Source organism: Pristiophorus japonicus, chromosome 13, assembly GCF_044704955.1.
Source record: "Pristiophorus japonicus isolate sPriJap1 chromosome 13, sPriJap1.hap1, whole genome shotgun sequence".
In the NCBI taxonomy this organism is placed as follows: Eukaryota; Metazoa; Chordata; class Chondrichthyes; family Pristiophoridae; genus Pristiophorus; species Pristiophorus japonicus.
In genome coordinates this window covers 146,147,097-146,218,815 of record NC_091989.1, presented here as the reverse complement: position 1 = coordinate 146,218,815, position 71,719 = coordinate 146,147,097, and the positions used below count along the sequence as shown (strand labels likewise).

The following is a 71,719-nucleotide window of genomic DNA, read 5'->3' as shown; positions in this document are numbered from 1 at the left end:
TCTCTCCACAGATGCTGCCTGACCCGCTGAGATTTCCCGCATTTTCTGTTTTTATTTCAGATTCCAGAATCCGCAGTATTTTGCTTTTGTGTTGTGTGCTAGTTTTCTTGTAGTGTTTAGGACAGAAATATATCACCTGCATTAAGTTAGGGGCAGAAGATCTACAAAATGGCTATGTAGGTGGCCTCCAATGCCCTAAGGGGTAAGGCACTGACCAGTGCAATGCTCGGACATAGAGACCAGTAGCTTCCAGGTTTGATCCTCGGTCTGTGCTGAATTAGCTAATCTCAACCAAGGCAGCAGTGGGTTTAAAGAGATAACAATTAGTCAGGATTCTCCTGCTATCCAGTAACCTTTATTGGAAAGTGAATCTATGTGGATATTGGGCAAGGATATTTCATTCAGCTTTGACTCGCTCCAAGGTCGAATACTTTGTTGACCCTCATTATCAAGGATTACAAATGAAGAATTGACAAGTGGATGAGGTATCAAGGGACTACGAGTGCCAATGGAAGCATACCCTAGCAACAATGTGTGCTTTCAGCAAAGAAATGGAGGAAAGAAGGGAAAATTGGCAGATAATCAAAAATGGTTGTGTGGACCAGATGACAGCAGGAAAATCCTCCATGTTATATGAAAACATCGCAAGATAAGATCCTAGCCGTGCTTCGGAACTATTTTAAAGTGAAGAAATCCCCTCATTATCATACTCTATCCATTCATTGGTAACTAATTGCAGCCAGTATTAACATCAGTGGGAATGTGAATATAATTTAATCTGCTGGAAACAGGTAAACATTTCCAAAAAATTTGATGATATATTTAATATCTAGGATAAAATCCTGCCCCATCATCATTTTAAAAGGTTGCTTTTAACATTGCAAAGTAGCCTGCCACATATGTTTAATGTGGTCAGTGCTTTAAAAAATATATATACATATACTCTTTCCAAGAGATAGAGAGAGGATGCATTGGTGCATGTCCTGTGGAAGTGTTCGTTGGCAATATGGAACTTATAATTTTGATGCTTAGTTGCTTTCTTGGCCTATCTCTTTAAGTGCTTTACTCTTTATATATACACAGAAAGGGTGGGAAAAGACCATACGTTTCGAGAATCTCCGCCCTTCCCTCGCCTTCACATGGTCCATCTGTGACTCTTCCCTTCCCTTCCTTGACTTCTCTATCTCCATTTCCGGGGATAGGCTGTAAGCAATATCGACTACAAATCCCACAGTTACATTGACTACACTTCCTCCCATCCCGCTTCCTGTAAGTATAATTCATTCTCCCAGTTTCTCCATCACTGTCTCCATTACATAGAAACATGGAAACATAGAAAAAGGGTGCAGGAGTAGGCCATTTGGCCCTTTGAGCCTGCACCACCATTCAATAAGATCATGGCTGATCATTCCCTCAGTACCCCTTTCCTGCTTTCTCTCCATACCCCTTGATCCCCTTAGCCACAAGGGCCACATCTAACTCCCTCTTGAATATATCCAATGAACTGGCATCAACAACTCTCTGCGGCAGGGAATTCCACAGGTTAACAACTCTCTGAGTGAAGAAGTTTCTCCTCATCTCAGTCCTAAATGGCCTACCCCTAATCCTAAGACTGTGCCCCCTGGTTCTGGACTTCCCCAACATCGGGAACATTCTACCCGCATCTAACCTGTCCCGTCCCGTCACAATCTTATATGTTTCTATGAGATCCCCTCTCATCCTTCTAAACTCCAGTGAATAAAGGCCTAGTTGATCCAGTCTCTCCTCATATGTCAGTCCTGCCATCCCGGGAATCAGTCTGGTGAACCTTCGCTGCACTCCCTCAATAGCAAGAACGTCCTTCTTCAGATTAGGAGACCAAAACTGTACACATTATTCCAGGTGAGGCCTCACCAAGGCCCTGTACAATTGCAGTAACACCTCCCTGCTCCTATACTCAAATCCCCTAGCTATGAAGGCCAACATGCCATTTGCCTTCTTCACCGCCTGCTGTACCTGTATGCCAACTTTCAATGACTGATATACCATGACACCCAGGTCTCGATGCACCTCTCCTTTTCCTAATCTGCCGCCATTCAGATAATATTCTGTCTTCGCGTTTTTGCCCCCAAAGTGGATAACCTCACATTTATCCATATTATACTGCATCTGCCATGCATTTGCCCACTCACCTAACCTGTCCAAGTCACCCTGCAGCCTCCTAGCGTCCCCCTCACAGCTCACACCGCCACCCAGTTTAGTGTCATCTGCAAACTTACGTTTGTTCTAACGATGCCACCTTCTGATATGCCTTCCTTTTTCCTCAACTGAGGATTCCCCTCCACCATGGTTGACAGGGTCCTCAACTGTGCCCGTCCTATTTCCCGCACTTCTGCTCTCACCACTCCTTTCTGCAAATACTGTTCATATCTTTACAGTCCCGAGGTGGACACACGTGAATTATACTCTAGCTGCATACATAAAGTATAGCTTTCCAAAATGATTTAAAATTTATTTCACAAATTAGCCACATGTGCTTTACAATTCTGCTAACGTAGTCAATTCTTCTGTTCTTCAAGATTACTAATAATGAATCTTAAACCCCACCACAAAACTAGAGATTGGTTGCCTTGATAATTGTTGAATCCCCCCCCGCCCCCCCCACAATGTGGTAACATGCTCCTGTTTTATTAATGTGATATTATCTATACCATTATTCATTATATTAATTTTCTTTATTAGCTATAGTATCAAATGCAAACTATAACTTAAGGTTCCTTTAAAAAAAATTAACTTCATTTTTAGGTAGCCTATCAGGACATATAGAACTATAACTATGCAAGAAATTGCTTAGATAGAGGTTTCTCTGCCTCTATTTCTGATAGGTTAGTAGACACTTTTTCATGGATACTGGACTACGTGTACTTTCTTAAGTAGAAGGAATTTTGTAAGTTGGACCATTCTCTACTATATTTTCTATTTACCTCTTACCTTTATGCATGCCTAGAAGCATTCCCTGAAGCCTAGACTTTGTCCCTCTATTTCTGATGACTTTCCTTCTCCTTCATCCCCGATGTTCCCAGCTCACTACTGTTGTAGACTAGTGGGCTACTCCCTCGAGTGATCTACTTGATGTAATGACTACTGATGTAATAACAATAAAGCATGTGGTCATGCAATTCTGTAAGGAGCCATTTTGTAAGTGTGTGTGCTTGATATCACAGACTGGCGACAAGGATACGATTTTTGTATTCTTAGTTGATATTTTTGTTGGTGGATAATCCTGTTTTACAGAAATCCAAAGTAAATTTCAAGCTCACTTGACTGAACTGTCAACGTTGTCTGAGTCCAGATGGCTGGGCCTATGGGAATAATAGGGCGCTTGGGTAAGTTCCATTGCGACTGAGGGACCTTCGGAGCATATGTGGAGCAGCTAGAAATGTTTTTCACCGTGAATGGTATCATCAAAGTCCCCGATGATGTAAACCATAACCGGATGGTTTTAGAAAAGAAACGGGCTATTTTCTTGACTGAAGCAGGCCCCGAGGTGTATGAAACCCTGAAAAATGTGCTTGTTCCCATCAAGCCAAAGGACACGCCACTGATGGAGTTAGAACAGCACTACAGTCCTGAGCCCCTGGAAATTGCTGAAAGTTATAGTTTTGGAACACAAATCAATTAAATTACGAGGGTATCAGTGCGTACAATGTAGGTTTAAAAAAGCAATCCATTCACTGAAAATTTCAGGACTGAGCATTGTATGACCACTTTGTTTGTTGAAAAATGAAGGAATCAGAAGAAAATTGTTGACAATCCCTAACTTGACTTTTGATTTAGCTTGCCAGACAGCTATGTCGATAGATATGGCCGACCAATACTCCTGAGAATTTTGCGCCATTTCCAGTCGTTAGACAACCGAGTTGAATTAGTTGCAGGCTAAAAGTAAAAGGCAGTTGGGCCCCAAGACCTCAATAACTGGCCATGGTAACAGTGCATTGATGTCATGCTATCGGTGCCTGGGACAACACATTGCTCAAAGTTGTCCATATGTGAAGGCAGAATGTTTCTGCTGCAAGAAAACTGGGCATCTGGTGAAGGCATGCTGACTGAAGAGTAAAACGACTTTCAATGCTAGAAGTAGAAATCACCAGACAATAAATACCATTTGAAGAGAAGCATAGGATGAGGAGGTACTGGAGATGCACGTCATCAGGAGCATGAAGGTATCTAACAGCGATTCGCAAAGTATCGTCATCCAAGTAGACTTTGCAGGAACCAGGATACCCATGGAAATCGGCACTGGTGCATCCATGAGCATTGTACCAGAATCATTTTATCGTGTAAGTTGCGTGATTTTCAACTGGAAAAATTGAAGTTAGAGTTGCGAGGCTACTCAGGAGAGCAAATCCCTGTTGTAGGAAGTATCGCCAAACTGGTGAAATACAAGAATCAGATTCAGAGCATTCCTCTCATAGTAGTGGCAGGAGACAAGCCTGCCTTGATAGGTAGAAATTGGTTGGGATCACTGAAGCTGGATTTGAATTAAATTTTTCTTGTGGAATCAAAATTTGCAGCGAAAGATGATGTCATCAAGCGGTATCCAAAAGTGTTTCATGAAACAGGCAGTCCGATCCAAGACTTCAAGGTGAATGTCAGAGTGCAGAAGGACGCAAGACCAGTTTATTGCAAGCCACGTCCCATATCATACGCACTCAAGTAGAAAGTTGAGCAAGAACTCAAAAGCCTAGAAACTGAGAACAATATCTCCAAAGGTAGATCTAAGTTATTGGCTACACCCATTGTTGTTGTACCTAAGTCAGATGATAAGGTAAGATTGTCTTGTGATTATAAAGTAACCGTAAACCAGGTTCTAGTGTGTAATCTACCCAATACATTGTCAAATGTAGAAGATTTCTTCACAATGCTGACCGGTGGCCAGAAAGTTAGATATAACAAACGCCTACCGACAACGATGAAGAATCCAAGTTATGCTTGACTATAAATACTCATCTAGCCTATATCAGTTTAATAGGCCACCATTTGGAATGTCTTTCGTCCCCGCTATATTCCAATTGGTGATGAGCCAGATTTTGCAAGGGTTTGAAGGGGCAGTGTGTTATTTAGATGACATACTCAGTTCAGCACCAAACATGTAAATCCATGATTAAGTGTTGAATGAAGTGCTCAAACGGCTGGAGAAGCACAGAATATGAGTGACTGCTCACAAGTGTGAATTATATCAAAGCTCAGTGGAGTACTTGGGGCACAGAGGACACAAAGATGATTTACATCCAACCAAGGGAAAGCTGGATGCAATCAGAAATGTACCCACTCCCAAGTAGATCTGTGAACTTCGATCATTTTTGGGTGTTTTGAATTATTACGAGAAGTTCCTCCCAAATTTAGCTACATCCACTGATTGAGCTTTTGAAAAAACAGGTCTGTTAGAAGAGGTCAGAAGAATGCGACAAAGCATTCAAAGAGTACCATATTAGTTCACTATGACGTATCTAAGGAGATCGAGCTAGTGTGTGATGCCTCGCCATATGGATTTGGGGCTGTGATCTCTCATGTACTACATAGTGGGGAGGAGAGACCAATTGCTTTTGCTTCACGCAATCTCAGTGCCAGTTAGCGGAATTATGCGCAGATCGAAAGGGAAGCTTTGGCAATGATTTTTGGGTTCAAGAAGTTTCACAAATACTTGTTTCATCGTAAGTTTACCAAAGTTAATGACCATAAGCCCCTGACAGCAATCTGCCATCCAAAATCCCAAGTTCCAACATTAGCTGCAGCCCGAATGCAGAGATGGGCTTTGATTTTGTCAGCATATATGTATGACATTGAGAACAGACAATCAGCTGATCACAGAAACGCTGATGCTATGTCCAAGTTGCCATCCCCATCACAAGTTACACCTGATAAGGGAGAAGTGTTCTATTTTTCATATATTAATTAGCTGCCAGTCACAAGAAGAGAATGGGAGGGCAACCAAACGTGGCCCAGTTATGTCAAAGGTGTATGATTACACAGCAAATGGATGGCCAAACCAGGTATCCAAGGAAGATATTCATCCATAAAGATTGTATCATGTGGGAAGCAAGAGTGGTTATCCCAAATAAGTTCAGGTCCAAATTGTTAAGAGATCTTCATGACCAGCACCTGGGAATGTGCTTGACCAAGAGTTTTGCAAGCAGTTTCTTATGGTGTTTAGATAAAAAGGGCTCGACTTTCGGCACATCATTGCCCATTTAGCACCCTTATAATCGCTGAGATACAGGCTATAGCCCATATTCAGGCTATAGCCCAGAGCCAGGTCCAAGACCACCCCAACCTCTGTCGTCGAGCTACAGTACGTGGACGATGCCTGTGTCTGCGCACATTCAGAGGCTGAACTCCAGGATATAGTCGACGTATTTACTGAAGCATACGAAAGCATGGGCCTTACGCTAAACATCAGTAAGACAAAGGTCCTCCACCAGCCTGTCCTCGCCGCACAGCACTGCCCCCCAGTCATCCAAATCCATGGCATGGCCCTGGACAATGTGGACCACTTCACTTATCTCAGGAGCCTCCTATTAACAAAAGCAGGCATTGACGATGAGATCCAACACCGCCTCCAGTGCGCCAGCCCAGCCTACGGCCGCCTAAAGAAAAGAGTGTTTGAAGACCAGGCCCTCAAACTGTCACCAAGCTCATGGTCTACTGGGCTGTAGTAATACCTGCCCTCCTGTATGGCTCAGAAACATGGACCATGTATAATAGACACCTCAAGTCGCTGGAGAAATACCACCAACGATGTCTCCACTAGATCCTACAAATCCCCTGGGAGGACAGACATACCAACGTTAGCGTCCTTGACCAGGCCAACAACCCCAGCATTGAAGCACTGACCACACTTGATCAGCTCCGCTGGGCAGGCCACAGAGTTCGCATGCCAGACACGAGACTCCCAAAGCAAGCGCTCTACTCGGAACTCCTTCACGGTAAACGAGCCAAAGATGGGCAGCGAAAGTGTTACAAGGACACCCTCAAAGCCTCCCTGATAATGTGCAATATCCCCACTGACACCTGGGCTTCCCTGACCAAAGACCACCCTAAGTGGAGGAAGTGCATTCGGGAGGGTGCTGAGCACCTCGAGTTTCGTCGCCGAAAGCATGCAGAAATCAAGCGCAGGCTGCGGAAAGAGTGTGCGGCAAACTAGTCCCACTCACCCCTTCCTCAACAACTATCTGTCCCACCTATGACAGAGACTGTGGTTCTTGTATTGAACTATACAGCTGTTATGGTAACCTGTATCACACCACCACCAGAGGGCCTACCTGTTGGAGTCCCAAGGGATCCCAGCATCCCTTGGAAGCACTGTATATAAGTAGACCACCCACGAGGTACCTGCACTCTGGCTCGCTGGCATGGTCACAGCCAAAGAGGGGAGTAGGATTTTTCAGGTCAAATTGGCCAATAGACTAACATGCAGAAAACATTTGGACCAAATCAAATTGCGGTTCACCAACAGCTACGAACAACCCGAAGAAGACACCACCAACTATGACCCTCCAACACACACACAAGTGGCAACTGACATCATAGTTGACCACAAAGCTGAACTCACCATCCCCAGCAGCCCGGCAAGGCCAGCTGCCCAGCAGCCCAGTGAAGAACCAACCAACTCACCCACACCCACATTTGTACCGAGACGATCACCAAGGGAGCGAAGAGCCCCAGATCGTCTCACTCTGTAAATAAGTGTACTATTAACTTTACGAGGGAGTGATGTTATATATTTAACCCTTGGTAACCTGAATCACACCACCATCAGAGGGCCTACCTGTTGGAGTCCCAAGAGATCCCAGCATCCCTTGGGAGCACTGTATATAAGCAGACCACCCACGAGGTACCTGCACTCTGAAGTCTTATTAAAGGAGCTAAGGTCACACTTCCTCATTACTCACAGTACTCAATTTCATCCTTTATTATGAGCGTATCAATTGGCGACGAGATAACAAATAACCGCGTGAAAATGCAAAGAACAGTTGGTACCCTAGAGAAGTTCTCAGAAGGGGATGATTGGGAGGCCTTCATGGAGGGACTCAACCAATACTTTGTGGCCAACGAGCTGCAAGTGGACGGGAATGCTGCCAAACGAAGGGCGATCCTCCTTACTGTCTGTGGGGCAACAACCTATGGCCTCATGAAGAATCTTCTAGCTCTGGTAAAACCAACAACTATGAAGAATTGTGTACGCTGGTCCGGGAGCACCTAAGTCCTAAAGAAAGCATTTTGATGGCGAGGTATCGGTTCTACACGTGTCAACGGTCGGAGTCCAGGAAGTGCCGAGCTATATCGTCAAACTAAGGCGCCTCGCAGGACATTGCGAATTTGATGGATTCCTAGAACAAATGCTGAGAGATTTTTTTGTGCTTGGCATTGGCCATGAGGTAATCCTTCGCAAACTATTGCCTGTTGAAACTCCTAATCTGAGCAAAGCCATAACGATAGCCCAGGCATTTATGTCCACCAGCGACAACACCAAGCAAATTTTGCAGCATAAAGAGATTTCGGCCAGTACTGTGCATAAAGTAACGTCATTTTCGAGCAGGAATATACATGGCAGAATGTACACGCCGGCTCCTGCATGACCTCAGATGACCCAGAGTCTGCCATCAATCGTTAATGCGTGGCAGTTAGCACCCTGTTGGCATTGTGGAGGATCATCAGGCCCATCAATGCCGCTTCAAGCACTATGTGTGCAACGGCTGCAGAACAATGGGATACCTCCAGCGATTGTGCAGGTGAGCTGCAAACCCTGCAAACCCTGCAAACCTTGCAAACCACCATGTTGCAGAGGAAGATCGATCCACTATGGATCAGGCTGAATTGGAGACTCGGATCGAGGAGGCAGAAGTGTACGGGGTACACACCTTCACCATGAAATGTCCACCAATAATGTTGAAAGTTGAACTGAACGGAATTCCAGTATCCATGGAACTGTACACGGGTGCGAGTCAGTCCATAATGAGCAAAAAGGCCTTTGACAGGCTGTGGTGCAGCAAGGCACACAGGCCCAAGCTCAGCCCCATTCACACCAAGCTAAGAACTTACACCAAGGAACTGATCCCTGTAATTGGCAGTGCAGAAGTCAAAGTCTCCTATGATGGAGCAGTGCACGAACTCCCACTGTGGATTGTGCCAGGGGATGGCCCCACACTGTTTGGCAGAAGTTGGCTGGGAAAAATCCGCTGGAACTGGGACGACATCCAAGCGCTTTCGTCCGTCGATGACTCCTCATGTGCCCTGGTTCTGAGTAGATTTCCATCGTTGTTCGAGCCAGGCATTGGAAGCTTCTCGGGGGCGAAAGTGCAGATCCACTTGGTTCCCGGTACGCGACCCATCCACCACAAGGCACGGGCGGTACCATATATGATGCGTGAGAAAGTGGAAATTGAGCTGGACAGGCTGCAGTGAGAAGGCATCATCGCGCCGGTGGAATTCAACGAGTTGGCCAGTCCGATTGTCCCGATACTTAAAGGTGACGGCACAGTCAGAGTTTGTGGGGACTATAAAGTAACAATTAACAATTTGTCGTTACAGGACCAGTACCCTCTACCCAAGGCAGATGACCTATTTGCGACCCTGGCTGGAGGGAAGACGTTCACCAAGCTGGACCTGACCTCGGCCCAGATGACGCAGGAACTGGAGGAGTCTTCGAAAGGCCTCACCTGCATCAACACACACAAAGGTCTGTTCATTTATAACAGATGCCCGTTCGGGATTCGGTCGGCCGCGGCAATCTTCCAACGGAAGATGGAGAGTCTGCTAAAGTTGGTCCCTCACACTGTGGTTTTCCAGGACGACATATTGGTTACAGGTCGAGACACCATTGAGCACATGAAGAATCTGGAAGAGGTTCTTAGTCGGTTAGATCGCGTGGGACTCAGGTTGAAATGCTCAAAAGTGTGTTTTCCTGGCGCCGGAGATTGAGTTCTTGGGAAGAAGAATCGCAGCAGACAGCATCAGACCCACCGATGCCAAGACGGAAGCCATCAAAAACGCGCCGAGATCATAGAACGTGATGGAGCTGCGGTTGTTCCTGGGACTCCTCAACTATTTCGGTAATTTCCTACCCGGGTTAAGCACCTTGCTAGAACCCCTACATGTGATACTGCGCAAGGAAGACAACTGTGTATGAGGGATATCACAAGAGGCTGCCTTTGAGAAAGCCAGAAATCTGTTGTGTTCAAACAAACTGCTTGTCCTGTATAACCCATGTAAATGATTAGTGCTAGCTTGCGATGTGTCATCATACGGAGTCGGGTGTGTGCTACAACAGGCTAATGAATCGGGGATTTTGTAACCGGTCGCTTATACATCCAGGAGTTTGTCCAAGGCCGAAAGGGCCTACAGCCTGATTGAAAAAGAGGCTTTGGTGTGCGTTTACGGGGCGAAAAAAGTGCACCAATACTTGTTTGGCCTCAAGTTCGAGCTTGAAACTGACCACAAGCCGTTCATATCGCTATTCTCTGAGAGCAAAGGGATTAACTCTGCCCGCATCCGAAGATGGGTGCTCACGCTGTTGGCATAAAACTATGTAATCCGCCACACACCGGGCACAGAGAACTGTGCTGATGCTCTCAGTCAGCTACCATTGCCCACCACCAGGGTGGAAATGGCACAGCCTGTGGACTTGCCCATGGTAATGGATGCATTCGAAAATGAAAGTCACCCATTACGGCCCGCCAGATCAGGACCTGGACCAGCCAGGATCCTTTACTGTCCTTGGTAAAAAAAACTGTGTCCTCCATGGGAGTAGTTCCGGTGTCCCAGTGGAGATGCAGGAGGCGATTAAGCCATTCCACAGGCGCAAAGATGAGATGTCTTTGCAGGCGGACTGTTTGTTGTGGGGTAATCACGTGGTCTTGCCCAAGAAGGGCAGAGAAATGTTCATTTGTGACCTACACAGCACCCACCCAGGCATTGTAATGAAGAAAGCCATAGCCAGATCCCATGTGTGGTGGCCCGGCCTCGACTCAGATTTAGAGTCATGCGTGCGCCAGTGCAACACTTGCTCTCAGCTGAGCAATGCACCCAGAGAGGCACCGCTAAGTTTGTGATCGTGACCCTAAAAACCGTGGTCGAGGATCCATGTGCACTATGCGGGCCCATTTCTAGGCAAAATGTTCTTGGTTGTCGTGGATGCTTATTCAAAATGGATTGAATGTGTAATAATGTCTGTAAGCATGCCCACGGCCACCATCGAAAACCTATGAACCATGTTTGCCACGCACAGTCTGCCTGATGTCCTAGTCAGCGACAATGGCCCATGTTTCACCAGTGCTAAATTCAAGGAATTCATGACCTGCAATGGGATCAAGCACATCACGTCTGTCCTGTTCAAGCCGGCATCCAACGGCCAGGCAGAACGGGCAGTTCAGACCATCAAGCAAAGCTTGAAATGCGTGTCGGAAGGCTCCCTCCAGACCCGGTTGTCCCGAGTGCTGCTCAGCTACCGCACCAGACCCCAATCACTCACCGGGGTTCCCCCAGCCGAGCTGCTCATGAAAAGAGCGCTCAAAACAAGGCTCTTTCTGGTCCACTCTGATCTCCATGATCACGTGGAGGGCAGGCGGCATCAATAAAGTATGTACCATGACCGTGCAAATTTGTCAGGCGATATTGAGGTCAATGATCCTGTGTTTGTACTCAATTATGGACATGGTCCCAAATGGCTCGCTAGCACAGTCATAGCCAAAGAAGGTGACTAGGGTGTTTCAGGTCAAATTGGCCAATGGACTAACGTGCAGAAAACATTTGGACCAAATCAAATTGCGGTTCACCAACAGCTACGAACAACCCGAAGAAGACACCACCAACTTCGACCCTCCAACACACACACAAGTGGCAACTGACATCATGGTTGACCACGAAGCCGAACTCACCATCCCCAGCTGCCTGGCAAGGCCGGCTGCCCAGCAGCCCAGTGAAGAACCAACCAACTCACCCACACCCACATACCGAGATGATCACCAAGGGAGCGAAAAGCCCCAGATCGTCTCACTCTGTAAATAAGTGTACTATTAACTTTACGAGGGAGTGATGTTATATATTTAACCCTTGGTAACCTGTATCACACCACCACCAGAGGGCCTACCTGTTGGAGTCCCAAGAGATCCCAGCATCCCTTGGGAGCACTGTATATAAGCAGACCACCCATGAGGTACCTGCACTCTGAAGTCTTATTGAAGGAGCTAAGGTCACACTTCCTCATTACTCACAGTACTCAGTTTCATCCTTTATTGTGAGCGTATCAACAGCCACCTCAGAGCTCATGTTAAGAGTGGAAACAAGTCTTCCTCGATTCCGAGGAACTGCCTATGATGATGATGAGCCCATATTTGATGAAAAGTGGAAACTAGCGCCCGATTGTAGCCTATTTATCACCGGCCCAACTTTCGGAACTCGTGAATGAACTGCATCACCCAGCCGATTTTAAAAAAAAATGACATCATCCTCCTGCAAGGCCGATAATAGTGCTTATAATGGAAACTTGCACCCGATTATGGCCCAGCTTATCGGCGACCGCTACTTTTGGCATTTCGCCCACAATTCGCCCAAATGATCGCTGGACGAAAAAGACGCTAAAGAAGAGCTGCAATCACCTGACCTTAACTCGGCACTACAGATGCCATTTTCTAACTTGGAGGATCTGTAGTAAAAGGCTGCTTCAAATGCTTGTGAATAGAATCAATTTGTGAGTGATTTTAAAGGCTTTTTTGACGCTTGCCAATCATCTAATCACATTTGTATTTGTTGAAGACAAATTAAGGGCATTTATAGCGATTTATAGTGATGGGGCCTGTAATTTCTCAACCAGTATTGATCACTAATCACATGCTGCAGAATAGAGATGGGAGAAGGTTTATTGAAGAGCATTATGTGCCCAATCAAAGCGATGGCAGACTGCTGCTGTGGAGGAGATGTTACATTCAATGCATTTACAGGCATAAGCGATCATACTTGGACTTGTCCGATAACACGTGCATTAGGAGGCTGCGATTCCAAAAGGAGGTCATCAGTGAGATATGCCAGCCAATAAAGGGAGATCTGCAGCCTACCAGCACCATCAGGACCGCAATGTCCGTTGAGGTTAAGGTTACGGTGGCACTTTCCTTCTATGCATCAGTCTCCTTTCAGGCCTCAGCTGGCGACATTTGCGGTATCTCTCAGCATGCCACACATTGCTGCATTCGACAGGTGACTGAAGCCCTTTCCGCACACAAGTTTCCCTATGACCAGGGAGGCACAGTCTGAGAGGGCTTTGGGTTTCTCTCGAATAGCAAACTTTCCCAAGGTGCAGGGAGCAATAGACTGTACGCACATCACCCTGCGAGCACCTTTACAGGATGCAGAGGTGTTTCGGAACCGAAAGGGATTACACTCCCTGAATGTGCAGCTCATTGTCGACCACAAGCAAATAATCATGGCAGTAAATGCAAATTTTCCAAGGAACACCATGATGTGCACACCTTGCATAAGAGCACAGTGTCTGACCTGTTTAAGAGTCAACCACAAGGTCATGGTTGGATGCTGGGGATAAAGGATATGCCTTGCCAGCTGGCTCATGACCCCCCTGCGTAAGCCCGAGAAGCACTACAACGAAAGCCATATTGCTAAATGCAATATAGTCAATTGGAATGCTTAAGCAGCGTTTCAAATGCTAAGACCACTCAGGAGGCAACCTATAATACCACCCTGAGCAGGTTGCTGAGTTCATTGTGGTGTGCTGCATGTTGCATAAGCTAGCTATGAGGGGAGGACAACAATTGCCAGATGGGACCGCAGGACCACCTCAGGAGAGAGGGGAGGCATAAGAGGAGGACGAGGAGGACGAGGACCTCGGGGAGGACAAACAGTCTGGCGATGAACCCATACCCCCATGTCCCCCCCTCAAAGCTGGTAAAACCCTGTGGTAGTTACGCAGCTGCAAAACATTTGCATCAGCAGCTCATAAATGAACGCTTTGCATGAACTTACGTTGGTGACAGTTACAGTTGCGTTATGTTTCATCCTTGCCTGGCCATGGCCATTGTTTCCAACTATTGAATTGATGTTTTACCTTACATTATTAGAAGACACTTAACAACAATTGTAAAGTTAAATAAAAGCTTTTAATAATTGAAGACGATTGTGAAAACTTTTTGAACAAACATATATAACACCTCCCCCTCCACCCCCTAACAGTCAATAGTATTTGTAACACAACAATATACAACACTGTCCCAATATCCCAAATGTTGAACATTCAACAAAAATGTATTTTTAACAACAATAACAATATACAGCACCCCCCTCCCTACCTACAGCCATGCTTCCCTCCTGCACCTTGATCCCCCCCTTGTATTAAGCCCCCGTTTCGAATAACTCCTCGAGTAATGGGACCAAGATGTCTTACATCAGGGCACCTTAAGGCCTGCTGCTGTGGTGGTGGGGGAGGGGGGTGGGGTGACATCAACATAATCATCTCGGTGGCTGAAGGAGAAAACGTTTCCGAAGAAACGTCTTCCAAGTCAGAAGGAAGTTCTTCCTTCTGTCTCGCATTTGTCGTGGTGCTTAGTGGGACAGCACCTTGGGGTGCAGTGCCGTCTCCCAAAACTATCGCATGCCGCAAGGCATCAACAGAGTCGGTCATTTGCCCCATTACCACAACTATCCGCTCCATGTCCTCCGTTATTCGCGCGGACAGTGTGGCTATGTTGCCGGTCAACCCACCAAGCGCCTGGAGGAGATCTCAACCTATGTCAACACTCACCCTTGACAGTGAGACCATGTCCTGATTTGGATCTGCCCATTGCAGCACGTGCCTACCTCACCGACTCAGCCTCCATGGGGTCAGACCTTGGAGTGACCTGCTGCAAGCCGCTTGGCCCCACTACTTCATCTGTAGATGAAGACGTGGCCGCAGGTATCACAGATGAAAGCTGGTCATCTTCCTCCTCCTCAGTTTCTTCTTCCACACCCGTGATGATGACCACCTGCAGCGGCAAAGGGGTTGTTGCAGGGGTCTCCCTTTACGCCTCAGGAGTCTGGGTAGCTGCAAAACATAATTGAGGTTATTCGAAGAGAAAGATAGACATGAGAATGCTTGCGCAGCACTGGCCTATGTACGAGGAGCAACACTATTGCAATAAATGTGAACGCGAGGCATTCCATATGATTAACCTGAGAGTACAGAAGCTGCATGCATAACATTACATCATTCATATATTATAATGAAATGCCATTAAATTACTTTAAATTACCACTGCTTTACACATTACTCACATGGCGCAACAATGGGATCTGCACCACCTCGGGTGGCAGAACGGTTGTGGGTGCCCACTAGTTCCTCCAAATTGGTGAGCGGGTGCAGCTCAGCAGGGCCTCTTTCAGTACGCCTCTGCTACGCCTGATTCTTAGATATCTCCCTCTGCAAGCGTGACAAGAGCATGGCATAAGCTAATTGACTAGGCACTATTACGGAAACACAACAGATATTGTAATCCACAATTAGTCACCGCCTATTCCATTCATCCATAACTTTAACGTTATATGCTAATACAGTTTGTATCCACAATGGATGCATGGTTATAATATCTACGTTCAGAGAAAATATTTTATAAGATCGTGTTTAGGAACTAATGCTTCACACCAAACATCTCACGTACAAGCTCCAGGAAAGGCCCCATCTACGGGCCGTGCCATTTGGCACCTGAGGGGAGGTATGCGGTTTATTTGAATCGATGGAGGCCCCCCAGGGGGGAGCAATCAGTACCGCTGGTGAGCTCGGCAATGACAGGAGTGTAATGGTATGGGGGGGAGGTTTCCCACGCCCACCCCAGGTTAAGTTTCCCCACCGACTTTCAACCTCATTTATGAGGGCCTCAATCGCTTCGTCCAAAAAGACTTTTGCCCTCCTTCCCCCTGACAGCTCCTCCTCATGGACACTTGTATCGCTGGACATATTTTTATATAAACAGCTCCAAGATTTAAGAATAAGCAGACAATACTCAAATTCCAACTATCAACTCCGATGACGGCTCTTGTTTCTCTCTCCTTTTCTCTCTCCCTCCATTTGACTCTTCTCAGCATGCGCGGGAAAACGTCTTTGCTAAAAAAAACACGCATGCGCAGAACGTTTGTGGCTATGTACGCCAGCATTGCACAACTAAATACATCGCTAAGGCCCATTTCACATCGCTAAGGCTATCGCCCAAAATAAAAAGCTAAAACTAGCGGTCTTTAAAATGGGCGATAGTCCAACGATCCTGAAAAATAAAAAAATACTAAGGCTGGAAATATCGCCTATTTTTGGGTGATAGCGATCATAGTGGAAAGTCTATCCCTCAGAGTACATCGTCAGTCAATGTATAACGTGTCAATCAGTGAGCAAGAAACCTAGAGCTAGAAGGACACCAATTGTTCATAGTGATAGATAGTCATTCGAAGTGGGTAGAGGTGTTTCCAATGTGGAAAGTAACATATAAAACACTAGACAATTTGAGAAGATTGTTTCCTTCATATGGCCTCCCAAAAGAAATTGTGTCTGATAATGGGATGCAATTTTGTTCAGAAGAATTTGCACAGTTCATAAGCAGAAACTATGTCAAACATACCACCAACCACCTGCTTCAAATGGTGCAGCAGAGTGCAGAGTAAAACGTGCCCTCATCAAGCAAATGTTGAATCCAAATCCAAGGAAATGGGAGTTGATTTTGGGCCCACTGTTGATGAATGCAGCCAATCAACAGTGCGATCATCACTGGCTGCATTTAAAAATCATGTTAATGCGCAGGCAGCACGAACATTGAATGGGTGTTGGGTAATCGCACATCGGGATTCCTGTGTCCACTTTCTGGGGCTATGCAATTTAGCCCTCCTGGATCTCAGTAAGTATTTTTCAATCTGATTGGTTGAAGAGGCACACTGTTGCTTTTCCTGTTTACACAGGTCCTAGATCCCCTGTAGAGGGAGCCATGCCAAAATGCCTCTCTAATTAGCATAAGTTCCTGAGCAAAAGCCCACAAAAAGTCTGTGGGCAGCTGTGAGCTTACTGAAGGGCGAGTGGCTTTCACCACTGACCGCAAAATCCAGGCCAATTTTATCGTGAAGTTCTTGCATTTCAAAATCATTCAGTAGGTCAGTGTTCTACACTGCTTGCATTGACAGATTAGTAATATTATTTCATAGAATCATAGACTGATACAGAATAAAAGGGGGCCATTTGGCCCATCATGCCTATGCTGGCTCTTTGAATGAACTATAAGCGGTTAGTGTGCAAAATTAAAGCATGTAGGATTGGGGGTAATGTATTGGCATGGATTGAAAATTGGTTAACTGACAGGAAAGAGAGAGTAGAAATAAATGGGTCTTTTTCGGGGTGGTGGGCAGTGACTAGTGGGGTACCACAAGGATCAGTGCTTGGGCCCCAGCTATTCACAATATATATGGGCCCAGAAATTCCTCTGAGGGTCTTCCCGCGGGCAATCGGGTAAAAAATAGAAAAGAAATGCGCACCTACACTTCTCTCCTGCGCTCTCCGGAGCTTCCGATTCTGTGAAGATAATTCTCGGGCAGCGTATGATGTCACGCCGCCCTGGAATGCAACACGCGGGAAGCCTGTGGCTTCCTTCGGAGACTGCCCCCGCCCACAGGAGCTGTCAAAAGGACCTCATTTGCATAGGCCACGCCCCGATTTTTTTACTTCAGTGCTGCAGCAGCTGTAGAGATCACTACAAGGCTTTGAAAGTAAAGATTTTTCAATGATGTTTTAATCTTTTGGAATAATTTAAAGATTGTCTAATTTATTTTAAACATTTTAATAGTTTTAAACACTTTAAAAGATAATTAAAGCAATGTAAAGACTTAAAAACCTTTTAAATAATTTGTAATAATTATCATTAAACAGATGAGTAAAATGGATATATCTAACGGTGTTGTCATGAAAAGGGCTCAGAATTTTTCTGATGGTGATCTGACAACACTCGTCAATGAGATTGAGGCAAAACGCCGCAGGCTCATTGGGAACTCAAAGTCGAAACCACCGCAGAAAGAACAAATAGCAGCATGGAATGAAGTTGCGATGTTTGTTAGCGCCAACTCCACCGTTCCACGGACAGCGGAACAATGCCGCAAGAAATTAACTGATTTGATGAGATCTGCTAAAGTTTCTATAGTTATAAGAAATTTCAAATGTTTTTAACCTATTTAAAAGTGCTTTGTTAACTGACTTAATCATCTGGTAAGCTGAGCTCATTGTGAAGTTTTATGGCTGTGGTTCAATGAAAGGACTTGTTTACATTTATCTTTGAACTGCTTCTAAGTTGTAAAAAGTCAACAATTGTGTGTCTCTAAGAGAGATAGGTGCTTGCCTGTGCTGAAAACCTCATTTTAAATTTCCTTTCTTTTTTCAAGTTAGAGTAAACTGGTCCATAATGCGAGGGAGCGTGCAATGACAGGCATGGTCCGATAACTAAGACAGTTATCAGACCTGGAGGAAAGGGTTGTAGTGTTTCACTATTTTGTTGGTGTTTGTATTTCACCATTTTACAATGTTGTTGTTTGTATTTCACTATTTTGTATTTCACTATCTTATTTAATATTTATGGCCTGGAGTCACTTGAAATTTTGATTCAACTTCTTTATTAACAACCAACAAAACGTTACAACTGTTTGAAAAGTAGCAAATAAGTTTACATCTTATTGGTGAGTCTTTATTACAGTAAAAAAAACAAAGAAATCACTTTAAACTGTTTACATGTTTTAATCAAAGACTTTTGAAAATGTTTGTAAAGTAGCAATTATCTAACAAAGACGAAAAACTTTGATGCAATAAAATGTTACTTTTTCACTTTAAATTCTGTTTTATCTTTTCTGTATCTTGCTGGGCTGGGGCGGTGGGGGGGGGGGGGTGGTGGGGGGAAGGGGGTGAAGGGAGGAGGTGACAGTATCATCACCTCGTAAACGTGTTGGCAACTAGCTGCTCCCTGACAGCTCTGCTTTCGGCAGCAGCTCGCTTCTCCCCTTCACGCCTCCCCACAGGAACATTTTCAAGGTCTTCCATTTCATCAGGGAGTTCATCTAAAGGGTTAAGAGTTAGTCCTTCTTTCAGGGCAAAGTTGTGCAAAGCTCAACAATCCACCACAAACCTTGACACTTTTGCAGGACTGTGCCGCAATGTCCCCCCGATCTGTCCAGGCACTGGAAGCGTGATTTTAAAACCCCGATTATCCTCTCGACAACTTGACGTGTCCCCACATGTGATTAGTTGTATCTCTCCTGTGCCTCATTATTGGTCGTGCGCTATGGTGTCATCAACCACGTTTTTAGCAGGTAGCCCTTGTCACCCAATATCCACGCGGATCCTAGAGGCAATTGTTTGAGACAGTCATATAAGTTGGAGTTCTGGAGAACAAAAGAGTCATGACTACTTCCACAGTGACCTGCATTCACGCTTCGGATCCTGAGTTTCGCATCACAGGCGATCATTACATTTAATAAATGATACCCCTTCCTGTTGATGAATCTCACAGCATTACTACTCGGTGCCTTCAATACAACATGGGTTCCATCAATGGCTGCAATCACTTTTGGGAAGCCAGAAATTCTATAAAACGCAAGGGCACGCTCCCTTTGCTGCGGAGCAGACATGTCAAAACATATGAACTCATCGCCCCTACGTAATATAGCATCCATTACCTGATGCAAGCAGAACCTCGCAGCACACTGGCTGATGTTTGAAATGTCACCCGTGCCTGTTTGAAATGACCCTGATGCAAAGAAGTTCAATGCGGTGGTTACATTCATGGACACAGACAAAGCAGTGCGGGTTGTGGAGCCTGTTTGAAGGTCGTCCCTCAACATGTCACATAGTCGTCCGCTTGCCTCTTTGCTGAAGTGCAGCCTCCTCACACATAACTCTTCTGACATCATTTCAAAAGATAGCCTCTCCTTGTACACTCTCTGTGGTGGGTAGTTATTCCTTCTGATGAGGAGGCGTGATGGTTCACAAATCTTCTTAGTTGTTCCCTGTGATGTATGTTTCTCTGCTCCAGAATGTCACACATCTGCATGGTAAGAATATCATACGCAGATAGATGCTGTACACGTAGGAGGAAAGAAGGAAATACTTGTAGAACTCATTTTTAAAGTCGGTAGGGCCTAACACACACATATTCCTACTAACACCCTCCCTCCCTCCCTCAGGTCCTTTCTCCCTGTTTTTCAGCTTGCGTATTTGTCCATATACTGACCCTGTACCCTGGGCCCCCCGGCTCCAGCTCCAGCCACTCATGCTTTGGTTACCACAATGAATGATTATCAATGAATTAAAGCACAGGAGTGTCTTTTAATTAGGTTTATTGTCTAAACTGACCATTGCTTTAATTTTGGGGAGAGGCACCAGTAAATGGGGGGATAGGGGAGGGGCACCAGTAAATGGGGACAACTTGCAAACATGTTTGTAAGTGAAACAAGGTCAGAATGTTTTCATGGGTTAAAAATAGAAATAAGGAGCTTCCCCTGATGGCTAAGTTGGTAGATGCTGAACCACCACCACCACCACGCAAACTAGGAAGATCAGAGAATTATACCTGGTCTATGTTAAGTATACTACAAACCATTACCGAAAGCACCAGCTGTTTTACTATTGAAATGTTTCCATTCAACACACAGCCTTCAAAGCAGCTATAAAGGACAATCGTAAACCATCCTTCTAATAAATTTTAACAACTACAGTGCTGATGTCAGGCTTTAAAAAGTAAACTTCCCGTAATGTACCTTGATTACCTGGTTCCTCCAGCAGCTCTGTGCACAGAATGCAGGCTGTACGCCTGCTTTATCTGTCACAGAACTTTCATACCCTAATCCTGGGCAGAAGATCTCTAAGTTACGGAAGTGTGCTAGAGAATGGGGCGGATCTGTCAAGCTCTGGCTTGACAGATCATCCACAGATCGGGAGCGAGGACATTTTCAGGACAAGATTTGTGATATTTACGGATATCTTGCCCAACAAATGGCCTAAAAAATCTTGCGCCTGAAAAAACAGGCGTATAGCCTACTTTTATGGGCGCATGTGTTTAAAATTGGACAAAAACATTTTAAAATAAAGTTATAAAAACACATTTTATTCTTAAAAACCCTCCCCACTATGGTAAGTTTATTTTTAACCATAATTAAATAAACTTTTTTAAAAATTGGGAAAATATTTTATTTTTATAAGACATAATAACTTTGATTTCAATTAATTTTAAATATGTGTGGTCTGTTTTTTATTTTTTATTATTTTGTGTGATTGCTTTTGTTCCCATTAATAGCACTTAGAACTCATAGATACGCGAGTGTCAGTGCTATTAATGCGAACCTGTGAAATACTTACCTGATTGGCTGAGCAGTCACACATGACTGCATCTTCTGCGTTGGGACCCTCTCCACAGGAGCGTGCTTCGCAGCGCGGGAGGAGAAGGTCTCCCCATCGGAAATCAGGATGCCTCCTTGACCACCAGGTAAATTCGTAAAACATATCCAACGAGGAGGCAATTGCCCGCGGGAATTTCTGGGCCAAATATTTCCAAGTTTGCTGACGAAACAAAACTAGGGGGGATTGTGAGTTGTGAGGAGGATGCAAAGATGCTGCAAGGCGATTTAGATAGGTTGATTGAGTGGGGAAACACATGGCAGATGCAGTATAACGTGGATAAATATGAAGTTATCCACTTTAGTAGGTAAAACATATGGACAAAGTATTATTTAAATGGTGATGGCTTGGGAAGTGTTGATGCACAGAGGGACCTGGGTGTCCTTGTACACCAGTCATTTAAAGCAAGCATGCAGGTGCAGCAAGCAGTTCGGAAGGCAAATGGTATGTTAGCCTTCATTGCAAGAGGATTTGAGTACAGGAGCAAGGATGTCTTACCACAGTTATACAGGGACTTGGTGAGACCGCATCTGAAGTACTGTGTGCAGTTTTGGTCTCCTTACCGAAGAAAGGATATACTTGCCATAGAGGGAGTGCAGTGAAGGTTCACCAGACTGATTCCTGGAATGGCAGGATCGTCATATGAGGAGAGATTGAGTAGACTCGGCCTGTATTCACTAGAGTTTAGAAGAACGAGAGGGGATCTCATTGAAATGTATAAAATTCTGACAGGGTTGGAGAGACTGGATGCAAGGAGGATGTTTCCCCTGGTTGGGAAGTCTAGAACGAGGGGTCACAGTCTCAGGATACGGGGTAGGAAATTTAGGACCGAGATGAGGAGACATTTTTTCACTCAGAGGGTGGTGAACCTGTGGAATTCTCTACCACAGAAGGCTGTGGAGGCCAAGTCACTGAATATATTTAAGAGGGAGATAGATAGATTTCTAGAAACAAAAGGCATCAAGAGGTATGGGGAAAAAGCAGGAATATGGTGTTGAGATAGAGAATCAGCCATAATCATATTGAATGGCAGTGCAACTCGAAGGGCTGAATGGCCTTCTACTGCTCCTATTTTCTATGTTTCTATGTTTCTATGCAGTTAGTACCACTCCCCGCTCTCTCCCAATGGTTTTGCTAAATTTTCCACTTAAATATTTATCCAATTCTCTTTTGAAAGATATTATTGAATCTGCTTCTATCACCCTTTCAGGCGGTGCATTCCAGATCATAACAACATGCTGCGGAAAAATTAATTTCCTCATGCCGCCTCTGGTTCTTTTGCCAATTACCTTAAATCTGTGTCCTCTGGTTACCGACCCTTCTGCCACTGGAATATGTTTTTCCTTATTTTCTCTATCAAACCACTTCATGATTTTGATTTCCTCTATCAAATCTCCCTTTAACCTTCTCTACTCTAAGGAGAACAACTTCAGTTTCTCTAGTCTCTCCACGTAACTGAAGTCTTTCATCCCTGATACCATTCTAGTAAATCCTGATAAGGCCATGACACCCTTCCTAAAGTGTGGTGCCCTGAATTGGACACAACACTTCCACTGGTGTGTAAGCAGTATTTTATAAATGTTTAGCATAACTTTTTTGCTTTTGTCCTCTGTAAAGGGCTGGATTTTTGGAATTTCGCTTTTCGCCCGTTTCCAGGCGCAATTAATGTTGGGTTAATGTTAGTGCCAGAGCTCGTAACTTTCGCCAAATGAAAGTTCACGAGGAGTGTTAGCGTTAACTCTGACGTAGCACCATACAATTTGTGCGCCAGAGCCGAAAGTAGCGACACTGAAAAAAATCGGCCATTCTGTGTATGTGCAAATTCTTTTTTTTTTCTTCCCGCACTTCTGGTCTGGTCTCCAGTCACAAATGCTAATGCAGAGTACGGCCGTGCGCATGCGCAGTACAACCGGGGCTGAATCAGCCATTTTACATTTGTATTTTGATCATGGAGGACGACGATTCCAGCCAACATGCCAGGCGATTCAGCCACGAAGCTAATGAAGCTCTAGTGGGGGCTGTGGAAAGAAGAAGGCAGGAGTTGCATCTTCGGGGTGGATCTAGACCACTGCCATCCATATTTAAAAGGATTGGGAGTTAAATTTCTGTGGAGGTCTTTGCCTCAGACACTGTGATCAGGACTGACACACAGTGCCGAAAAATGTTTAATGATCTGACAAGGGCCATCAGAGTGAGTTCAATTTTCATTCATGCACTCCTTCATTACTTTAAGGATAAATCTGACACACTATTTGTTCTCAAGCTGTTGGTGCTTCTCAGCACTCTGTGGGTTGCCTCCTAAAATGAATGACACATAGGAATGATCTTGTTGAATGGCGGAGCAGGTTCGAGTGGCTAGATGCCCTACTCCTGTTCCTAATTCTTATGTATATAGTTCAGCACCCTATTTGCCATGAATGATCATTACACATTATTAAGATTGCTTTTTGTGAACTCATAAGATGGCTCCCCACTTCAATATCTTCCTGATGACCCATGTGCAACTTCCAAGGCCATTAAACATAAGAACATAAGAACATAAGAATTAGGAACAGGAGTAGGTCATCTAGCCCCTCGAGCCTGCTCCGCCATTCAATAAGATCATGGGTGATCTGGTCGTGGACTCAGCTCCACTTACCCGCCCTCTCCCCGTAACCCTTAATTCCCTTATTGCTTAAAAATCTATCTATCTTTGACTTGAAAACATTCAATGAACCAACCTCAACTGCTTCCTTGGGCAGAGTATTCCACAGATTCACAACCCTCTGGGAGAAGAAATTCTTTCTCAACTCGGTTTTAAATTGGCTCCTCCGTATTTTGAGGCTGTGCCCCCTAGTTCTAGTCTCCCCCACCATAGGAAACAACCTCTCTGCCTCTATCTTGTCTATCCCTTTCATGATTTTAAATGTTTCTATAAGATCACCCCTCATCCTTCTGAACTCCAAGGAGTAAAGACCCAGTCTACTCAATCTATCATCATAAGGTAACCCCCTCATTTCTCGAATCAGCCTAGTGAATCGTCTCTGTACCCCTTCCAAAGCTAGTATATCCTTCCTTAAGTAAGGTGACCAAAACTGCACGCAGTACTCCAGGTGCGGCCTTACCAATACCTTATACAGTTGCAGCAACACCTCCCTGCTTTTGTACTCCATCCCTTTCGCAATGAAGGCCAACATTCCATTTGCCTTCCTGATTACCTGCTGCACATGCAAACTAATCTTTTGGGATTTATGCACAAGGACCCCCAGGTCCCTCTGCACCACAGCATGTTGTAATTTCTCCCCATTCAAATAATATTCCCTTTTACAGTTTTTTTTCCAAAGGTGGATGACCTCACACTTTCCGACATTGTATTCCATCTGCCAAACCTTAGCCCATTCGCTTAACCTATCCAAATCTCCTTGCAGCCTCTCTGAGTCCTCTACACAACCCGCTTTCCCACTAATCTTAGTGTCATCTGCAAATTTTGTTGCACTACACTCTGTCCCCTCTTCCAGGTCATCTATGTATATTGTAAACAGTTGTGGTCCCAGTACCGATCCCTGTGGCACACCACTAACCACTGATTTCCAACCGGAAAAGGACCCATTTATCCCGACTCTCTGCTTTCTGTTCGCCAGCCAATTCTCTATCCATGCTAATACATTTCCTCTGACTCCGCGTACCTTTATCTTCTGCAGTAATCTTTTGTGTGGCACCTTATCTAATGCCTTTTGGAAATCTAAATACACCACATCCATCGGTACACCTCTATCCACCATGCTTGTTATATCCTCAAAGAATTCCAGTAAGTTAGTTAAACATGATTTCCCTTTCATGAATCCAAGCTGCGTCTGCTTGATTGCACTATTCCTATCTAGATGTCCCGCTATTTCTTCCTTAATGATAGTTTCAAGCATTTTCCCCACTACAGATGTTAAACTAACCGGCCTATAGTTACCTGCCTTTTGCCTGCCCCCTTTTTTAAACAGAGGCGTTACATTAGCTGCTTTCCAATCCGCTGGTACCTCCCCAGAGTCCAGAGAATTTTGGTAGATTATAACAAATGCATCTGCTATAACTTCCGCCATCTCTTTTAATACCCTGGGATGCATTTCATCAGGACCAGGGGACTTGTCTACCTTCAGTCCCATTAGTCTATTCAGCACTACCTCCCTAGTGATAGTGATCATCTCAAGGTTCTCCCTTCCCACGTTCGTATGACCAGCAATTTTTGGCATGGTTTTTGTGTCTTTCACTGTGAAGACGGAAGCAAAATAATTGTTTAAGGTCTCAGCCATTTCCACATTTCCCATTATTAAATCCCCCTTTTCATCTTCTAAGGGACCAACATTTACTTTAGTCACTCTTTTCCGTTTTATATATCGGTAAAAGCTTTTACTATCTGTTTTTGTGTTTTGCGTAAGTTTACCTTCGTAATCTATCTTCCCTTTCTTTATTGCTTTTTTTGTCATTCTTTGCTGTTGCTTAAAATTTTCCCAATCCTCTAGTTTCACACTAACCTTGGCCACCTTATACGCATTGGTCTTTGATTTGATACTTTCCTTTATTTCCTTGGTTATCCACGGCTGGTTATCTCTTTTCTTGCCGCCCTTCTTTTTCACTGGAATATATTTTTGTTGCGCATTATGAAAGAGCTCCTTAAAAGTCCTCCACTGTTCCTCAATTGTGCCACCGTTTAGTCCTTGTTTCCAGTCTACTTTAGCCAACTCTGCTCTCATCCCACTGTAGTCCCCTTTGTTTAAGCATAGTACGCTCGTTTCTGACACAACTTCCTCATCCTCAATCTGTATTACAAATTCAACCATATTGTGATCACTCATTCCGAGAGGATCTTTTACGAGGAGATCGTTTATTTTTCCTGTCTCGTTACACAGGACCAGATCTAAGATGGCTTGCTCCCTTGTAGGCTCTGTTACATACTGTTCTAAGAAACAATCCCGTATGCATTCTATGAATTCCTCCTCCAGGCTACCCCCTGCGATTTGATTTGACCAATCGATATGTGGGTTAAAATCCCCCATAACTACTGCCGTTCCTTTTTCACATGCCTCCATTATTCCCTTGATTATTGCCCGCCCCACCATGAAGTTATTATTTTGGGGCCTATAAACTACGCCGACCAGTGACTTTTTCCCCTTGCTATCTCTAATCTCCACCCACAAAGGACAGAGGACTCTATTAAATTCAGACAGTATGGCATTAGTGCTTTGGTGGCTATCTGCGCCACAAAAGCAGATGGATGCTTTTGTAACCATTCCCATTTTCATCTTTGCAGGCAAAGAAGTCTCATAATCACTGCCAGCAGGTGCGGACAGGTGGCGGTCCGCCTCAGACCCTGCCACTCACTGACATTGAGGATAAAGTGGCAGGCCTCATCGGCATCACTGGTTGGGCAGCTGCCACTGTGGACGCTGAACCCCGCTTGGATACTGAGGGTAAGTCCTGCACATTCCCTGGACTGGGTTGGGGCAATGTCCTGCACAATCCCTGGGCTGGGTTGGGGCAATGTCCTGCACACTCCCTGGGCTGGGTTGGGGCAATGTCCTGCACACTCCCTGGGATAGGTTGGGGCAGTGTTCTGCAGTGCCTCTGAACGAGGGTTGAACAATATCCTGCAGTGTCTCGGGACTAGATGTAATGGAGTAGTGTCAGGCCTTCAAATGAGCCTTTGCTATGCGACCTTCCTCATGTCATCCTGCCCCCTCTCCTGCTGCTAACCACTCGGCCATTGCTTTCTACTTCCAGATGATCAGTCACAGGTGCAGCATCCCTCAAGGGACCACTCCACATCAGGCCATCGTCTGGAGGAGGAGGAAGAGGAGGATACCGATGAGCCGACTCCGGCACAGCATCATTCCACCACTGCTCCACCACCGTCAGTCAGCTCCTCTGTGGACGATGTGATGTTCTCGGGATTCGACGAATCCGGCGCTCCTGGAACCAGTGGCATGCAGCAACTGGAGTTGAATCCCGCAGGCCATCTCTCCGGAGGGTGAGTCGGCAAAGTTGGTCTGCTGACAGACAGGCAGACTTGGAATTGGACATGGTGGGAATGTCCAGGGAAAGCATCCAGAGCATGTTCAGCTCTTGGTGCCTTGGGTAGGATTCCCACAAGCATTGACAGTCTGAAAGCGACCATTACGGAGGTAGGGTCACAGAATGTCAGTGTGAGCCGTGATACCAGCGAGGCCAGCAATGACCACACGAGGCTGGTGGCCTCCCGGAGAGTGTGGCGGAAACCCTTGCAGAATATGGTACATCACAGGCACAAGCTCTGCTTTAGCTTGGACAGATGTTGCAGTCCATGCCTACCACCATACTCTCGGTGTTCCCCACTGTCACACACATACCACCTGTGACTAGCGAAGCCGATGAAGAGGCTAACCAGTCAGAACCTGGGCCTTCCACGCCACGAGCTGTTCTAGTGCGTTCCCAAGTGGCATCACCATTGTCTCTCCCCCCAATACTGCAGCGCTCTGGCAGCCTTGCTGCATGACATCTTGGTGCCACTTTGAATAGGAGCAGCAGGAAAGGGAGGGTGATAAGGGGAAAGAGTGAAAAAGATGGTGGGAAAAAATAGTGAGGCAGGATATGATGTTGCTGCATTATGTTGTTGATGCTGAATGCATCGTATGTTTTATGTTACAATATTATTATGTTACAGATTATGTTAAAGTATCACACTAAATTATGTTGTTGATAATATTGTTGAATTATCACACTGCTGGATGCAGCTCATTTTATTTATGTCTCACAATAAAGGTTACAAAGTTTACAATGTTACAATATTTAATACATTGTTTTGTTCACCTTAACCATTCCTGTGTAAATCAACATGGTGGATAGAGTGACCAGGCAACGCTCAAACCTGCCGTTCACTCTTCAAGCAAAGTGTTCAATTATGAGCTGCTGACGTAAGGTTTTTGCAGCGGCAAAATCTCCATGATGCCTCCCCTGTGGTTGTGGCGGTGGTGGTGGTTGCATAGGTTCCTCGCTAGGCTCCTCTTCCTCGTCTTCCTCCTCCTTCTCCACCGCTTTCTCCTGAGGTGGACCTGCAATCCCCATTGGCAATTTCTGTTCACTCATGATGGCTAAGTTGTGTAGCATGCAGCACACCACAATAAACTCAGAGACCTGCTGAGGGGAGTATTGCAGGCAGCCTCCAGAGTAGTCCAGGCATCGGAAGCACTGCGTGAGCACTCCAATTGTCTGTTCGACGGTGTTGTGTGTGGCTGCATGGCTCTTATTGTAGCTCGGTTTCTGTCTGAGGGTTACGGAGGGGGGTCATAAGCCAGGTGGCGAGGCCATAACATTTGTCCCCGAGTATCCAGCTCTGGCCTTGTGGTTGATGCTGGAACATGCATGAGACAGTGCTCTCATGCAAGATGAAAGCATCATGGATGCTCCCTGGATATTGGCTGTTGAATGCCACGATGCACCGAGTATGGTCGCAGATGATTTGTACGTTCATGGAGTGGAATCCTTTCGGTTTCAGAAAACCTCTGAATGATGGAAAGGTGCTCGCAGGATAACGTGCGTAAAGTCAAGGACATCCTGAACCCTGGAGATGCAGCAAATCATCTAAAACCTAGAGCCCTCTCATTTTGGGTCTCCCTGGTCATTGGGAAGTTTATGAAGTCCATTCTGCGTGCATTAGTCACCTGGCAAATGCAGCAATGTGTAGCGTGCTGCGAGATGGAGCATATGCCCCCCGCTGATGCCTGAAAGGAGCCGGAGGCATAGAAGGCAAGTGCCACAGTCATCTTCACCTCAACGGGCAGTGCAGTCCTGTTGTCGCTGGTAGGCTGTAGGTCTGCCTGTATGAGCTGGCATATCTCTGTGACCACCTCTTTTCAGAAGCGCAGACTTCGAATGCACTGTGCCTCAGAGAGCTGCAGGTATGAGAAATGTTCCCTGCAAACTCGTGGAGGGTAAGAGCTCCTCCCCAAACGTCTGTGAGCTCTTTGATTACGTTGCAAATGATCAACAATAAGCCGTCTTCCAGCTTGAAGCCGTATGGCAATAGCAGCCAGGATTACTGGCTCCTGACCGAGCATGGCCCCCATCTTTTAAAATGTCCTGAAATGTCCTTTATAAAACAAACTAGAAACATTGAAACATAGAAACATAGAATCATAGAAACATAGAAAATAGGTGCAGGAGTAGGCCATTCGGCCCTTCGAGCCTGCACCACCATTCAATAAGATCATGGCTGATCATTCCCTCAGTACCCCTTTCCTGCTTTCTCTCCATACCCCTTGATCCCTTTAGCCATAAGGGCAATAGCTAACTCACTCTTGAATATATCCAATGAACTGGCATCAACAACTCTCTGTGGCAGGGAATTCCACAGGTTAACAACTCTCTGAGTAAAGAAGTTTCTCCTCATCTCAGTCCTAAATGGCCTGCCCCTTATCCTAAGACTGTGTCCTCTGGTTCTGGACTTTCCCAACATCGGGAACATTCTTCCCGCATCTAGCCTGTCCAGTCCCGTCAGAATCTTATACGTTTCTATGAGATCCCCTCTCATCCTTCTAAACTCCAGTGTATAAAGGCCCAGTTGCTCCAGTCTCTCCTCATATGTCAGTCCAGCCATCCCTGGAATCAGTCTGGTAAACCTTCGCTGCACTCCCTCAATAGCAAGAATGTCCTTCCTCAGATTAGGAGACCAAAACTGAACATAATATTCCAGGTCAGGTCTCACCAAGGCCCTGTACAACTGCAGTAAGACCTCACTGCTCCTATACTCAAATCCCCTAGCTATGAAGGCCAACATACCATTTGCCTTCTTCATCGCCTGCTGTACCTGCATGCCAACTTTCAATGACTGATGAACCTTGACACCCAGGTCTCGTTGCGCCTCCCCTTTTTCTAATCTGCCGCCATTCAAATAATATTCTGCCTTTGTGTTTTTGCCCCCAAAGTGGATAACCTCACATTTATCCACATTATACTGCATCTGCCATGCATTTGCCCACTCACCTAACCTATCCAAGTCACCCTACAGCCTCTTAGCGTCCTCCTCATGGCTCACACCACCACCCAGTTTAGTTTCATTTACAAACTTGGAGATATTACACTCAATTCCTTCATCCAAATCGTTAATGTATATTGTAAAGAGCTGGGGTCCCAGCACTGAGCTCTGCGGCACTCCACTAGTCACTGCCTGCCATTCTGAAAAGGACCCGTTTATCTTGACTCTCTGCTTCCTGTCTGCCAACCAGTTCTCTATCCACATCAGTACATTACCCCCAATACTATGTGCTTTGATTTTGCACACCAATCTCTTGTGTGGGACCTTGTGAAAATCCAAATACACCACATCCACTGGTTCTCCCTTGTCCACTCTGCGAGTTACATCCTCAAAAAATTCCAAAAGATTCGTCAAGCATGATTTCCCTTTCATAAATCCATGCTGACTTGGACCGATCCTGTCACTGCTTTCCAAATGCGCTGCTATTTCATCCTTAATGATTGATTCCAACATTTTCCCCACGACTGATGTCAGGCTAACTGGTCTATAATTACTCATTTTCTCTCTCCCTCCTTTTTTAAAATGTGGTGTTACATTAGCTACCTTCCAGTCCATGGGAACTCATCCAGAGTCGATAGACTGTTGGAAAATGATCACCAATGCATCCACTATTTCTAGGTCACTTCCTTAAGTACTCTGGATGTAGACTATCAGACCCCGGGGATTTATCGGCCTTTAATCCCATCAATTTCCCTAACACAATTTCCCGCCGAATAAGGATATCCTTCAGTTCCTCCTTCTCACTAAACCCTCGGTCCCCTAGTACATCCGGAAGGTCATTTGTGTCTTCCTTCATCAAGATAGAACCAAAGTATTTGTTCAATTGGTGTGTCATTTCTTTGTTCCCCATTATAAATTCACTTGAATCCAACTGCAAGGACCTACATTTGTCTTCACTAATCTTTTTCTCTTCACATATCTATAGAAGCTTTTGCAGTCAGTTTTTATGTTCCCGGCAAGCTTCCTCTCATACTCTATTTTCCCCCTCCTAATTAAACCCTTTGTCCTCCTCTTCTGAATTCTAAATTTCTCCCAATCCTCAGGTTTGCTGCTTTTTCTGGCCAATTTATATGCCTCTTCCTTGGATTTAACACTATCCTTAATTTCCCTTGTTAACCACGGCTGATCCACCTTTCCCGTTTTACTTTTACTCCAGACAGGGATGTACAATTGTTGAAGTTCATCCATGTGATCTTTAAATGTTTGCCATTGCCTATCCACCGTCAACCCTTTAAGTATCATATGCCAGTGTATTCTATCCAATTCACGCCTCATACCGTCGAAGTTACCTTTCCTTAAGTTCAAGACCCTAGTTTCCGAATTACTCTCTCCATCTTAATAAAGAATTCTGACATATTATAGTCACTCTTCCCCAAGGGGCCTTGCACAACAAGATTGCCAATTAGTCCCTTCTCATGACAGATCACCCAGTCTAGGATGGCCAGCTCTCTAGTTGGTTCCTCGACATATTGGTCTCGAAAACCATCCCTAATACACTCCAGGAAATCCACCTCCACTGCATTGCTACCAGTTTGGTTAGCCCAATCAATGTGTAGATGAAAGTCGCCCATGATAATTACTGAGGTGTGAGTCCAGGATCGGCGAGAGCCTATAAAGGCCGCGAGTTCAGCAGTCGGGAGGTGCGTGGAGAGGCGTGAGTCCGGGGTCTGTGAGAGGCCTATAAAGGCCGCGAGATCAGCAGTCGGGAGGTGCGTCGCTGAGGCGTGAGTCCAGGATCGGCGAGAGGCCTATAAAAAGCCCAACGCGGCGGTAGTCGGGAGGTGCATCGCTGAGGCGTGAGTCCGGGGTTGGCGAGAGGCCTACAAAAGGCCCAACGCGGCGGCAGTTGGGAGCAGCGTCGGAGGTGCGTCGCTGAGGCGAGCTTGTGCAGCTACAGGGAGAAGGCAAAAAAGAAGTAGAAAGAAACAGAAATGTGATGTCACAGCCAAGGGGGTAAGTGATTGGCTGGTGATTGGTGAGTAGTTTTTCTTTTTTCTCTTCCAAAACAGTGAGTAAACTTTAGCATTGTTGTCGCCAATTTAAGTGTATCTAAGGGTTAAGTCATGGCAGGAGAGCTCGGTCACGTGATATACTCCTCCTGTACCATGTGGGAAATCAGGGACACTTCCGGTGTCTCTGATGACTACATGTGCGGGAAGTGTATCCGCCTCCAGTTCCTGACGGTCCGCGTTTCGGAATTGGAGCTGAATGTGGATTTATTCTGGAGCATCCACGATGCTGAGAATGACGTGAGTAGCACGTGCAGCGAGTTGGTCTTACCACAGTGAAGGGTCCACAGCCAGATCTGGAATGGAAGACCAGCAGGAAGAGCAGTGCAAGGAAGGTAGTGCAGGGGTCCCCTGCGGTCATCCTCCTGCAAAACAGATACACCGCTTTGAGTACTGTTCAGGGGGATGACTCATCAGGGAAGGGCAGCAGCAGCCAAGTTCATGGCAGCGTGGCTGGCTCTGCTGCACAGGAGGGCAGGTAAAAGAGTAGGAGAGCGATAGTGATAGAGGATTCAATGGTAAGGGGAATAGATAGGCATTTCTGCGGCCGCAACCGAGACTCCAGGATGCTATGTTGCCTCCCTGTTGCAAGAGTCAAGGATGTCTCGGAGTGGGTGCAGGACATTCTGAAAAGGGAGGGTGAACAGCCAGTTGTCGTGGTGCACATTGGTATCAACGATATAGGTAAAAAAAAAGGATGAGGTCCTACGAGACGAATTTAAGGAGCTAGGAGCTAAATTAAAACGTAGGACCTCAAAAGTAGTAATCTCGGAATTGCTACCAGTGCCAAGAGCTAGTCAGAGTAGGAATCGCAGGATAGCTCAGATGAATACGTAGCTTGAGCAGTGGTGCAGCAGGGAGGGATTCAAATTCCTGGGGCATTGGAACCGGTTCTGGGGGAGGTGGGACCAGTACAAACCAGACGGTCTGCACCTGGGCAGGACCGGAACCCATGTCCTAGGGGGAGTGTTTGCTAGTGCTGTTGGGGAGGAGTTAAACTAATATGGCAGGGGGATGGGAACCAATGCAGGGAGACAGAGGGAAACAAAATGGAGACAAAAGCAAAAGACAGAAAGGAGATGAGTAAAAGTGGAGGGCAGAGAAACCCAAGGCAAAAAACAAAAAGGGCCACTGTACAGAAAAATTCTAAAGGGTCAAAGTGTAATAAAAAGGCAAGCATGAAAGCTCGGTGCCTCAATGCAAGGAGTATTCGGAACCCAGGAGAGGGCTCTGAGCTAGTTAGAGTGGGTGAGAGCTCAGATGAACAGGACCCCAAGAAAGAATGCAAAAGGCAGGAGGCAACAGAGCAGAGTAGCACTGGGGTAAGTGTAAACCACAAGGTGATAGGAAGGGACAATATGTATGAATATAAAGGGGCTGCAGAAGGGGTCAAAACTAAAAATCATGGTTTAAAAACTATTATTAAAACACTCTACCTAAACGCGCGCAGCATTCGAAATAAAGTAAATGAGTTGACGGCACAAATCATTACAAATGGGTATGATTTGGTGGCCATTACAGAAACGTGGTTGCAGGGGGGCCAAGACTGGGAATTAAACATACAGGGGTATCTGACAATTCGGAACGATAGACAAGAAGGGAAAGGAGGTGGGGTAGCTCTCTTAATAAAGGATAATATCAGGGCAGTTGTGAGAGACGATATTGGCTCTAATGAACAAAATGTTGAATCATTGTGGGTGGAGATTAGAGATAGTAAGGGGAAAAAGTCACTGGTGGACCTAGTTTATAGGCCCCCAAATAATAACTTCACGGTGGGGCGGACAATAATCAAGGGAATAATGGAACGGCAGTAATCATGGGGGATTTTAACCTACATATCGATTGGTCAAATCAAATCGCACGGGATAGCCTGGAGGTGGAATTCATGGAATGCATACGGGATTGTTTCTTAGAACAGTATGTAACAGAACCTACAAGGGAGCAAGCTATCTTAGATCTGGTCCTGTGTAATGAGACAGGAATAATAAACGATCTCCTAGTAAAAGATCCTCTCGGAATGAGTGATCACAACATGGTTGAATTTGTAATACAGATTGAGGGTGAGGAAGTAGTGTCTCAAACGAGCGTACTATGCTTAAACAAAGGGGACTACAGTGGGATGAGGGCAGAGTTGGCTAAAGTAGACTGGAAACACAGACTAAACGGTGGCACAATTGAGGAACAGTGGAAGACTTTTAAGGAGTTCTTTCATAGTGCTCAACAAATATATATTCCAGTGAAAAAGAAGGGTGGTAAGAGAAGGGATAACCAGCCGTGGATAACCAAGGAAATAAAGGAGAGTATCAAATTAAAAACCAATGCGTATAAGGTGGCCAAGTTTAGTGGGAAACTAGAAAATTGGGAACATTTTAAACGACAGCAAAGAATGACTAAGAAAGCAATAAAGAAAGGAAAGATAGATTACAAAAGTAAACTTGCGCAAAACATAAAAACAGATAGTAAAAGCTTTTACCGATATATAAAACGGAAAAGAGTGACTAAAGTATATGTTGGTCCCTTAGAAGATGAGAAGGGGGATTTAATAATGGGAAATGTGGAAATGGCTGAGACCGTAAACAATTATTTTGCTTCGGTCTTCACATTGGAAGACACAAAAACCATGCCAAAAATTGCTGGTCACGGGAATGTGGGAATGGAGGACCTTGAGATAATCAATATCACTAGGTGGGTAGTGCTGGACAGGCTAATGGGACTCAAGGTAGAAAAGTCCCCTGGTCCAGATGAAATGCATCCCAGGGTATTAAAAGAAATGGCGGAAGTTATAGCAGATACATTCGTCATAATCTACCAAAATTCTCTGGACTCTGGGTAGGTACCAGTGGATTGGAAAGCAGCTAATTTAATGCCTCTGTTTAAAAAAGGGGGCAGACAAAAGGCAGGTAACTATAGGCCGGTTAGTTTAACATCTGTAGTGGGGAAAATGCTTGAAACTATCATTAAGGAAGAAATAGCAGGACATCTAGATAGGAATAGTGCAATCAAGCAGATGCAACATGGATTCATGAAGGGGAAATCATGTTTAACTAATTTACTGGAATTCTTTGAGGATATAACGAGCATGGTGGATAGAGGTGTACCGATGGATGTGGTGTATTTAGATTTCCAAAAGGCATTAGATAAGGTGCCACACAAAAGGTTACTGCAGAAGATAAAGGTACGCGGAGTCAGAGGAAATGTATTAGCATGGATCGAGAATTGGCTGGCTAACAGAAAGCAGAGAGTCGGGATAAATGGGTCCTTTTTAGGTTGGAAATCGGTGGTTAGTGGTGTGCCACAGGGGTCGGTGCTGGGACCACAATTGTTTACAATATACATAGATGACCTGGAAGAGGGAACAGAGTGTAGTGTAACACAATTTGCAGATGACACAAAGATTAGTGGGAAAGCGGGTTGTGTAGAGGACACAGAGAGGCTGCAAAGAGATTTAGATAGGTTAAGCGAATGGGCTAAGGTTTGACAGATGGAATACAATGTCGGAAAATGTGAGGTCATCCACCTTGGAAAAAAACACAGTAAAAGGGAATATTATTTGAATGGGGAGAAATTACAACATGCTGAGGTGCAGAGGGACCTGGGAGTCCTTGTGCATGAAACTCTTTTGAGTTTACCTGCGAAAACATAAACATTAAAGAGTGCCACCCGACCTGGGTGACACTCCAGACATTTACAAGGCCCTTTTTTTCCCCCCCTTTTTTTTGTTTTTTTATGTGTTTTTCTTTTTTTGGTTTTTTTTTTGGGCACTAAAATCACAATTTTTCCCCAGTGCCCCCTATAAAAGGGAAGGGGACACTAAAAGCACCGGCAATTAAAACAAATTAACTTTAAAACGTAAAATCAAATTAAAATTTGGTTGCCGGGCGTGATGATGCACTCCAGTCCCTCCGGTGCCCACCTCTCGCGGAAGGCCGCGAGCGTACCGGTGGACACCGCGTGCTCCATCTCCAAGGACACCCTGGACCGGATGTAAGAGCGGAAGAGAGGCAGGCAGTCAGGTTGAACGACCCCCTCGACCGCCCGCTGCCTGGACCGGCTGATGGCACCCTTGGCCGTGCCCAGGAGCAGTCCTACGAGGAGGCCTTCGGACCTACCCGCTCCCCTCCGCACAGGGTGCCCAAAGATCAGGAGAGTGGGACTGAAGTGCAGCCAGAATTTCAGGAGCAGCCCCTTCAAATAATGGAACAGGGGCTGCAACCTTGTGCACTCAATAAAAACATGGAACACGGACTCCTCCAGACCGCAGAAATTGCAGGCGGCCTGGGAGTCCGTGAACCGGCTTAAAAATTTGTTGCACGGCACTGCTCCGTGCACCACCCTCCAGGCCAAGTCCCCGATGAATAGTGGGAGGACCCCTGCGTAGAGTGCCCTCCATCGGGGACCCCCGCCTCCTCCGGACGGCAAGATGGTGCGCCATGGCGTGTCCGGACGGCCGGCGAGGATGGCAAAGTTGAGGGTGTGCAGGAGCAGCCCGTACAGGAAACCCCTCCGCGCGGAACTGAAAGGCACGGAGGGGATTTCCCCGAGGCGGCTCAAGTTGTGAGGCGCCGGCCCCCGAGGGAGGTTCCGGGGTTTGGCGCCGATGAGGAATTCCGTCCGGACGGGGGTCAGTTCGGACGGGATCTCCCCACGTGCTTGAGCCTCCTCGATACACCTAACGGAGTCAGGGCCCAGAGCTGTTTTTAGCGACTCGATGGCATCGGCCGCGCGGCGGACGTTGGCAGAATTTAGGCGCCGCGCCAGCGTGACTGGCGCCATCCAGCCCGCTCCTCCGCCATCGAGCAGGTCCCTGACCCTGGTCACCTCACCAGCCACAGCCCTCTCTTCCGACCGCCACATGAAGCCTCGGCCGTGGAGGTACGGATTCCCGAGCAGCGGCTCCTGCAGGACGGCCGCCACTCCAGCCGGCGGAGAGCTGCGCTTGGTGGAGACTTTGTTCCAGACCCTGATGAGTTCCCTGTAAAAGACAGGCAGCTCCCGGAGGGCGGTCCTGGCACCCCCCAAGTTCACAAACAGGAGCTGCGTGTCATAATTGAGGTCGAGCTGCTGGCGGAAGAAATACCTCGCCAGAGCACACCACCTAGGAGGGGGCTCGACGTAAAGGTATCTCTGCAGGGTCTGAAGACGGAAAGTCGCGAGCTGGGCGCTGACGCACACCAACGACTGACCGCCCTCCTCAAGCGGGAGACTCAAGACCGCGACAGAGACCCAGTGCTTCCTGTTGTTCCAGAAGAAGTCCACCAGCTTCTTCTGTATCTTGGCGACAAACGCAGGGGGAGGGGTCAAAGTGACCAGCCGGTACCACAGCATTGCGGCCACCAGCTGGTTTATGACTAGCGCTCGACCCCTGTAGGACAGCACTCGGAGCAGTCCTGTCCAGCGCCCTAGGCGAGCGGCGACCTTGGCCTCCAGCTCCTGCCAGTTCGCCGGCCAGGCTTCCTCGTCGGGGCTAAGGTAGACTCCCAGATAGAGGAGATGGGTCGTGCTCCAGGCAAAAGGCCTGAGCTCCTCCGGCAGGGAGTCCACCCGCCACTGACCCACCAGGAGTCCGGAACATTTCTCCCAGTTGATCCTGGCGGAGGACGCGGCCGAGTAAATCTCCTGGCACTCACGCATCCTCCGCAGGTCAGCGGGATCCTCTACCGCGAGGAGCACGTCATCGGCGTAAGCCGAGAGGACGACCTCCACGCCCGGCCCTTGCAGAGCCAGTCCCGTCAACCTCGTCCGCAAGAGGCGCAGGAAAGGCTCCACGCAAACGGCGTATAACTGGCCGGACATGGGGCATCCCTGGCGCACCCCTCTCCTAAAGCGAAGGGGCGCCGTCAAGGACCCGTTAACCTTAATCAGACACTCCGCGGCGGCGTACAAAAGTCGGATCCGGGCGACGAAATGCGTCCCGAACCCGAAAGCGCGCAGAGTTCCGAGCAGATAGTCGTGATCCACCCTGTCGAACGCCTTCTCTTGGTCGAGGGATAGGAAGGCGACCGACAGACCAGCCTCCTGGGAGCAATGGATGAGGTCCCGGACCAGATGGATGTTGTCGTGGATTGTCCGGCCCGGGACCGTGTATGACTGGTCGGGGTGGATCATGTGGTCCAGCACGGCACCAAGGCGAGCAGACATCGCCCTGGCGAAGATTTTGTAGTCCGTGCTGAGGAGGGAGACCGGGCGCCAGTTCTTAAGGAGGCGGAGATCGCCCTTCTTAGGCAGCAGGACGATGACTGCCCTGCGCCAAGAGAGGGGCATCTCCCCGGTCGCCAGACTTTCCCCCAGGACCCGCGCGTAGTCGCTCCCCAGGACGTCCCAGAACGCCCTGTGGAACTCCACGGTCAGCCCGTCCAGCCCCGGGGATTTTCCCCTCGAGAGCCGGGCGAGGGCACCGGTCAGCTCCGCCAGGCTTAGCGGAGCTTCCAGATTTTCGGCGCCCTCCGGGCTGACCTTCGGCAGGTCCTCCCACAAAACTCTACGCGCTTCCTCGCTGGACGGATCCGGAGAGAACAGAGCCCCGTAATATTCACGGACCCTGTTGTTGACGCCCTCCGGATCCGAGACGAGAGAGCCGTCGTCGGCCAGCAGCGTCAAGAGCTGCTTACGGACACTCTGCCTTTTTTCCAGCGAGTAGAAGAAGGGGGAGCCGCGGTCCAGATCCCGCAGGAACCGGATCCGCGACCTCACGAACGCGCCTCGGGACCCGACGAGCTGCAGGTCCTTCAGCGCGGCCTTCTTCGCTTCGTACACCGTCCGCAGGGCCGGGTCCTGGACGACTTGACCGAGACGGGCTTCCAGGTCGAGCACCTCTTTTTCTAGGCGCCCGACTCTGGCCGCCCGCCTCTTGGTCGACCCCCTCGCGTACTCTTGACGGAAGACGCGGACGTGAGCCTTGCCCACGTCCCACCATAGCCTCAAGGAGGGGAAGCCCCCCTGCTTCCTTCTCCAGTCGGACCAGAATCGACGGAACGAGTCCTGGAACCGCACGTCCTCCAGCAGCCGGTTGTTAAAGTGCCAGTACGCGGACCCCGTCCTCGCGCGGAGCGAAGCGAGCTCCGCCCACACCAGGTGGTGGTCCGAACACGGCACCGGCCGCATGGAGGCCGCCGGGACGCAGGAAACGTACGCCCGAGACACGTAAAGGCGGTCGACTCTAGACCATCCAACTCCAGGCCTCACCCAAGTAAAGGCGCTGGAGTCGGGGTGGAGATTTCGCCAGACGTCCACCAAGTCGAAGGACCCGACCAGGTCCCTCAACTTCTCCATCGCCGTCATGCACTGCGGGGCACCGGAGCGGTCCCTCGCCTCGAGGGTGCAGTTAAAATCCCCCCCGAGGACAATGCAGTCGCCGACGTCGACGGAGCCAAGAAGAGCGGACACCTCTTCAAAGAAGCGCGTTTGCTGCGGGCCGGGATGAGGGGCGTACACGTTCACGAGATGGAGCGGCACGTCCCCCAGGCGAACCGTTACGTGCAGCAAGCGGCCTGGCACGGGCTCCTCGACCCCCAAGATCTCCGGCTGAAAATGCGGGCCCAGCAAGATGGCCACCCCACTAGAAATGGCGGTGAGGTGGCTCATGCGGACCTCTCCTTGCCATTCCAGGAGCCACGTGGCTTCGTCTCCCGGAACGGTGTGGGTTTCTTGCAGGAAGCACACCGCATATTTCCCCTCCCGCAGGAGCGAAAAATTGTCAAATCTACGGCGTGCCCCTCTGCCGCCGTTGATGTTGAGGCTGGCTATGGTTATCTTCATGGCAAAAGCATAGTGCAACCTCTACCTTAACCTATTGTGGGGGAGGGAGCGGAGTCTTTTGTTGAACTCCGCTCCCTCCGCAGCCCAGCGAGGAGTCCCTCGAGCTCGCGCAGCTCAAGGTGCTGCTCCTTTGTCAAGGGCCCGCCCGCGGCCAAGGTTTTAACGGCGGCGCGGACGGACCCCTTGATCAGCTCCGGCTCGGACCATTTTTCCAGGGCCAGTCGGGCTTGGTCGCGGCGACCCCGGCTCTGGGCCAAAAAGTCCCGGAGTTCCTTTGCAGGAACGAGGAGGGCCTCAGCGGCGGCCGCGAGCAGATCCACCGCCTCCCTGGCGGTGGTCTCTAGGTCTTCACCCGCGTCCCCCACCGAGTCCCCGTCCTCCTCCGGGAGGTGGCCGCCAGCAGCCGGCCCATCGACCGCACAAGGTACGGCAAATGAACCGGCCGCTCCAACCGGCCCTGGCACTGCCCCGATCCCACCCCCAGGATCGTCGGCAGAGGAGTCCCCACTGGGCTCTTTTAAAAATGGTGCTGGGTCGGGAAATGACAGCGGAAGGGGTTCCCCCTCCGCCCCAGGAACCGGAGAACAAGGAGAGACCCGGCCATAGGAAATCCCCAGGCCCTCCAAGTGCTCCAGCTCCAAAGTAAGGGGCGAGGGTGGGTGTTCCTCCCCCTCCCCGCTGCCACCCCCCGGCCCAGCATCTACAGTGTCATAATTTTTTAATTTTTTTTCTGCCGGGTCGAGCGACTCCCGGGGGAAGTTGGATAATAGCTGGGCGGGCTCAGGTTCGGCCTTTTCGGCCTCGCCCGCCTCAGTCCCCGGGACGCCCGGCCCGGCGGCTACGCATTCCTCCGCGGTCCCCACGCCCCCCACGACAGGCAGATCTTCCACTCCATCCCCGGGAGGCAGAGGCTGGGCAGCCTCAACTGTCTCACCCTCCCCGGGGAAAGACTCCTCGCGCCTGCAGCGCAATTTGGGGGCGCTGGTGGGGGACGCGGGACACGCGGCGGGCACCGCCTCCTCCGCGGAGGGATGTTGTTCCCCCTCCGCCTCATTGGGGCGGTGCCTCTTTTTGTTCCTGGGGGCGCGCGGAGTCAGGGAGACCTCCATGTCTGCCGAGGCCTCCCGCTCCGCCCCCCCCTTTTCCTTTTCTTGCCCGCGCCTGGGCCCCTCTGTGGTGGTATTCAAGGGCCCGGGCACGGGCTCGGGGCACCCCGCGCTCGCCGGTGACTGGGTTGGGCTGAGCGCGGTGGTCAGACTTTCCGGCGCACCGAGGGGACCCGCCTCTAGATGTTTCTCCTTCTTCCGCGCCTTCTTTCCGCTCGGACGCTCTCCCTCCCCCCCGCCGGAGGCCCTGAAAACAAAGGCCTCCGACGATGCCCGCGCACCCATGGCTCCCGGCACGCGGACGCAACTAGGGGGAGGGGTGGCGGCGGCGCCAGCCTTGGCCGCCTTCGGTGGTTTGGCGGCCTTGGAGGCGGGGCAGTTCTTGCGAACGTGCCCCACCTCCCTGCAGGCATGGCACCGCACGCCGTCCGACGTCCAGAAGACGCGGTAGGCAGTCCCCTCGTGCACCACATTAAATTGACCTTCCGTCGTCTCCTCCCGCGCCAGCCGGACAAAGAGCTGGCGGCGGAAGGAGAACACGTGGCGCAGGCTGTTCTCCCTGAGGCCGAGCGGTATGGGGTTGATCCCTGACCTTACCTCCCCCAGTTGTTGTAGGTGAGGGAGGAGGAGCTCAGCGGAAACAAAGGGCGGGACGTTTGAAACGATGACCCTCTGCGCGGTGGCCTCGAGAGGGTCCACCGGCAGGAACGTCCCGCCCACCGTGAGCCCCTTTTCAAGGGCCAGGGACACCGCCCGCTCCGACCCCAGGAAGAACACGGCCTTCCCAGACATCTTGGAGGCTGCGACAATGGCCGAGGGGCCGACTACCCCAGCCATCGCCCGCACGCACTCCTCAATGCTCATTGTGGGGTGAGTGTAGCTCTTGACCCCGTGTTTCCTGGTTATAAGTCTGAATGGTGGCAGGGCAGCGGGTGGCGCAGGAGGTGCCGTGGATGTGGACACCGCCTGCGCATACGTCCTTGCTGGCCCTGCCACCGGCGTGGATGGGGTCGCCATCACGGGGTCCCTTTAAGGGCTACACCCACCCCAAAGTCACAGGCCTTAATGGTCTTTAATGGCCTCTTATGTTAACTGAGCAGAGGAGCCCTTAACGAGGCACCTCTCCCCTCGTTGACAATTGGGGAGAGGCCTTGCTCCCTCTGCTCAGTTGTCTTAATTGGGTTTTTTTTTATTAATTTGGAAGGAAAGGGTTCTCAGAGAGAGAGGGGAGAAACAGGGGGTAACGGAGAAAGAGAGAGGGGGGTGGGAAGGGGGGGGGGCTGCGAGGGCAGGTCTCCCCTCGCAGCTGTGGGTGGGTGCACTCCCCAGATGGCAAAACACAAAAGTCTTTGGGGTGGTCTTCAGGTGGGGGGAGAAGATGTCTTCACCTGGGGTAGCTGGAGCCACCAGGCACTCCTAACGATCTTTAATTGGGTGATTGATGACAATCTTCAGCCTGGTAGCTCCAGCTATCCCAGGCTAGGCAAATGTGGGGGGGGTGGGGGGGGTTCCAATTGTGGGGGGGGCCCAGTTGTAAACACAGCCCCCACGCACACTACCACACACACACACACCCCCCGCGATGTTCCGGCCCTCAGTGGTCTTCTTTCCTCCCCCCACCGATACAACAAAGTCTTTTTGGGAAATGCACCCACACCCACCTGTAGAATTGTTGAGTCTCCCTCCTTCCACACTGGATGTTGGTTGTTGTGGTTTTTCCCCCTCTCTCCAACTCCTTGCAGAAATGGTAAAGATGTTTAAAAGTTTTCTGTTCTCCTCCTCTCCCTCTGGGTAAAGTTGGTGGTGAAACCCCTTCCTTCCTTCTGTTCCTGGGCTGGTCTCAGGGCTCTCCACGCAGGAGCTCAAGTTGCTTGCTGCTTCCCTCACTGCTCACAGCTTCTACTGAGCAGGACACGCCTCCACTGCTCTACCATTGGTTCCTTGTGATTGAAACTCTTTTTGGAGTTCACCTGCAAAAACATAAAACATGTATCCGTGCCACCCGACCTGGATGACACACACAAGACATTTACAAGGCCCCTTTTTTATTTATTTTTTTGTGTTTTTTTTTTTTGGGGCACTAAAATCAAATTTTTCCTTTTTCCAGTGCCCCCTATAAAAGGAGAGGGGGACACTAAAAGCACCGGCAATTAAAACAAATTAAACTTTAAAACGTAAAATCAAATTAAAATTTGGTTGCCGGGCGTGATGATGCACTCCAGTCCCTCCGGTGCCCACCTCTCGCGGAAGGCCGCGAGCGTACCGGTGGACACCGCGTGCTCCATCTCCAAGGACACCCTGGATCGGATGTAAGAGCGGAAGAGGGGCAGGCAGTCAGGTTGAACGACCCCCTCGACCGCCCGCTGCCTGGACCGGCTGATGGCACCCTTGGCCGTGCCCAGGAGCAGTCCTACGAGGAGGCCCTCGGACCTACCCGCTCCCCTCCGCACAGGGTGCCCAAAGATCAGGAGAGTGGGACTGAAGTGCAGCCAGAATTTCAGGAGCAGCCCCTTCAAATAGTGGAACAGGGGCTGCAACCTTGTGCATTCAATAAAAACATGGAACACGGACTCCTCCAGACCGCAGAAATTGCAGGCGGCCTGGGAGTCCGTGAACCGGCTTAAAAATTTGTTGCACGGCACTGCTCCGTGCACCACCCTCCAGGCCAAGTCCCCGATGAATAGTGGGAGGACCCCTGCGTAGAGTGCCCTCCATCGGGGACCCCCGCCTCCTCCGGACGGCAAGATGGTACGCCATGGCGTGTCCGGACGGCCGGCGAGGATGGCAAAGTTGAGGGTGTGCAGGAGCAGCCCGTACAGGAAACCCCTCCGCGCGGAACTGAAAGGCACGGAGGGGATTTCCCCGAGGCGGCTCAAGTTGTGAGGCGCCGGCCCCCGAGGGAGGTTCCGGGGTTTGGCGCCGATGAGGAATTCCGTCCGGACGGGGGTCAGTTCGGACGGGATCTCCCCACGTGCTTGAGCCTCCTCGATACACCTAACGGAGTCAGGGCCCAGAGCTGTTTTTAGCGACTCGATGGCATCGGCCGCGCGGCGGACGTTGGCAGAATTTAGGCGCCGCGCCAGCGTGACTGGCGCCATCCAGCCCGCTCCTCCGCCATCGAGCAGGTCCCTGACCCTGGTCACCTCACCAGCCACAGCCCTCTCTTCCGACCGCCACATGAAGCCTCGGCCGTGGAGGTACGGATTCCCGAGCAGCGGCTCCTGCAGGACGGCCGCCACTCCAGCCGGCGGAGAGCTGCGCTTGGTGGAGACTTTGTTCCAGACCCTGATGAGTTCCCTGTAAAAGACAGGCAGCTCCCGGAGGGCGGTCCTGGCACCCCCCAAGTTCACAAACAGGAGCTGCGTGTCATAATTGAGGTCGAGCTGCTGGCGGAAGAAATACCTCGCCAGAGCACACCACCTAGGAGGGGGCTCGACGTAAAGGTATCTCTGCAGGGTCTGAAGACGGAAAGTCGCGAGCTGGGCGCTGACGCACACCAACGACTGACCGCCCTCCTCAAGCGGGAGACTCAAGACCGCGACAGAGACCCAGTGCTTCCTGTTGTTCCAGAAGAAGTCCACCAGCTTCTTCTGTATCTTGGCGACAAACGCAGGGGGAGGGGTCAAAGTGACCAGCCGGTACCACAGCATTGCGGCCACCAGCTGGTTTATGACTAGCGCTCGACCCCTGTAGGACAGCACTCGGAGCAGTCCTGTCCAGCGCCCTAGGCGAGCGGCGACCTTGGCCTCCAGCTCCTGCCAGTTCGCCGGCCAGGCTTCCTCGTCGGGGCTAAGGTAGACTCCCAGATAGAGGAGATGGGTCGTGCTCCAGGCAAAAGGCCTGAGCTCCTCCGGCAGGGAGTCCACCCGCCACTGACCCACCAGGAGTCCGGAACATTTCTCCCAGTTGATCCTGGCGGAGGACGCGGCCGAGTAAATCTCCTGGCACTCACGCATCCTCCGCAGGTCAGCGGGATCCTCTACCGCGAGGAGCACGTCATCGGCGTAAGCCGAGAGGACGACCTCCACGCCCGGCCCTTGCAGAGCCAGTCCCGTCAACCTCGTCCGCAAGAGGCGCAGGAAAGGCTCCACGCAAACGGCGTATAACTGGCCGGACATGGGGCATCCCTGGCGCACCCCTCTCCTAAAGCGAAGGGGCGCCGTCAAGGACCCGTTAACCTTAATCAGACACTCCGCGGCGGCGTACAAAAGTCGGATCCGGGCGACGAAATGCGTCCCGAACCCGAAAGCGCGCAGAGTTCCGAGCAGATAGTCGTGATCCACCCTGTCGAACGCCTTCTCTTGGTCGAGGGATAGGAAGGCGACCGACAGACCAGCCTCCTGGGAACAATGGATGAGGTCCCGGACCAGATGGATGTTGTCGTGGATTGTCCGGCCCGGGACCGTGTATGACTGGTCGGGGTGGATCATGTGGTCCAGCACGGCACCAAGGCGAGCAGACATCGCCCTGGCGAAGATTTTGTAGTCCGTGCTGAGGAGGGAGACCGGGCGCCAGTTCTTAAGGAGGCGGAGATCGCCCTTCTTAGGCAGCAGGACGATGACTGCCCTGCGCCAAGAGAGGGGCATCTCCCCGGTCGCCAGACTTTCCCCCAGGACCCGCGCGTAGTCGCTCCCCAGGACGTCCCAGAACGCCCTGTGGAACTCCACGGTCAGCCCGTCCAGCCCCGGGGATTTTCCCCTCGAGAGCCGGGCGAGGGCACCGGTCAGCTCCGCCAGGCTTAGCGGAGCTTCCAGATTTTCGGCGCCCTCCGGGCTGACCTTCGGCAGGTCCTCCCACAAAACTCTACGCGCTTCCTCGCTGGACGGATCCGGAGAGAACAGAGCCCCGTAATATTCACGGACCCTGTTGTTGACGCCCTCCGGATCCGAGACGAGAGAGCCGTCGTCGGCCAGCAGCGTCAAGAGCTGCTTACGGACACTCTGCCTTTTTTCCAGCGAGTAGAAGAAGGGGGAGCCGCGGTCCAGATCCCGCAGGAACCGGATCCGCGACCTCACGAACGCGCCTCGGGACCCGACGAGCTGCAGGTCCTTCAGCGCGGCCTTCTTCGCTTCGTACACCGTCCGCAGGGCCGGGTCCTGGACGACTTGACCGAGACGGGCTTCCAGGTCGAGCACCTCTTTTTCTAGGCGCCCGACTCTGGCCGCCCGCCTCTTGGTCGACCCCCTCGCGTACTCTTGACAGAAGACGCGGACGTGAGCCTTGCCCACGTCCCACCATAGCCTCAAGGAGGGGAAGCCCCCCTGCTTCCTTCTCCAGTCGGACCAGAATCGACGGAACGAGTCCTGGAACCGCACGTCCTCCAGCAGCCGGTTGTTAAAGTGCCAGTACGCGGACCCCGTCCTCGCGCGGAGCGAAGCGAGCTCCGCCCACACCAGGTGGTGGTCCGAACACGGCACCGGCCGCATGGAGGCCGCCGGGACGCAGGAAACGTACGCCCGAGACACGTAAAGGCGGTCGACTCTAGACCATCCAACTCCAGGCCTCACCCAAGTAAAGGCGCTGGAGTCGGGGTGGAGATTTCGCCAGACGTCCACCAAGTCGAAGGACCCGACCAGGTCCCTCAACTTCTCCATCGCCGTCATGCACTGCGGGGCACCGGAGCGGTCCCTCGCCTCGAGGGTGCAGTTAAAATCCCCCCCGAGGACAATGCAGTCGCCGACGTCGACGGAGCCAAGAAGAGCGGACACCTCTTCAAAGAAGCGCGTTTGCTGCGGGCCGGGATGAGGGGCGTACACGTTCACGAGATGGAGCGGCACGTCCCCCAGGCGAACCGTTACGTGCAGCAAGCGGCCTGGCACGGGCTCCTCGACCCCCAAGATCTCCGGCTGAAAATGCGGGCCCAGCAAGATGGCCACCCCACTAGAAATGGCGGTGAGGTGGCTCATGCGGACCTCTCCTTGCCATTCCAGGAGCCACGTGGCTTCGTCTCCCGGAACGGTGTGGGTTTCTTGCAGGAAGCACACCGCATATTTCCCCTCCCGCAGGAGCGAAAAATTGTCAAATCTACGGCGTGCCCCTCTGCCGCCGTTGATGTTGAGGCTGGCTATGGTTATCTTCATGGCAAAAGCATAGTGCAACCTCTACCTTAACCTATTGTGGGGGAGGGAGCGGAGTCTTTTGTTGAACTCCGCTCCCTCCGCAGCCCAGCGAGGAGTCCCTCGAGCTCGCGCAGCTCAAGGTGCTGCTCCTTTGTCAAGGGCCCGCCCGCGGCCAAGGTTTTAACGGCGGCGCGGACAGACCCCTTGATCAGCTCTGGCTCGGACCATTTTTCCAGGGCCAGTCGGGCTTGGTCGCGGCGACCCCGGCTCTGGGCCAAAAAGTCCCGGAGTTCCTTTGCAGGAACGAGGAGGGCCTCAGCGGCGGCCGCGAGCAGATCCACCGCCTCACTGGCGGTGGTCTCTAGGTCTTCACCCGCGTCCCCCACCGAGTCCCCGTCCTCCTCCGGGAGGTGGCCGCCAGCAGCCGGCCCATCGACCGCACAAGGTACGGCAAATGAACCGGCCGCTCCAACCGGCCCTGGCACTGCCCCGATCCCACCCCCAGGATCGTCGGCAGAGGAGTCCCCACTGGGCTCTTTTAAAAATGGTGCTGGGTCGGGAAATGACAGCGGAAGGGGTTCCCCCTCCGCCCCAGGAACCGGAGAACAAGGAGAGACCCGGCCATAGGAAATCCCCAGGCCCTCCAAGTGCTCCAGCTCCAAAGTAAGGGGCGAGGGTGGGTGTTCCTCCCCCTCCCCGCTGCCACCCCCCGGCCCAGCATCTACAGTTTCATTAAAAACAGTAAATTGTGTTTCTGCCGGGTCGAGCGTCTCCCGGGGGAAGTTGGGTATTGGCTGGGCGGGCTCAGGTTCGGCCTTTTCGGCCTCGCCCGCCTCAGTCCCCGGGACGCCCGGCCCGGCGGCTACGCATTCCTCCGCGGTCCCCACGCCCCCCACGACAGGCAGATCTTCCACTCCATCCCCAGGAGGCAGCGGCTGGGCAGCCTCGACTACCTCACCCTCCCCGGGGACAGACTCTTCGCGCCTGCAGCGCAATTTGGGAGCGCTGGTGGGGGACGCGGGACACGCGGCGGGCACCGACTCCTCCGCGGAGGGATGTTGTTCCCCCTCCGCGTCATTGGGACGGTGCCTCTTTTTGTTCCTGGGGGCGCGCGGAGTCAGGGAGACCTCCATGTCTGCCGAGGCCTCCCGCTCCGCCCCCCCCTTTTCCTTTTCTTGCCCGCGCCCGGGCCCCTCTGTGGTGTTGTTCAAGGGCTCGGGCACGGGCTCGGGGCACCCCGCGCTCGCCGGTGACGGGGTTGGGCTGAGCGCGGTGGTCAAATTATCCGGCGCACTGAGGGGACCCGCCTCTTGATGTTTTGTCTTCTTCCGCGCCTTCTTTCCGGTCGGACGCTCTCCCTCCCCCCCGCCGGAGGCCCTGAAAACAAAGGCCTCCGACGATGCCCGCGCACCCATGGCTCCCGGCACGCGGACGCAACTAGGGGGAGGGGTGGCGGCGGCGCCAGCCTTGGCCGCCTTCGGTGGTTTGGTGGCCTTGGAGGCGGGGCAGTTCTTGCGAACGTGCCCCACCTCCCTGCAGGCATGGCACCGCACGCCGTCCGACGTCCAGAAGACGCGGTAGGCAGTCCCCTCGTGCACCACATTAAAATTACCCTCCGTCGTGTCCTCCCGCGCCAGCCGGACAAAGAGCTGGCGGCGGAAGGAGAACACGTGGCGCAGGCTGTTCTCCCTGAGGCCGAGCGGTATGGGGTTGATCCCTGACCTTACCTCCCCCAGTTGGTGTAGGTGAGGGAGGAGGAGCTCAGCGGGAACAAAGGGCGGGACGTTTGAAATGATGACCCTCTGCGCGGTGGCCTCGAGAGGGTCCACCGGCAGGAACGTCCCGCCCACCGTGAGCCCCTTTTCAAGGGCCAGGGACACCGCCCGCTCCGACCCCAGGAAGAACACGGCCTTCCCAGACATCTTGGAGGCTGCGACAATGGCCGAGGGGCCGACTACCCCAGCCATCGCCCGCACGCACTCCTCAATGCTCATTGTGGGGTGAGTGTAGCTCCTGACCCCGTGTTTCCTGGTTATAAATCTGAACGGTGGCAGGGCAGCGGGTGGCGCAGGAGGTGCCGTGGATGTGGACACCGCCTGCGCATACGTCCTTGCTGGCCCTGCCACCGGCGTGGATGGGGTCGCCATCACGGGGTCCCTTTAAGGGCTACACCCACCCCAAAGTCACAGGCCTTAATGGTCTTTTAATGGCCTCGTATATTAACTGAGCAGAGGAGCCCTTAACGAGGCACCTCTCCCCTCGTTGACAATTGGGGAGAGGCCTTGCTCCCTCTGCTCAGTTGTCTTAATTGGTTTTTTTTTTTGCAAATTTGGAAGGAAGAGGCCTCAGAGAGAGAGGGGAGAAACAGAGTAGCAGAGAAAGAGAGAGGGGGGTGGGAAGGGGGGGGGGGGACTGCGAGGGCAGGTCTCCCCTCGCAGCTGTGGGTGGGTGCACTCCCCAGATGGCAAAAACACAAAAGTCCTTGGGGTGGTCTTCAGGTGGGGGGAGAAGATGTCTTCACCTGGGGTAGCTGGAGCCACCAGGCACTCCTAACGATCTTTAATTGGGTGAATAAGAAAAACAACAATCTTCAGCCTGGTAGCTCCAGCTATCCCAGGCTAGGCAAATGTGGGGGGGTGGGGGGGGTTCCAATTGTGGGGGGGGCCTAGTTGTAAGCAAGGCCCCCACACACACTTCCACACACACACACACACCCCCCGCGATGTTCCGGCCCTCAGTGGTCTTCTTTCCTCCCCCCACCGATATAACAAAGTCTTTTTTGGGAAATGCACCCACACCCACCTGTAGAATGTTGAGTCTCCCTCCTTCCACACTGGATGGTTGTTGTGGTTTTTCCCCCTCTCTCCAACTCTTTGCAGAAATGGTAAAGTTGTTGAAAAGTTTTCTGCTTTTTCCTCCTCTCCCTCTGGATAAAGTTGTGGTGAAGCCCCTTCCTTCCTTCTCCTCCTGGGCTGGTCTCAGGGCTCTCCAGGCAGGAGCTCAAGTTGCTAGCTGCTTCCCTCACTGCTCACAGCTTCTACTGAGCAGGACACGCCTCCACTGCTCTACCATTGGTTCCTTGTGATTGAAACTCTTTTGAGTTCACCTGTGAAGACATAAAAACAATAAACGGTGCCACCCGACCTGGGTGACACTCCAGACATTTTCAAGGCCCTTTTTTTCCCCCCTTTTTTTGGTTTTTTTTTTTGTGTTTTTCTTTTTTTTTGTTTTTTTTTTGTTTTTTTTTTTGGGCACTAAAAGAACAATTTTCCCCAGTGCCCCCTATAAAAGGGAAGGGGGACACTAAAAGCACCGGCAATTAAAACAAATTAAACTTTAAAACGTAAAATCAAATTAAAATTTGGTTGCCGGGCGTGATGATGCACTCCAGTCCCTCCGGTGCCCACCTCTCGCGGAAGGCCGCGAGCGTACCGGTGGACACCGCGTGCTCCATCTCCAAGGACACCCTGGACCGGATGTAAGAGCGGAAGAGAGGCAGGCAGTCAGGTTGAACGACCCCCTCGACCGCCCGCTGCCTGGACCGGCTGATGGCACCCTTGGCCGTGCCCAGGAGCAGTCCTACGAGGAGGCCTTCGGACCTACCCGCTCCCCTCCGCACAGGGTGCCCAAAGATCAGGAGGGTGGGACTGAAGTGCAGCCAGAATTTCAGGAGCAGCCCCTTCAAATAATGGAACAGGGGCTGCAACCTCGTGCACTCAATAAAAACATGGAACACGGACTCCTCCAGACCGCAGAAATTGCAGGCGGCCTGGGAGTCCGTGAACCGGCTTAAAAATTTGTTGCACGGCACTGCTCCGTGCACCACCCTCCAGGCCAAGTCCCCGATGAATAGTGGGAGGACCCCTGCGTAGAGTGCCCTCCATCGGGGACCCCCGCCTCCTCCGGACGGCAAGATGGTACGCCATGGCGTGTCCGGACGGCCGGCGAGGATGGCAAAGTTGAGGGTGTGCAGGAGCAGCCCGTACAGGAAACCCCTCCGCGCGGAACTGAAAGGCACGGAGGGGATTTCCCCGAGGCGGCTCAAGTTGTGAGGCGCCGGCCCCCGAGGGAGGTTCCGGGGTTTGGCGCCGATGAGGAATTCCGTCCGGACGGGGGTCAGTTCGGACGGGATCTCCCCACGTGCTTGAGCCTCCTCGATACACCTAACGGAGTCAGGGCCCAGAGCTGTTTTTAGCGACTCGATGGCATCGGCCGCGCGGCGGACGTTGGCAGAATTTAGGCGCCGCGCCAGCGTGACTGGCGCCATCCAGCCCGCTCCTCCGCCATCGAGCAGGTCCCTGACCCTGGTCACCTCACCAGCCACAGCCCTCTCTTCCGACCGCCACATGAAGCCTCGGCCGTGGAGGTACGGATTCCCGAGCAGCGGTTCCTGCAGGACGGCCGCCACTCCAGCCGGCGGAGAGCTGCGCTTGGTGGAGACTTTGTTCCAGACCCTGATGAGTTCCCTGTAAAAGACAGGCAGCTCCCGGAGGGCGGTCCTGGCACCCCCCAAGTTCACAAACAGGAGCTGCGTGTCATAATTGAGGTCGAGCTGCTGGCGGAAGAAATACCTCGCCAGAGCACACCACCTAGGAGGGGGCTCGACGTAAAGGTATCTCTGCAGGGTCTGAAGACGGAAAGTCGCGAGCTGGGCGCTGACGCACACCAACGACTGACCGCCCTCCTCAAGCGGGAGACTCAAGACCGCGACAGAGACCCAGTGCTTCCTGTTGTTCCAGAAGAAGTCCACCAGCTTCTTCTGTATCTTGGCGACAAACGCAGGGGGAGGGGTCAAAGTGACCAGCCGGTACCACAGCATTGCGGCCACCAGCTGGTTTATGACTAGCGCTCGACCCCTGTAGGACAGCACTCGGAGCAGTCCTGTCCAGCGCCCTAGGCGAGCGGTGACCTTGGCCTCCAGCTCCTGCCAGTTCGCCGGCCAGGCTTCCTCGTCGGGGCTAAGGTAGACTCCCAGATAGAGGAGATGGGTCGTGCTCCAGGCAAAAGGCCTGAGCTCCTCCGGCAGGGAGTCCACCCGCCACTGACCCACCAGGAGTCCGGAACATTTCTCCCAGTTGATCCTGGCGGAGGACGCGGCCGAGTAAATCTCCTGGCACTCACGCATCCTCCGCAGGTCAGCGGGATCCTCTACCGCGAGGAGCACGTCATCGGCGTAAGCCGAGAGGACGACCTCCACGCCCGGCCCTTGCAGAGCCAGTCCCGTCAACCTCGTCCGCAAGAGGCGCAGGAAAGGCTCCACGCAAACGGCGTATAACTGGCCGGACATGGGGCATCCCTGGCGCACCCCTCTCCTAAAGCGAAGGGGCGCCGTCAAGGACCCGTTAACCTTAATCAGACACTCCGCGGCGGCGTACAAAAGTCGGATCCGGGCGACGAAATGCGTCCCGAACCCGAAAGCGCGCAGAGTTCCGAGCAGATAGTCGTGATCCACCCTGTCGAACGCCTTCTCTTGGTCGAGGGATAGGAAGGCGACCGACAGACCAGCCTCCTGGGAGCAATGGATGAGGTCCCGGACCAGATGGATGTTGTCGTGGATCGTCCGGCCCGGGACCGTGTAGGACTGGTCGGGGTGGATCATGTGGTCCAGCACGGCACCAAGGCGAGCAGACATCGCCCTGGCGAAGATTTTGTAGTCCGTGCTGAGGAGGGAGACCGGGCGCCAGTTCTTAAGGAGGCGGAGATCGCCCTTCTTAGGCAGCAGGACGATGACTGCCCTGCGCCAAGAGAGGGGCATCTCCCCGGTCGCCAGACTTTCCCCCAGGACCCGCGCGTAGTCGCTCCCCAGGACGTCCCAGAACGCCCTGTGGAACTCCACGGTCAGCCCGTCCAGCCCCGGGGATTTTCCCCTCGAGAGCCGGGCGAGGGCACCGGTCAGCTCCGCCAGGCTTAGCGGAGCTTCCAGATTTTCGGCGCCCTCCGGGCTGACCTTCGGCAGGTCCTCCCACAAAACTCTACGCGCTTCCTCGCTGGACGGATCCGGAGAGAACAGAGCCCCGTAATATTCACGGACCCTGTTGTTGACGCCCTCCGGATCCGAGACGAGAGAGCCGTCGTCGGCCAGCAGCGTCAAGAGCTGCTTACGGACACTCTGCCTTTTTTCCAGCGAGTAGAAGAAGGGGGAGCCGCGGTCCAGATCCCGCAGGAACCGGATCCGCGACCTCACGAACGCGCCTCGGGACCCGACGAGCTGCAGGTCCTTCAGCGCGGCCTTCTTCGCTTCGTACACCGTCCGCAGGGCCGGGTCCTGGACGACTTGACCGAGACGGGCTTCCAGGTCGAGCACCTCTTTTTCTAGGCGCCCGACTCTGGCCGCCCGCCTCTTGGTCGACCCCCTCGCGTACTCTTGACAGAAGACGCGGACGTGAGCCTTGCCCACGTCCCACCATAGCCTCAAGGAGGGGAAGCCCCCCTGCTTCCTTCTCCAGTCGGACCAGAATCGACGGAACGAGTCCTGGAACCGCACGTCCTCCAGCAGCCGGTTGTTAAAGTGCCAGTACGCGGACCCCGTCCTCGCGCGGAGCGAAGCGAGCTCCGCCCACACCAGGTGGTGGTCCGAACACGGCACCGGCCGCATGGAGGCCGCCGGGACGCAGGAAACGTACGCCCGAGACACGTAAAGGCGGTCGACTCTAGACCATCCAACTCCAGGCCTCACCCAAGTAAAGGCGCTGGAGTCGGGGTGGAGATTTCGCCAGACGTCCACCAAGTCGAAGGACCCGACCAGGTCCCTCAACTTCTCCATCGCCGTCATGCACTGCGGGGCACCGGAGCGGTCCCTCGCCTCGAGGGTGCAGTTAAAATCCCCCCCGAGGACAATGCAGTCGCCGACGTCGACGGAGCCAAGAAGAGCGGACACCTCTTCAAAGAAGCGCGTTTGCTGCGGGCCGGGATGAGGGGCGTACACGTTCACGAGATGGAGCGGCACGTCCCCCAGGCGAACCGTTACGTGCAGCAAGCGGCCTGGCACGGGCTCCTCGACCCCCAAGATCTCCGGCTGAAAATGCGGGCCCAGCAAGATGGCCACCCCACTAGAAATGGCGGTGAGGTGGCTCATGCGGACCTCTCCTTGCCATTCCAGGAGCCACGTGGCTTCGTCTCCCGGAACGGTGTGGGTTTCTTGCAGGAAGCACACCGCATATTTCCCCTCCCGCAGGAGCGAAAAATTGTCAAATCTACGGCGTGCCCCTCTGCCGCCGTTGATGTTGAGGCTGGCTATGGTTATCTTCATGGCAAAAGCATAGTGCAACCTCTACCTTAACCTATTGTGGGGGGGGGAGCGGAGTCTTTTGTTGAACTCCGCTCCCTCCGCAGCCCAGCGAGGAGTCCCTCGAGCTCGCGCAGCTCAAGGTGCTGCTCCTTTGTCAAGGGCCCGCCCGCGGCCAAGGTTTTAACGGCGGCGCGGACGGACCCCTTGATCAGCTCCGGCTCGGACCATTTTTCCAGGGCCAGTCGGGCTTGGTCGCGGCGACCCCGGCTCTGGGCCAAAAAGTCCCGGAGTTCCTTTGCAGGAACGAGGAGGGCCTCAGCGGCGGCCGCGAGCAGATCCACCGCCTCCCTGGCGGTGGTCTCTAGGTCTTCACCCGCGTCCCCCACCGAGTCCCCGTCCTCCTCCGGGAGGTGGCCGCCAGCAGCCGGCCCATCGACCGCACAAGGTACGGCAAATGAACCGGCCGCTCCAACCGGCCCTGGCACTGCCCCGATCCCACCCCCAGGATCGTCGGCAGAGGAGTCCCCACTGGGCTCTTTTAAAAATGGTGCTGGGTCGGGAAATGACAGCGGAAGGGGTTCCCCCTCCGCCCCAGGAACCGGAGAACAAGGAGAGACCCGGCCATAGGAAATCCCCAGGCCCTCCAAGTGCTCCAGCTCCAAAGTAAGGGGCGAGGGTGGGTGTTCCTCCCCCTCCCCGCTGCCACCCCCCGGCCCAGCATCTACAGTGTCATAATTTTTTAATTTTTTTTCTGCCGGGTCGAGCGACTCCCGGGGGAAGTTGGATAATAGCTGGGCGGGCTCAGGTTCGGCCTTTTCGGCCTCGCCCGCCTCAGTCCCCGGGACGCCCGGCCCGGCGGCTACGCATTCCTCCGCGGTCCCCACGCCCCCCACGACAGGCAGATCTTCCACTCCATCCCCGGGAGGCAGAGGCTGGGCAGCCTCAACTGTCTCACCCTCCCCGGGGAAAGACTCCTCGCGCCTGCAGCGCAATTTGGGGGCGCTGGTGGGGGACGCGGGACACGCGGCGGGCACCGCCTCCTCCGCGGAGGGATGTTGTTCCCCCTCCGCCTCATTGGGGCGGTGCCTCTTTTTGTTCCTGGGGGCGCGCGGAGTCAGGGAGACCTCCATGTCTGCCGAGGCCTCCCGCTCCGCCCCCCCCTTTTCCTTTTCTTGCCCGCGCCTGGGCCCCTCTGTGGTATTATTCAAGGGCCCGGGCACGGGCTCGGGGCACCCCGCGCTCGCCGGTGACTGGGTTGGGCTGAGCGCGGTGGTCAAACTTTCCGGCGCACCGAGGGGACCCGCCTCTAGATGTTTCTCCTTCTTCCGCGCCTTCTTTCCGCTCGGACGCTCTCCCTCCCCCCCGCCGGAGGCCCTGAAAACAAAGGCCTCCGACGATGCCCGCGCACCCATGGCTCCCGGCACGCGGACGCAACTAGGGGGAGGGGTGGCGGCAGCGCCAGCCTTGGCCGCCTTCGGTGGTTTGGCGGCCTTGGAGGCGGGGCAGTTCTTGCGAACATGCCCCACCTCCCTGCAGGCATGGCACCGCACGCCGTCCGACGTCCAGAAGACGCGGTAGGCAGTCCCCTCGTGCACCACATTAAAGCTCCCCTCCGTCGTCTCCTCCCGCGCCAGCCGGACAAAGAGCTGGCGGCGGAAGGAGAACACGTGGCGCAGGCTGCTCTCCCTGAGGCCGAGCGGTATGGGGTTGATCCCCGACCTTACCTCCCCCAGTTGGTGTAGGTGAGGGAGGAGGAGCTCAGCGGGAACAAAGGGCGGGACGTTTGAAATGATGACCCTCTGCGCGGTGGCCTCGAGAGGGTCCACCGGCAGGAACGTCCCGCCCACCGTGAGCCCCTTTTCAAGGGCCAGGGACACCGCCCGCTCCGACCCCAGGAAGAACACGGCCTTCCCAGACATCTTGGAGGCTGCGACAATGGCCGAGGGGCCGACTACCCCAGCCATCGCCCGCACGCACTCCTCGATGCTCATTGTGGGGTGAGTGTAGCTCTTGACCCCGTGTTTTTTTGTTATTAGTCTGAAAGGTGGCAGGGCAGCGGCTGGCGCAGGAGGTGCCGTGGATGTGGACACCGCCTGCGCATACGACCTTGCTGGCCCTGCCACCGGCGTGGATGGGGTCGCCATCACGGGGTCCCTTTAAGGGCTACACCCACCCCAAAGTCACAGGCCTTAATGGTCTTTATTAGGCCTCTTGTAGATTGACTGAGCAGAGGAGCCCTTAACGAGGCACCTCTCCCCTCGTTGACAATTGGGGAGAGGCCTTGCTCCCTCTGCTCAGTTGTCTTAATTGTTTTTTTTTTTTTAAATTTGGAAGGAAAGGGTTCTCAGAGAGAGAGGGGAGAAACAGAGTAGCAGAGAAAAGAGAGAGGGGGGTGGGAAGGGGGGGGGGCTGCGAGGGCAGGTCTCTCCTCGCAGCTGTGGGTGGGTGCACTCCCCAGATGGCAAAACACAAAAGTCTTTGGGGTGGTCTTCAGGTGGGGGGAGAAGATGTCTTCACCTGGGGTAGCTGGAGCCACCAGGCACTCCTAACGATCTTTAATTGGGTGAATAAGAAAAACAACAATCTTCAGCCTGGTAGCTCCAGCTATCCCAGGCTAGGCAAATGTGGGGGGGTGGGGGGGGTTCCAATTGTGGGGGGGGCCTAGTTGTAAGCAAGGCCCCCACACACACTTCCACACACACACACACCCCCCGCGATGTTCCGGCCCTCAGTGGTCTTCTTTCCTCCCCCCACCGAAACAACAAAGTCTTTTTGGGGAAATGCACCCACACCCACCTGTAGAATGTTGAGTCTCCCTCCTTCCACACTGGATGGTTGTTGTGGTTTTTCCCCCTCTCTCCAACTCCTTGCAGAAATGGTAAAGATGTTTAAAGTTTTCTGCTTTTTCCACCTCTCCCTCTGGGTTAAAGTTGTAGTGAAGCCCCTTCCTTCCTTCTCCTCCTGGGCTGGTCTCAGGGCTCTCCAGGCAGGAGCTCAAGTTGCTAGCTGCTTCCCTCACTGCTCACAGCTTCTACTGAGCAGGACACGCCTCCACTGCTCTACCATTGGTTCCTTGTGATTGAAACTCTTTTAGAGTCTACCTGCGAAAACATAAACATTAAACTGTGCCACCCGACCTGGGTGACACTCCAGACATTTACAAGGCCCATTTTTTTTTTTCCCCCTTTTTTGTGTTTTTTTTTTTTCTTTTTCTTTTTTTTTTGTTTTTTTTTTTTTTGGGCACTAAAATCACAATTTTTCCCCAGTGCCCCCTATAAAAGGGAAGGGGACACTAAAAGCACCGGCAATTAAAACAAATTAACTTTAAAACGTAAAATCAAATTAAAATTTGGTTGCCGGGCGTGATGATGCACTCCAGTCCCTCCGGTGCCCACCTCTCGCGGAAGGCCGCGAGCGTACCGGTGGACACCGCGTGCTCCATCTCCAAGGACACCCTGGACCGGATGTAAGAGCGGAAGAGAGGCAGGCAGTCAGGTTGAACGACCCCCTCGACCGCCCGCTGCCTGGACCGGCTGATGGCACCCTTGGCCGTGCCCAGGAGCAGTCCTACGAGGAGGCCTTCGGACCTACCCGCTCCCCTCCGCACAGGGTGCCCAAAGATCAGGAGAGTGGGACTGAAGTGCAGCCAGAATTTCAGGAGCAGCCCCTTCAAATAATGGAACAGGGGCTGCAACCTTGTGCACTCAATAAAAACATGGAACACGGACTCCTCCAGACCGCAGAAATTGCAGGCGGCCTGGGAGTCCGTGAACCGGCTTAAAAAATTGTTGCACGGCACTGCTCCGTGCACCACCCTCCAGGCCAAGTCCCCGATGAATAGTGGGAGGACCCCTGCGTAGAGTGCCCTCCATCGGGGACCCCCGCCTCCTCCGGACGGCAAGATGGTGCGCCATGGCGTGTCCGGACGGCCGGCGAGGATGGCAAAGTTGAGGGTGTGCAGGAGCAGCCCGTACAGGAAACCCCTCCGCGCGGAACTGAAAGGCACGGAGGGGATTTCCCCGAGGCGGCTCAAGTTGTGAGGCGCCGGCCCCCGAGGGAGGTTCCGGGGTTTGGCGCCGATGAGGAATTCCGTCCGGACGGGGGTCAGTTCGGACGGGATCTCCCCACGTGCTTGAGCCTCCTCGATACACCTAACGGAGTCAGGGCCCAGAGCTGTTTTTAGCGACTCGATGGCATCGGCCGCGCGGCGGACGTTGGCAGAATTTAGGCGCCGCGCCAGCGTGACTGGCGCCATCCAGCCCGCTCCTCCGCCATCGAGCAGGTCCCTGACCCTGGTCACCTCACCAGCCACAGCCCTCTCTTCCGACCGCCACATGAAGCCTCGGCCGTGGAGGTACGGATTCCCGAGCAGCGGCTCCTGCAGGACGGCCGCCACTCCAGCCGGCGGAGAGCTGCGCTTGGTGGAGACTTTGTTCCAGACCCTGATGAGTTCCCTGTAAAAGACAGGCAGCTCCCGGAGGGCGGTCCTGGCACCCCCCAAGTTCACAAACAGGAGCTGCGTGTCATAATTGAGGTCGAGCTGCTGGCGGAAGAAATACCTCGCCAGAGCACACCACCTAGGAGGGGGCTCGACGTAAAGGTATCTCTGCAGGGTCTGAAGACGGAAAGTCGCGAGCTGGGCGCTGACGCACACCAACGACTGACCGCCCTCCTCAAGCGGGAGACTCAAGACCGCGACAGAGACCCAGTGCTTCCTGTTGTTCCAGAAGAAGTCCACCAGCTTCTTCTGTATCTTGGCGACAAACGCAGGGGGAGGGGTCAAAGTGACCAGCCGGTACCACAGCATTGCGGCCACCAGCTGGTTTATGACTAGCGCTCGACCCCTGTAGGACAGCACTCGGAGCAGTCCTGTCCAGCGCCCTAGGCGAGCGGCGACCTTGGCCTCCAGCTCCTGCCAGTTCGCCGGCCAGGCTTCCTCGTCGGGGCTAAGGTAGACTCCCAGATAGAGGAGATGGGTCGTGCTCCAGGCAAAAGGCCTGAGCTCCTCCGGCAGGGAGTCCACCCGCCACTGACCCACCAGGAGTCCGGAACATTTCTCCCAGTTGATCCTGGCGGAGGACGCGGCCGAGTAAATCTCCTGGCACTCACGCATCCTCCGCAGGTCAGCGGGATCCTCTACCGCGAGGAGCACGTCATCGGCGTAAGCCGAGAGGACGACCTCCACGCCCGGCCCTTGCAGAGCCAGTCCCGTCAACCTCGTCCGCAAGAGGCGCAGGAAAGGCTCCACGCAAACGGCGTATAACTGGCCGGACATGGGGCATCCCTGGCGCACCCCTCTCCTAAAGCGAAGGGGCGCCGTCAAGGACCCGTTAACCTTAATCAGACACTCCGCGGCGGCGTACAAAAGTCGGATCCGGGCGACGAAATGCGTCCCGAACCCGAAAGCGCGCAGAGTTCCGAGCAGATAGTCGTGATCCACCCTGTCGAACGCCTTCTCTTGGTCGAGGGATAGGAAGGCGACCGACAGACCAGCCTCCTGGGAACAATGGATGAGGTCCCGGACCAGATGGATGTTGTCGTGGATTGTCCGGCCCGGGACCGTGTATGACTGGTCGGGGTGGATCATGTGGTCCAGCACGGCACCAAGGCGAGCAGACATCGCCCTGGCGAAGATTTTGTAGTCCGTGCTGAGGAGGGAGACCGGGCGCCAGTTCTTAAGGAGGCGGAGATCGCCCTTCTTAGGCAGCAGGACGATGACTGCCCTGCGCCAAGAGAGGGGCATCTCCCCGGTCGCCAGACTTTCCCCCAGGACCCGCGCGTAGTCGCTCCCCAGGACGTCCCAGAACGCCCTGTGGAACTCCACGGTCAGCCCGTCCAGCCCCGGGGATTTTCCCCTCGAGAGCCGGGCGAGGGCACCGGTCAGCTCCGCCAGGCTTAGCGGAGCTTCCAGATTTTCGGCGCCCTCCGGGCTGACCTTCGGCAGGTCCTCCCACAAAACTCTACGCGCTTCCTCGCTGGACGGATCCGGAGAGAACAGAGCCCCGTAATATTCACGGACCCTGTTGTTGACGCCCTCCGGATCCGAGACGAGAGAGCCGTCGTCGGCCAGCAGCGTCAAGAGCTGCTTACGGACACTCTGCCTTTTTTCCAGCGAGTAGAAGAAGGGGGAGCCGCGGTCCAGATCCCGCAGGAACCGGATCCGCGACCTCACGAACGCGCCTCGGGACCCGACGAGCTGCAGGTCCTTCAGCGCGGCCTTCTTCGCTTCGTACACCGTCCGCAGGGCCGGGTCCTGGACGACTTGACCGAGACGGGCTTCCAGGTCGAGCACCTCTTTTTCTAGGCGCCCGACTCTGGCCGCCCGCCTCTTGGTCGACCCCCTCGCGTACTCTTGACAGAAGACGCGGACGTGAGCCTTGCCCACGTCCCACCATAGCCTCAAGGAGGGGAAGCCCCCCTGCTTCCTTCTCCAGTCGGACCAGAATCGACGGAACGAGTCCTGGAACCGCACGTCCTCCAGCAGCCGGTTGTTAAAGTGCCAGTACGCGGACCCCGTCCTCGCGCGGAGCGAAGCGAGCTCCGCCCACACCAGGTGGTGGTCCGAACACGGCACCGGCCGCATGGAGGCCGCCGGGACGCAGGAAACGTACGCCCGAGACACGTAAAGGCGGTCGACTCTAGACCATCCAACTCCAGGCCTCACCCAAGTAAAGGCGCTGGAGTCGGGGTGGAGATTTCGCCAGACGTCCACCAAGTCGAAGGACCCGACCAGGTCCCTCAACTTCTCCATCGCCGTCATGCACTGCGGGGCACCGGAGCGGTCCCTCGCCTCGAGGGTGCAGTTAAAATCCCCCCCGAGGACAATGCAGTCGCCGACGTCGACGGAGCCAAGAAGAGCGGACACCTCTTCAAAGAAGCGCGTTTGCTGCGGGCCGGGATGAGGGGCGTACACGTTCACGAGATGGAGCGGCACGTCCCCCAGGCGAACCGTTACGTGCAGCAAGCGGCCTGGCACGGGCTCCTCGACCCCCAAGATCTCCGGCTGAAAATGCGGGCCCAGCAAGATGGCCACCCCACTAGAAATGGCGGTGAGGTGGCTCATGCGGACCTCTCCTTGCCATTCCAGGAGCCACGTGGCTTCGTCTCCCGGAACGGTGTGGGTTTCTTGCAGGAAGCACACCGCATATTTCCCCTCCCGCAGGAGCGAAAAATTGTCAAATCTACGGCGTGCCCCTCTGCCGCCGTTGATGTTGAGGCTGGCTATGGTTATCTTCATGGCAAAAGCATAGTGCAACCTCTACCTTAACCTATTGTGGGGGGGGGAGCGGAGTCTTTTGTTGAACTCCGCTCCCTCCGCAGCCCAGCGAGGAGTCCCTCGAGCTCGCGCAGCTCAAGGTGCTGCTCCTTTGTCAAGGGCCCGCCCGCGGCCAAGGTTTTAACGGCGGCGCGGACGGACCCCTTGATCAGCTCCGGCTCGGACCATTTTTCCAGGGCCAGTCGGGCTTGGTCGCGGCGACCCCGGCTCTGGGCCAAAAAGTCCCGGAGTTCCTTTGCAGGAACGAGGAGGGCCTCAGCGGCGGCCGCGAGCAGATCCACCGCCTCCCTGGCGGTGGTCTCTAGGTCTTCACCCGCGTCCCCCACCGAGTCCCCGTCCTCCTCCGGGAGGTGGCCGCCAGCAGCCGGCCCATCGACCGCACAAGGTACGGCAAATGAACCGGCCGCTCCAACCGGCCCTGGCACTGCCCCGATCCCACCCCCAGGATCGTCGGCAGAGGAGTCCCCACTGGGCTCTTTTAAAAATGGTGCTGGGTCGGGAAATGACAGCGGAAGGGGTTCCCCCTCCGCCCCAGGAACCGGAGAACAAGGAGAGACCCGGCCATAGGAAATCCCCAGGCCCTCCAAGTGCTCCAGCTCCAAAGTAAGGGGCGAGGGTGGGTGTTCCTCCCCCTCCCCGCTGCCACCCCCCGGCCCAGCATCTACAGTGTCATAATTTTTTAATTTTTTTTCTGCCGGGTCGAGCGACTCCCGGGGGAAGTTGGATAATAGCTGGGCGGGCTCAGGTTCGGCCTTTTCGGCCTCGCCCGCCTCAGTCCCCGGGACGCCCGGCCCGGCGGCTACGCATTCCTCCGCGGTCCCCACGCCCCCCACGACAGGCAGATCTTCCACTCCATCCCCGGGAGGCAGAGGCTGGGCAGCCTCAACTGTCTCACCCTCCCCGGGGAAAGACTCCTCGCGCCTGCAGCGCAATTTGGGGGCGCTGGTGGGGGACGCGGGACACGCGGCGGGCACCGCCTCCTCCGCGGAGGGATGTTGTTCCCCCTCCGCCTCATTGGGGCGGTGCCTCTTTTTGTTCCTGGGGGCGCGCGGAGTCAGGGAGACCTCCATGTCTGCCGAGGCCTCCCGCTCCGCCCCCCCCTTTTCCTTTTCTTGCCCGCGCCTGGGCCCCTCTGTGGTATTATTCAAGGGCCCGGGCACGGGCTCGGGGCACCCCGCGCTCGCCGGTGACTGGGTTGGGCTGAGCGCGGTGGTCAAACTTTCCGGCGCACCGAGGGGACCCGCCTCTAGATGTTTCTCCTTCTTCCGCGCCTTCTTTCCGCTCGGACGCTCTCCCTCCCCCCCGCCGGAGGCCCTGAAAACAAAGGCCTCCGACGATGCCCGCGCACCCATGGCTCCCGGCACGCGGACGCAACTAGGGGGAGGGGTGGCGGCAGCGCCAGCCTTGGCCGCCTTCGGTGGTTTGGCGGCCTTGGAGGCGGGGCAGTTCTTGCGAACATGCCCCACCTCCCTGCAGGCATGGCACCGCACGCCGTCCGACGTCCAGAAGACGCGGTAGGCAGTCCCCTCGTGCACCACATTAAAGCTCCCCTCCGTCGTCTCCTCCCGCGCCAGCCGGACAAAGAGCTGGCGGCGGAAGGAGAACACGTGGCGCAGGCTGCTCTCCCTGAGGCCGAGCGGTATGGGGTTGATCCCCGACCTTACCTCCCCCAGTTGGTGTAGGTGAGGGAGGAGGAGCTCAGCGGGAACAAAGGGCGGGACGTTTGAAATGATGACCCTCTGCGCGGTGGCCTCGAGAGGGTCCACCGGCAGGAACGTCCCGCCCACCGTGAGCCCCTTTTCAAGGGCCAGGGACACCGCCCGCTCCGACCCCAGGAAGAACACGGCCTTCCCAGACATCTTGGAGGCTGCGACAATGGCCGAGGGGCCGACTACCCCAGCCATCGCCCGCACGCACTCCTCGATGCTCATTGTGGGGTGAGTGTAGCTCTTGACCCCGTGTTTTTTTGTTATTAGTCTGAAAGGTGGCAGGGCAGCGGCTGGCGCAGGAGGTGCCGTGGATGTGGACACCGCCTGCGCATACGACCTTGCTGGCCCTGCCACCGGCGTGGATGGGGTCGCCATCACGGGGTCCCTTTAAGGGCTACACCCACCCCAAAGTCACAGGCCTTAATGGTCTTTATTAGGCCTCTTGTAGATTGACTGAGCAGAGGAGCCCTTAACGAGGCACCTCTCCCCTCGTTGACAATTGGGGAGAGGCCTTGCTCCCTCTGCTCAGTTGTCTTAATTGGTTTTTTTTTTAAATTTGGAAGGAAAGGGTTCTCAGAGAGAGAGGGGAGAAACAGAGTAGCAGAGAAAAGAGAGAGGGGGGTGGGAAGGGGGGGGGGCTGCGAGGGCAGGTCTCTCCTCGCAGCTGTGGGTGGGTGCACTCCCCAGATGGCAAAACACAAAAGTCTTTGGGGTGGTCTTCAGGTGGGGGGAGAAGATGTCTTCACCTGGGGTAGCTGGAGCCACCAGGCACTCCTAACGATCTTTAATTGGGTGAATAAGAAAAACAACAATCTTCAGCCTGGTAGCTCCAGCTATCCCAGGCTAGGCAAATGTGGGGGGGTGGGGGGGGGTTCCAATTGTGGGGGGGGCCTAGTTGTAAGCAAGGCCCCCACACACACTTCCACACACACACACACCCCCCGCGATGTTCCGGCCCTCAGTGGTCTTCTTTCCTCCCCCCACCGAAACAACAAAGTCTTTTTGGGGAAATGCACCCACACCCACCTGTAGAATGTTGAGTCTCCCTCCTTCCACACTGGATGGTTGTTGTGGTTTTTCCCCCTCTCTCCAACTCCTTGCAGAAATGGTAAAGATGTTTAAAGTTTTCTGCTTTTTCCACCTCTCCCTCTGGGTTAAAGTTGTAGTGAAGCCCCTTCCTTCCTTCTCCTCCTGGGCTGGTCTCAGGGCTCTCCAGGCAGGAGCTCAAGTTGCTAGCTGCTTCCCTCACTGCTCACAGCTTCTACTGAGCAGGACACGCCTCCACTGCTCTACCATTGGTTCCTTGTGATTGAAACTCTTTTGGGAGTTCACCTGCAAAACATAAAACATTAAACGGTGCCACCCGACCTGGGTGACACTCCAGACATTTACAAGGCCCATTTTTTTCCCCCTTTTTTGTGTTTTTTTTTTGTTTTTTCTTTTTTTTTGTTTTTTTTTTTGGGCACTAAAATCACAATTTTTCCCCAGTGCCCCCTATAAAAGGGAAGGGGACACTAAAAGCACCGGCAATTAAAACAAATTAACTTTAAAACGTAAAATCAAATTAAAATTTGGTTGCCGGGCGTGATGATGCACTCCAGTCCCTCCGGTGCCCACCTCTCGCGGAAGGCCGCGAGCGTACCGGTGGACACCGCGTGCTCCATCTCCAAGGACACCCTGGACCGGATGTAAGAGCGGAAGAGAGGCAGGCAGTCAGGTTGAACGACCCCCTCGACCGCCCGCTGCCTGGACCGGCTGATGGCACCCTTGGCCGTGCCCAGGAGCAGTCCTACGAGGAGGCCTTCGGACCTACCCGCTCCCCTCCGCACAGGGTGCCCAAAGATCAGGAGAGTGGGACTGAAGTGCAGCCAGAATTTCAGGAGCAGCCCCTTCAAATAATGGAACAGGGGCTGCAACCTTGTGCACTCAATAAAAACATGGAACACGGACTCCTCCAGACCGCAGAAATTGCAGGCGGCCTGGGAGTCCGTGAACCGGCTTAAAAATTTGTTGCACGGCACTGCTCCGTGCACCACCCTCCAGGCCAAGTCCCCGATGAATAGTGGGAGGACCCCTGCGTAGAGTGCCCTCCATCGGGGACCCCCGCCTCCTCCGGACGGCAAGATGGTGCGCCATGGCGTGTCCGGACGGCCGGCGAGGATGGCAAAGTTGAGGGTGTGCAGGAGCAGCCCGTACAGGAAACCCCTCCGCGCGGAACTGAAAGGCACGGAGGGGATTTCCCCGAGGCGGCTCAAGTTGTGAGGCGCCGGCCCCCGAGGGAGGTTCCGGGGTTTGGCGCCGATGAGGAATTCCGTCCGGACGGGGGTCAGTTCGGACGGGATCTCCCCACGTGCTTGAGCCTCCTCGATACACCTAACGGAGTCAGGGCCCAGAGCTGTTTTTAGCGACTCGATGGCATCGGCCGCGCGGCGGACGTTGGCAGAATTTAGGCGCCGCGCCAGCGTGACTGGCGCCATCCAGCCCGCTCCTCCGCCATCGAGCAGGTCCCTGACCCTGGTCACCTCACCAGCCACAGCCCTCTCTTCCGACCGCCACATGAAGCCTCGGCCGTGGAGGTACGGATTCCCGAGCAGCGGCTCCTGCAGGACGGCCGCCACTCCAGCCGGCGGAGAGCTGCGCTTGGTGGAGACTTTGTTCCAGACCCTGATGAGTTCCCTGTAAAAGACAGGCAGCTCCCGGAGGGCGGTCCTGGCACCCCCCAAGTTCACAAACAGGAGCTGCGTGTCATAATTGAGGTCGAGCTGCTGGCGGAAGAAATACCTCGCCAGAGCACACCACCTAGGAGGGGGCTCGACGTAAAGGTATCTCTGCAGGGTCTGAAGACGGAAAGTCGCGAGCTGGGCGCTGACGCACACCAACGACTGACCGCCCTCCTCAAGCGGGAGACTCAAGACCGCGACAGAGACCCAGTGCTTCCTGTTGTTCCAGAAGAAGTCCACCAGCTTCTTCTGTATCTTGGCGACAAACGCAGGGGGAGGGGTCAAAGTGACCAGCCGGTACCACAGCATTGCGGCCACCAGCTGGTTTATGACTAGCGCTCGACCCCTGTAGGACAGCACTCGGAGCAGTCCTGTCCAGCGCCCTAGGCGAGCGGCGACCTTGGCCTCCAGCTCCTGCCAGTTCGCCGGCCAGGCTTCCTCGTCGGGGCTAAGGTAGACTCCCAGATAGAGGAGATGGGTCGTGCTCCAGGCAAAAGGCCTGAGCTCCTCCGGCAGGGAGTCCACCCGCCACTGACCCACCAGGAGTCCGGAACATTTCTCCCAGTTGATCCTGGCGGAGGACGCGGCCGAGTAAATCTCCTGGCACTCACGCATCCTCCGCAGGTCAGCGGGATCCTCTACCGCGAGGAGCACGTCATCGGCGTAAGCCGAGAGGACGACCTCCACGCCCGGCCCTTGCAGAGCCAGTCCCGTCAACCTCGTCCGCAAGAGGCGCAGGAAAGGCTCCACGCAAACGGCGTATAACTGGCCGGACATGGGGCATCCCTGGCGCACCCCTCTCCTAAAGCGAAGGGGCGCCGTCAAGGACCCGTTAACCTTAATCAGACACTCCGCGGCGGCGTACAAAAGTCGGATCCGGGCGACGAAATGCGTCCCGAACCCGAAAGCGCGCAGAGTTCCGAGCAGATAGTCGTGATCCACCCTGTCGAACGCCTTCTCTTGGTCGAGGGATAGGAAGGCGACCGACAGACCAGCCTCCTGGGAACAATGGATGAGGTCCCGGACCAGATGGATGTTGTCGTGGATTGTCCGGCCCGGGACCGTGTATGACTGGTCGGGGTGGATCATGTGGTCCAGCACGGCACCAAGGCGAGCAGACATCGCCCTGGCGAAGATTTTGTAGTCCGTGCTGAGGAGGGAGACCGGGCGCCAGTTCTTAAGGAGGCGGAGATCGCCCTTCTTAGGCAGCAGGACGATGACTGCCCTGCGCCAAGAGAGGGGCATCTCCCCGGTCGCCAGACTTTCCCCCAGGACCCGCGCGTAGTCGCTCCCCAGGACGTCCCAGAACGCCCTGTGGAACTCCACGGTCAGCCCGTCCAGCCCCGGGGATTTTCCCCTCGAGAGCCGGGCGAGGGCACCGGTCAGCTCCGCCAGGCTTAGCGGAGCTTCCAGATTTTCGGCGCCCTCCGGGCCGACCTTCGGCAGGTCCTCCCACAAAACTCTACGCGCTTCCTCGCTGGACGGATCCGGAGAGAACAGAGCCCCGTAATATTCACGGACCCTGTTGTTGACGCCCTCCGGATCCGAGACGAGAGAGCCGTCGTCGGCCAGCAGCGTCAAGAGCTGCTTACGGACACTCTGCCTTTTTTCCAGCGAGTAGAAGAAGGGGGAGCCGCGGTCCAGATCCCGCAGGAACCGGATCCGCGACCTCACGAACGCGCCTCGGGACCCGACGAGCTGCAGGTCCTTCAGCGCGGCCTTCTTCGCTTCGTACACCGTCCGCAGGGCCGGGTCCTGGACGACTTGACCGAGACGGGCTTCCAGGTCGAGCACCTCTTTTTCTAGGCGCCCGACTCTGGCCGCCCGCCTCTTGGTCGACCCCCTCGCGTACTCTTGACAGAAGACGCGGACGTGAGCCTTGCCCACGTCCCACCATAGCCTCAAGGAGGGGAAGCCCCCCTGCTTCCTTCTCCAGTCGGACCAGAATCGACGGAACGAGTCCTGGAACCGCACGTCCTCCAGCAGCCGGTTGTTAAAGTGCCAGTACGCGGACCCCGTCCTCGCGCGGAGCGAAGCGAGCTCCGCCCACACCAGGTGGTGGTCCGAACACGGCACCGGCCGCATGGAGGCCGCCGGGACGCAGGAAACGTACGCCCGAGACACGTAAAGGCGGTCGACTCTAGACCATCCAACTCCAGGCCTCACCCAAGTAAAGGCGCTGGAGTCGGGGTGGAGATTTCGCCAGACGTCCACCAAGTCGAAGGACCCGACCAGGTCCCTCAACTTCTCCATCGCCGTCATGCACTGCGGGGCACCGGAGCGGTCCCTCGCCTCGAGGGTGCAGTTAAAATCCCCCCCGAGGACAATGCAGTCGCCGACGTCGACGGAGCCAAGAAGAGCGGACACCTCTTCAAAGAAGCGCGTTTGCTGCGGGCCGGGATGAGGGGCGTACACGTTCACGAGATGGAGCGGCACGTCCCCCAGGCGAACCGTTACGTGCAGCAAGCGGCCTGGCACGGGCTCCTCGACCCCCAAGATCTCCGGCTGAAAATGCGGGCCCAGCAAGATGGCCACCCCACTAGAAATGGCGGTGAGGTGGCTCATGCGGACCTCTCCTTGCCATTCCAGGAGCCACGTGGCTTCGTCTCCCGGAACGGTGTGGGTTTCTTGCAGGAAGCACACCGCATATTTCCCCTCCCGCAGGAGCGAAAAATTGTCAAATCTACGGCGTGCCCCTCTGCCGCCGTTGATGTTGAGGCTGGCTATGGTTATCTTCATGGCAAAAGCATAGTGCAACCTCTACCTTAACCTATTGTGGGGGAGGGAGCGGAGTCTTTTGTTGAACTCCGCTCCCTCCGCAGCCCAGCGAGGAGTCCCTCGAGCTCGCGCAGCTCAAGGTGCTGCTCCTTTGTCAAGGGCCCGCCCGCGGCCAAGGTTTTAACGGCGGCGCGGACAGACCCCTTGATCAGCTCTGGCTCGGACCATTTTTCCAGGGCCAGTCGGGCTTGGTCGCGGCGACCCCGGCTCTGGGCCAAAAAGTCCCGGAGTTCCTTTGCAGGAACGAGGAGGGCCTCAGCGGCGGCCGCGAGCAGATCCACCGCCTCACTGGCGGTGGTCTCTAGGTCTTCACCCGCGTCCCCCACCGAGTCCCCGTCCTCCTCCGGGAGGTGGCCGCCAGCAGCCGGCCCATCGACCGCACAAGGTACGGCAAATGAACCGGCCGCTCCAACCGGCCCTGGCACTGCCCCGATCCCACCCCCAGGATCGTCGGCAGAGGAGTCCCCACTGGGCTCTTTTAAAAATGGTGCTGGGTCGGGAAATGACAGCGGAAGGGGTTCCCCCTCCGCCCCAGGAACCGGAGAACAAGGAGAGACCCGGCCATAGGAAATCCCCAGGCCCCCCAAGTGCTCCAGCTCCAAAGTAAGGGGCGAGGGTGGGTGTTCCTCCCCCTCCCCGCTGCCACCCCCCGGCCCAGCATCTACAGTTTCATTAAAAACAGTAAATTGTGTTTCTGCCGGGTCGAGCGTCTCCCGGGGGAAGTTGGGTATTGGCTGGGCGGGCTCAGGTTCGGCCTTTTCGGCCTCGCCCGCCTCAGTCCCCGGGACGCCCGGCCCGGCGGCTACGCATTCCTCCGCGGTCCCCACGCCCCCCACGACAGGCAGATCTTCCACTCCATCCCCAGGAGGCAGCGGCTGGGCAGCCTCGACTACCTCACCCTCCCCGGGGACAGACTCTTCGCGCCTGCAGCGCAATTTGGGAGCGCTGGTGGGGGACGCGGGACACGCGGCGGGCACCGACTCCTCCGCGGAGGGATGTTGTTCCCCCTCCGCGTCATTGGGACGGTGCCTCTTTTTGTTCCTGGGGGCGCGCGGAGTCAGGGAGACCTCCATGTCTGCCGAGGCCTCCCGCTCCGCCCCCCCCTTTTCCTTTTCTTGCCCGCGCCCGGGCCCCTCTGTGGTGTTGTTCAAGGGCTCGGGCACGGGCTCGGGGCACCCCGCGCTCGCCGGTGACGGGGTTGGGCTGAGCGCGGTGGTCAAATTATCCGGCGCACTGAGGGGACCCGCCTCTTGATGTTTTGTCTTCTTCCGCGCCTTCTTTCCGGTCGGACGCTCTCCCTCCCCCCCGCCGGAGGCCCTGAAAACAAAGGCCTCCGACGATGCCCGCGCACCCATGGCTCCCGGCACGCGGACGCAACTAGGGGGAGGGGTGGCGGCGGCGCCAGCCTTGGCCGCCTTCGGTGGTTTGGTGGCCTTGGAGGCGGGGCAGTTCTTGCGAACGTGCCCCACCTCCCTGCAGGCATGGCACCGCACGCCGTCCGACGTCCAGAAGACGCGGTAGGCAGTCCCCTCGTGCACCACATTAAAATTACCCTCCGTCGTGTCCTCCCGCGCCAGCCGGACAAAGAGCTGGCGGCGGAAGGAGAACACGTGGCGCAGGCTGTTCTCCCTGAGGCCGAGCGGTATGGGGTTGATCCCTGACCTTACCTCCCCCAGTTGGTGTAGGTGAGGGAGGAGGAGCTCAGCGGGAACAAAGGGCGGGACGTTTGAAATGATGACCCTCTGCGCGGTGGCCTCGAGAGGGTCCACCGGCAGGAACGTCCCGCCCACCGTGAGCCCCTTTTCAAGGGCCAGGGACACCGCCCGCTCCGACCCCAGGAAGAACACGGCCTTCCCAGACATCTTGGAGGCTGCGACAATGGCCGAGGGGCCGACTACCCCAGCCATCGCCCGCACGCACTCCTCAATGCTCATTGTGGGGTGAGTGTAGCTCTTGACCCCGTGTTTCCTGGTTATAAATCTGAACGGTGGCAGGGCAGCGGGTGGCGCAGGAGGTGCCGTGGATGTGGACACCGCCTGCGCATACGTCCTTGCTGGCCCTGCCACCGGCGTGGATGGGGTCGCCATCACGGGGTCCCTTTAAGGGCTACACCCACCCCAAAGTCACAGGCCTTAATGGTCTTTTAATGGCCTCGTATATTAACTGAGCAGAGGAGCCCTTAACGAGGCACCTCTCCCCTCGTTGACAATTGGGGAGAGGCCTTGCTCCCTCTGCTCAGTTGTCTTAATTGGTTTTTTTTTTTGCAAATTTGAAAGGAAGAGGCCTCAGAGAGAGAGGGGAGAAACAGAGTAGCAGAGAAAGAGAGAGGGGGGGTGGGAAGGGGGGGGGGGACTGCGAGGGCAGGTCTCCCCTCGCAGCTGTGGGTGGGTGCACTCCCCAGATGGCAAAAACACAAAAGTCCTTGGGGTGGTCTTCAGGTGGGGGGAGAAGATGTCTTCACCTGGGGTAGCTGGAGCCACCAGGCACTCCTAACGATCTTTAATTGGGTGAATAAGAAAAACAACAATCTTCAGCCTGGTAGCTCCAGCTATCCCAGGCTAGGCAAATGTGGGGGGTGGGGGGGGTTCCAATTGTGGGGGGGGGCCCAGTTGTAA

The 71,719-nt window shown here is 53.6% G+C and overlaps 1 pseudogene; it reads right to left on the bottom strand.

The window, feature by feature from the left end:
• Window positions 1-13,923: 13,923 nt before the first annotated feature.
• On the bottom strand, window positions 13,924-28,495 carry LOC139278200 (putative nuclease HARBI1; annotated as a pseudogene).
• Between the last annotated feature and the right edge of the window lie 43,224 nt (window positions 28,496-71,719).